At 36.7% G+C, this 56,119-nt stretch overlaps 1 protein-coding gene across 1 annotated transcript; it reads left to right on the top strand.

Moving 5' to 3' along the window:
* Nucleotides 1-26,555: 26,555 nt before the first annotated feature.
* LOC306981598 (uncharacterized protein) lies at nucleotides 26,556-38,340 on the top strand (the record flags this gene model as incomplete). Its single annotated transcript, XM_079581207.1, has 8 exons — nucleotides 26,556-26,578; nucleotides 28,066-28,361; nucleotides 29,389-29,699; nucleotides 32,453-32,476; nucleotides 35,069-35,201; nucleotides 36,170-36,213; nucleotides 36,365-36,484; nucleotides 38,122-38,340. 8 exons carry the CDS (start codon nucleotides 26,556-26,558, stop codon nucleotides 38,332-38,334), a joined length of 1,164 nt encoding a protein of 387 aa, XP_079437333.1. The 3' UTR covers nucleotides 38,335-38,340.
* Nucleotides 38,341-56,119: the final 17,779 nt, after the last annotated feature.

Here is a 56,119-nt window from a genome sequence, read left to right as displayed (position 1 = left end):
AAAAAAAACGCCCAAAACATTGAAAAAGTGATAAAAATACAACAAAAAGTGTCAAAATAGAAGCAAAAAATTACTAAAAAGTGACAAAAAAGGAACAAAAAAATGACAAAAAATCAACAAAAAAAATGACAAAAAATCAACAAAAAATGTGGGGAAAAAACGACTAAAAGTTTGAAAAAGTTACAAAAACATTTGAAACAAGTGATGAAAATACAACTAAGGATGACAAGAAAGTGACAAAAATACAACAAAACAGTTACAAAAAATGACCAAAAATTGTTGAAAAAACTGATAAAAATAAAACAAAAAAGTTTCAAAAAGTGACCAAAAAATGCCAAAAAAAACCGCCCAAAACATTTGAAAAAAGTGATAAAAATACAAAAAAAGTGACAAAATAGAAGCAAAAAATTGCAAAAAAAATCGACAAAAAATTGCAAAAAAAAACGACCAAAAAACTTGAAAAAAGTGACAAAATGTTTTGAAAAAAGTGATAAAAATACAACAAAATATGACAAAAAAAACCCCACAAAATTGAAAAGACTACCAAAAAATGTGAAAAAGTGACTTTAAAAAAAAAAGTGATAAAAATACAACAAAAAAGGAACAAAAAATAGACAAAAAATGTGAAAAAAAACGACCACAAAGTTTGAAAAAAGTTACAAAAACAAATGACAAAAATAGACACAAAATAAAAATAATAATAAAAAAAATAGAAAAAAGTGATAAAAATACAACTAAAAATGACAAAAAAGTGACCAAAAATGTAGAAAAAAGTGATAAAAAAATGACAATAGACACAAAATAAAAAAAACGACCAAAAATTTGAAAAAAAAAGTGACAAAATGTTTTGAAAAAAAGTGATAAAAATACAACAAAAAATGTCAAAAAAAACCCACAAAATAGACACAAAATTTAAAAAAAAGACTACCAAAAAATGTGAAAAAGTGACTTTTTTTTTTCAAAAAAGTGATAAAAATACAACAAATAGTAACAGAAATGTGACCAAAACGTGACAAACCCAACAATAAAGTGACAAAAAGGCCACTAATAAGTGACGGCGACTCTGCAAGAGGATGAAACGTTTCCCGGTTCGCCTGCATGGTGTGTTTTTTGCAGTGCAGTGGGCTGTGGTGGGCCCGTCCCGTGAGGAGGAGGGCCCTCTCTCCCTCTCTCCCTCTCTCTCTCTCCTCCTAAAGCCCCGGCGCTCTCCGGAGGGGGGCCTTATCCCGGGAAACGCTGCAAACATTCACACCCCGACGTTCTCCCACAAAAGGCCTTTCTCCCGCACATTCCTCCCAGACTCGCGGACTCCGTTCTCCCGGAGGTGAAAGTGTGTGAACGATGGGACGGAGCAGAAGAACTTCTCCACCTCCTCCACCTACACCTACACCACCACCTCCGCCGCTGCTGCTGCTGCTGCTGCTGGGTCTGAGTGAGTAACACCTGCAGCCTTTCCCACCCTCTGGATCCAAAGGTCTTCACATGTTTATTCACTGATTCTGAAAGACAAAAACAAAGATGGAGTTTTTCTTGAATGGAAAGCGTTTCATGTTGATGTGTGTGTGTGGAGTTCTCATGTTCTCCCTGTGTCTGGTTTACTCCGGTTTCCCCTACAAGTAAAAACATGTACAATAGGCCAGGATGTGTGTGCAGATGTGCAGTCGGTCTCACTCCAGCTCACATCACTGAGGGTGAATGTAAAACTGTCTCATGTAGAGCGCTTTGTGACCATGTCTGTGTCTTCTTAACCTCTTAACTCCCGCCTGAACCGAGAGGATCTTTTTCCTCACGTCATTTTTTGTTCAACTCATTTTTGTAACTTTTTTGTCTTTTTTTTGTCACATTTTTGTCATTTTTTTGTCACATTTTTGTCATTTTTTTGTCACATTTTTGTCATTTTTTTGTCAGTTTTTTGTCAGTTTTTTGTCACATTTTTGTCATTTTTTTGTCATTTTTTCCTCAATTTTTTGTCACATTTTTGTCAGTTTTTTGTCACATTTTTGTCATTTTTTTGTCATTTTTTGTCACATTTTTATCACATTTTTGTCACATTTTTGTAATTTTTTTGTAATTTTTTTGTCACTTTTTGTCAATTTTTTAATAATTTTTTTATCATTTTTTATAATTTTTTTGTCTTTTTTTAATTCATTTTTTGTCATTTTTTGTAAATTTTTTATCAATTTTTTGTCATTTTTTTGTCACTTTTTATCACATTTTTTGTCATTTTATTTGTCATTTTTTGTCAATTTTTTGTCAATTTTTTCATAAATTTTTCGTCACTTTTTCATCAATGTTTTCTCACTTTTTTGTCACATTTCCATCATTCCATCATATTTCCTCACCTTTTTTCCAGAAGCTTTTGGATTGGGGTAAAGCCAAACTGGAGAAAATGTGCTCGGTTCAGGCGGGAGTTAAGGGGTTACATTTCAAAAGTGTCCTGTCTTAGAAACAAATCGGGTCATTCTGTCCCTTAATCCCCCTCATCAGAATCTTCCCGGGTGAAACTCTCAGATCTGAGCTCCTCCACGAGTGATCGGGGGTCTGGCTCAATCACTAAAGGGATCAGTTCTGTCTTCTGTGGAAACTGTCAAAGGCACATTTGGTTTGGACTTGGCTTCTGGCTAATATCTCTGTCATTACTGGGCTCCTCCAGTTCAGCTTAGAGCCTCATTTGAAAGCTAAGGCCGACACAACAGCTTTTTCCTTGCGTCGTCGTCACTTTTTTTTGTCATATTCTCGGTGCTTTTTTGTTTTCATGTTGCTTCTTTTTCGTCGCTCTTTTTATTGTGGTTTTGCTGCTTTTCTGGCACGTTTTTGTGGCTCGTATTTTTGCATTTTCATCACTTTTTCCCATTTAAATTAATTTTTTTCTTCACTTTTTGTCCCACATTTTTTCACTTTTTTCCCCCACCTTTTTAAAAAACGTTTTAGTGACTTTTTTCTGCTTTTTCATTTCATTTTTTCCACTTTTCCCCATTTTTTTCCTCTCCATTTCTTGCCACTTTTCCCCCCATTTTCTCCCATTTCCCCCCCACTTTAGTCCCTTTTTTTTGTAGAAAATTTTGCCACTTTTTCATCATTTTTGTAACTTTTTTTTTTTTTTTTTACTTTTCTCCAACTTTTGTTTTTCACTTTGTTAGACATTTTTTTTCTACTCTAAGAAAACAAGTCAATTTTTTCCCCATTTTTGTTTTACTTTTTTAGTCACTATTTTTCCATTTCCTTTCCCCCACTTTTTTCACTTTTTATTTGAAAGCTAAGTCCGACACAACAGCTTTTTCCTTGCGTCATCGTCACTTTTTTGTCATATTCTTGGTGCTTTTTTGCTTTCATATTGCTTCTTTTTGGTCGGTCTTTTTATGTTTTCATAAATGGCTTTTTTATTGTGGTTTTGCTGCTTTTCCGGCACGTTTTTGTGGCTCGTATATTTGCATTTTCATCACTTTTTCCCACTTAAATTTTTTTTTTTCTTCACTTTTTGTCCCACATTTTTTCACCTTTTCCCCACCTTTTCAAAAAACGTTTTAGTTACTTTTTTCTGCTTTTTCATTTCATTTTTTCCATTTTCCCCCCCATTTTCTCCCCAATTTTTTTCACTTTAGTCACTTTTTTTTATAGAAAATATGCAACTTTTTTTTTTTTTTTTTTACTTTTTTCCCACTTTTGTTTTTCACTTTGTTAGACTTTTTTTTTCTACTCTAAAAAAAAGTCTTTTTTTTTTCACTTTTTGTCCCAATTTTTTTCCTACTTTTTTCCCCCATTTTTGTTTGACTTTTTTAGTCACTTTTTTCATTTTCCCCCCACTTTTTTTTGTATTTCTTCCCACTTTTCCCCCCAATTTTTCACTTTTTTAGTCACTTTTTTCCCAATTTCTTTTCATTTTTTTTCTGTTACACGTTTGTTGCATCTTCATCACTTTTTTGTCGTGTTTTCATCCTCGTTTTCTCCTCATTTTCATCCCTGTTTTCACACTTTGGTGTTCAGATTTAGGTAAACTGACTCTGGAGGAGGTGATTTTGTTGTTAGATTTGGGTAAAGCTGAACCACAGAGAGTGCTCTGTAGGGTTCAGAGGTCACGCTGTGTCCTCGTCTCAGTCCTGGGAGTGTAATTGCCCCGTTCACTCCCCTCCGCCTCGTGTTTTTCTCACTTTATCCTTGTTTGTGTTTAATCCGGCACCTGCGGCTCCTGTTTGGGCCGTGGGAGTCGCTGAGGCGCTTTGGGAACCGTCAGCCCTTTAGATAAAGCTCCGTCAGCGCCTCGGCCACTGAGGAGTCACTGATGAAAACATAATGGGCCAGTTCAGCTTTACCCAAATCTAAAAGCTCACAGGCCAGTGGAAGCTGAGACTGAACTCTTCTAAACTCTTTCCTCACGTCGTCGTCACTTTGGCTTTTTTGTTTTGTTTTCCACATTTTCATCACTTTTCGTCACAACCCCATGTAGGTTCATGAACATGCCCTGTCCCGAACAAATAAACATGAGAAATACAATAAAAATACATTTCTGTTGATGTTTTGTCACTCTTTAAAAAAAAGCCGCTTTTTTGTCATTTGTTGTCATTTTTTCCCACTTTTGTTTTTCACTTTTTCCCTCTTAAAAAAAATGGTTCCACTTTTTGTCCCACATTTTTTCACATTTTTTTTACTCTTTCTTTTCCACCTTTTTAAAAAACATTTTAGTTACTTTTTTTTCGCCTTTTTCCATTTCATTTTTCCCCAATTTTTTCACTTTAGTCACTTTTTTTAACTCATTTTGCCACTTTTTTCCCACTTTTGTTTTTCACTTTCTTAGACATTTTTTTAGAGTAGAAATTGTTTTGTCCCATTTTTTTTTCCTTTTTTCCCCCAATTTTTTCACATTCCCCCCTTTTTTATTTTACTTTTTAGTCACTTTTTTTTCCATTTCCCCACTTTTTTCATTTTTTCCCCACTTTTTTTTTTATTTCTTTGACTTCCCCCCATTTTTCCACTTATTTACATTTTTTTCTACTCTTAAAAAAAGTCAATTTTTTTCCACTTTTTTTCCCAATTTTTCCCCCTCTATTTTCCCCCACTTTTTCCCCCATTTTTTACTTTTTAGTCAATTTTTTCCACTTTTTTTCCATTTCTTTTCCCCCACTTTAAAAAAAAAAATTCCCACTTTTTTTTCTTCATTTCTTTCCACTTTTTCCCCCTGATTTTTTCACTTTTTTAGTCACTTTTTTAGTCACTTTTTTCCCATTTTTTTCCTGTTACTCTTTTGCTGTATTTTTGTTGCATCTCCATCACTTTTTTGTCGTGTTTTCATCCTCGCTTTCCTCTCATTTTCTCCCTGTTTTGACACTTTAGTTTAGTCAGATTTGGGTAAAGCCGGTTCAGGCGGGGTTGCAGCCTCGTGTCTAAAAGCGGCGCTGACTCTGGAGGAAGTGATGTCAGCGATATCTGCCTGGGACAGGACTTCCTATTGGCCGCTGCGTTTCCTCTGTGGCGTTTCCTGCGTCTCGAGTCTCCGGCTCTGCAGCTTCAGCAGAGACACAAACACTGGCCTTTTCTCATAAATAAATGTTCATTTGTTTTAATGACACACGAGGCTTCTCTTTTCTCCCCCGAGAGATGAACTTTTAGTCCAGAAATATCTACACTTACCCATTATGGCCACATGTTACGCCCAGAAATATTATTTATTTTTGTCTCCAGCTAACCTTAGGACTGAAGATCACACCCAGTATAATCCCTGAGACGTCTGATACGAGCAGTTGTAGAACCCAGTATTGTGTCATCAGCAAATAATCCACATTTTAACTTCACACAAATCATTTATGTACAACAGAAACAGTTTGGGTCCGAATATCGACCCCTGGGGGACAAAGTTCCTCCATCCTGATTTTGTGCCACTTCTTTGGTCATTTTTTGGTCGTTTTTTTTACGCTTTTTTCCCAAATTTGTGTCACTTTTTTGTCACTTTTTGTCACTTTTTTCAAGGTTCAACTTTATTAAATTGTTATTTTTTGGTCACTTTTTTGTCATTTTTTGTCATTTTTGTCATTTTTATGTGATTTTTCGTTATTTTTGGCCACTTTTGTGTCACATTTTTGTCTCTTTTTTGCCCCTTATTTTCTACTTTTTTGCCACTTTTTTGTCATTTTCTGCCACTTTCTTGTCACTTTTAAACAATTCTTTGAGTTTGTATAATTCTGTTGTGACCTCTGATACGAGCAGTTGTAGAATCCAGTGTTGTGTTTGTTTCACACAAATCATTTATGTAAAGCAGAAACAGTTTAGGTCCTAAATTTGACCCCTGGGGGACACCACATATTGAGTTCCTCCATTCTGATTTTGTGCCACTTCTTTGTCACTTTTTTTGTCACTTTTTTTCCACTTTTTAGCCAATTTTTTGTCACTTTTTTTTAAAACTTTTTTGTCACTTTTTTTTAAAACTTTTTTGTCATTTTTTGTCACTTTTTTTCTACTTTTTTGTCACTTTTTTGACATTTTTGTCATTTGTCATTTTTAGGTGATTTTTTGTTATATTTTTGCCACTTTTTTGTCATTTTGTGCCACTTTTTTGCCATTTTTTGTCACTTTTAAACAATTCTTTGAGTTTGTATAATTCTGTTGTGACCTCTGATACGAGCAGTTGTAGAACCCAGTATTGTGTCATCAGCAAATAATATAAATTTTAACTTTGTGGAAACTTAACACAAATCATTTATGTACAACAGAAACAGTTTGGGTCCTAATATCGACCCCTGGGGGACCAAGTTTCTCCATCCTGATTTATTGCCACTTCTTTGTCACTTTTTTTTCCCACTTTATTGTCATTTTTTGCAAATTTTTTGTCATTTTTTAACACTGTTTTGCCACTTTTTTGTCACTTTTAAACAATTCTTAGAGTTTGTATAATTCTGTTGTGACCTCTGATACGAGCAGTTGTACAACAGAAACAGTTTGGGTCCTAATATCGACCCCTGGGGGACCAAGTTCCTGATTTTGTGCCACTTCTTTGGCACTTTTTTTGTCATTTTTTTCACGCTTTTTCCCCCCACTTTTTTTTCTACTTTTTAGTCAATTTTTTCCACTTTTTTTCCATTTCCTTTCCACCACAAAAGTGTGCTCAGTTCCAGTGGGGGTTAAGAGGTTAAATAAAACAATGATTATTACAGTTTTTTTCCATCGAAATAAAGCTGGGCAATTTTTTACCCCCCCAAAAAACTCGATGTATGTTTCGATATGATTTTTTTCCTCCATCTAAAACAAAACAACTGTGAAGTTTAAATACATTTTAAACATATATATGTATTGTGTTTAATTAAAGTGCAAGCCTTTCTCGAACTGAAAAGTCAGAAAAATCTAACACAAAAAACCCCCCAAAAAACAAAAAAAACAATATCTAAGAAACAAAAAACACCTAAAAAAAATCTAAAAATAAAAACGAAAAAAAATAAACATATCTAAAAGAATAAATGAAAAAAAATCGGAAGAAAAAAAAACACCTAAAAAAAAAAAAAAAAAAAAAAAAAAAGAGCAAACATTTATTTTTTTGAAAATATGAATCGATTTGACCTACTCGACCTTTAAAAATCAAATCGATTTTTCCCGGCCTTTGTCCAAAGTCATAATTCACTTTAAACGTGGCTTTTCAAACTGTGTGTATTTTGTCTCACAGACGAGAGCGTCATGTCCGATTCATCAGTGATAAACAGTGTGGAGCCCCCCAAGGCTCTGTGCTGGGGCCTAAACTCTTTACCTTATATAATACTGCCCTCGGCCTCTGCTCGCTCTGACAGAAACACTTCTCTAGTAAAGTAAAACCCCGCTCTAGTAAAGTAAAACCCCGCTCTAGTAAAGTAAAAACCCCGCTCTAGTAAAGTAAAACCCCGCTCTAGTAAAGTAAAAACCCCGCTCTAGTATAGTAAAAACCCCGCTCTAGTAAAGTAAAAACCCCGCTCTAGTAAAGTAAAACCCCGCTCTAGTAAAGTAAAAAAAAAATTCCACTTCTTTTTCCCCCACTTTTTTTCCAATTTTGTGTCACTTTTCTGCCACTTTTATGTCATTTTTTTCCACTTTTTTTTGCCACTTTTTTGTCTCTTTGTTTTCTTTTTTGCCACTTTTTTTTTTCCACTTTTTTCCAATTTTATTTTTACTTTTTTGTCACTTTTTTGTCATTTTTTCCCACTTTTTTTTCAACTTTTTTGTCTCTTTTTGTCTACTTTTTCCCCCTTTTTTTTCATTTTTTGCCACTTTTTTTCACTTTTTTGCCACTTTTTTGTCACTTTTAAACAATTCTCTGACTTTGTATAATTCTGTTGTGACCTCTGATATGAGCAGTTGTAGAACCCAGTATTGTTTTTGTAGCACCCTCAAGGATTTAGCATAGGCACGAGGTATTTAAAAAACAGGGTTTATTGGCTTGACAACCTTGGCAACCCGTGAGAACTGGGCACAAATAAGAAAAACAAACAAATATTAACATAAAATTGACAATACCATAAAATAAACACGTAAAACTTAAGACAAACCTCGTGAGCTGACCTCCACGAGGGGCTAAATGTCCATGAGCTCTTAATTTGCTTTCTAAAATATAAAATAAATATTAAAATACGAATTGGGCGATTTAACTAAAATAAACAAACTAAACAAACCTCCAATATCTTTCTCCTTGTAGTTTCTTTGTTTTCTTCTTATTTATTTTACCTTTGAATTTAATTTGCGTAACGAGCTGATACGTAGCTGCTGCTGTAGCATGGCTTGGCTGAGTGCGCAATCAATTAAGGTCGGGCGGAACCAAAAAATTAAATAATTGTTCCGTCTACCTTGCCACTAGAGGGCGTAGGAGTGAAAGATATGGACAAAATAACACTTAATGTGAGAGACAGTTACACTCCCACCAATCACTTGTGATTTTTAAAGAACAACCTTTTGCTTATGAACTAATGAATGGCTTATGAATTACCTTTTATGCAACTTTTTATTTAACAACTTATGAACTATTTATTAATATTTTAGGTAGAGTGAGGTTGGGCATTATCAACCTGCTTCCAAGAGGACCACTGTCTCATGAATGGGTCTCTCCAGATGGACCAGTTTGTAGAGTTTTCCCTTTTCATCCATGGTTGGATCACTCTTCATTTTCACTTTCCTCATTCTTGCATCCCTTTTCTCTTGTGGATTTCTTACTCCAGAGGATCTTTGCTTGTAAGTCTTTCCTTCTTTCATAAAGCGCTTGAATCTGGCAATGGGTTGGATTCTTCGTGACCAGTCAGAGAACTTGTGTAGGCGATCTAAAAATGACCTTCGCTCTTTAGCCTGTGTCTTTAGGACCTTTTTAACTCCCAAGTCACTGCTTGAGAGCTCTCCCACCTTGGTTTCACCACTGGTCACAACTTCCTGCGAGAGAAGATCAGTATCCTTGAACCAGTTCAAGGCTGCAAGTTTAGGTTTTTTGAGCTTTCTTTCCAAGCGTTTGAAAGGTGGATTGGGGCTTTCTTTGTTATTTGGTAGGTTAGGCTTTCCACTCTTGAACACCTGATAATGACCATCTCTTTTGTGCTTAATGTCTTCTTCCATGCTTGTCAGAAATCTGAGATCTTCTTGGCAAACCTTAACATCCTTGGAAGCCTTCACGATCAGATCAGGCTTTGACATTTTTATAACATCCGCAGGTGAAACCACTTCCTTTATCTCTGTTTTGGAGACATGATGAACTTCGCTGGTGAGGCTTGAAGAGTGCGGAATGTCTGGCACAACTTGCTTCACAATGACTTGGCGACTTGTACCAAAGGCATCTCCATAATCAGGACTTAGATTGCCGAATCCCACTATACTCCATCCCAGATCCGTTTTTTGTGCAAATGGCTCGTTTCCTTTGCCAAGCACAACTTGACGTGGAGCAAGTGCTTGAGGGCAGTTGTAGCCAATCAGAAGGCCAACATCACAACTTTGCAGTGGAGCAATCTCATTTGCGATGTGTTCGAGATGGGGCCATACCGTGGCAGTTTCAGGGGTTGGAATATGATCTACATTGGCAGGTATAAATTCTTTTGCGTATGTCACTGGTAGAGAAATGATCTTGTTTGAGTGAAATCCTCGTACTTGTAAACCAGCGAGCTTGCGACAGGACACTACATGATTTCTGGAGGACATTGTAGTAAGCTTTAGCTTAACAGGTTCACTTGTGGTGTGCAGAGCCTTTGCTGTTTCTTCAAGTATGAATGTTGTGTCGCTCTGTGTATCAAGGAGTGCGTACACAAGAACTTCATGCTCTGGCTTGTTTTCAGCTGACACCCATACTGGAATGATGGAGGATGTGCGAGTGTCCTTACTGTTCTGCATAACTCTGTTAGACGTTGCTTCACTTGTTGTCGGTGTAACATTGTCATCTTCTTGTGAACTATCGGTGTTTCTTTGCTCTGTCTTGTCGCCAATCTTTGACTTATCGTTCTTTGTCTGAGTTCTTTCTTCCTTAGTTCGGTTGTCGTGAAGACATGTAGGGTGCTTCTTTCCACATGTGTCACAGGTTTCTCTGGTTTCACAGTCCTTTGAGCAATGGCCAGATTTGAGACAACCAAAGCATAACTTGTTCTCTTGTACAAACTTTAGTCTCTTATCAATGCTTTCATTTGTGAACTTCCAGCACTTCAGTAGACTGTGACCTGTCCTTTCACAGTAGACACAACTTGGATTAATCCTTTCATTTGACTTAGTCGCCAGGACCTTTGCGCTGTGGCTCCTGTTTGACGATGTCCTTATCCTTTCACTTTCACTTGGTTTAAGAGCACTGAGAGATGTTATGGGATTACATGCAATTTTGGCTTCACGTGAGATGAACTTTGCGAACTGGCTGAAGCTTGGAAAGGTGTGGCTCTCTTCTTGCGCTTCCGTGACCTTTCTGTTCCACCTTGATGTGAGCCAGTCAGGAAGTTTTGCAAGCATCTTTTGGTTTTCATTGCAATCGTCGAGCACTTGGAGCCCTTTAAACTGTGACATAGCCGCTTCACAGCTATGGAGAAAGTCCGCAAACTCTTGGAGTTCAACACTGCTCTTAGAGCTTATCTTGGGCCATGCGTCTATTTTGTCTCTGAAGGCTTTGGCTGTTAGGAAGGGATTACCGTACCTCTCCTCAAGAACTTTCCAAGCTGCATTGTAGGCTGACGCAGTACCAAGTAGAAAGTAGCTTTCTATTGCTTTCTTTGCAGCTCCACCTACATACTTTCGCAGGTAGTATGTTTTCTCTTCTGCAGGTATATTTTTCCTGTCGATCAAAATCTGAAAGGAAGTCTTCCAATCACTGTACCGTAGTGGATCGCCACTGAATACCGTAGGCTCTGGGACAGGAAGACGACTTGCATTAAGAGTCTCTGCAAATGCCTTGACCAGGTCGATTGTGTTTACTTCTTGAGGTCTCACATTTTGTGGTGAGGAGCCCCGTTTGATGGGTGTGTCATCGTATTTGGGCTTGACTTCATTTTTCCTGTCAGAGCTGTGAAGTAGGCCATAAATTTCTTGACTTGAACATTCGTCTTGTTCGTAAACTTGCTGTCGTGCTTTAGCTGCCTTAAGTTTCTTGACTGTTTCTAGTCGCTGCACTTCTCTGCGCTTAGCTTCTAGCTCTCTTTGTTTCTGTGCAATTTCTGCTTCTTGTCTTTCAATTTCTTTAATATGACTTTCTTGTTCTATTAAAACTTGCAATGCAGCTTCATTGGCTGCTACTTCAGCAGCGGCATCTTGCTTTTTAGCATAGTACATACTTGAATGTTTGCTGGAGTGCTTGCTGGAGTGTCTGGAGGAAGCCTTTGAATGAACGGAGAGCTTAGTATGGTGTGACTTAACACTCATCTTGCCTGAGGCTGCTGACTTAAACACAGACTCGGTCTCTTTCCATATTTCTTCTTCATCTCCATGACTTTCCTCTTTGGTTGGGCTACAGCATCTTTCAGCAGCCGCAATTACTTTCCTTGTTACTGCCTCGCACGTGTCCATTCTACGTCTTATGTCATTGTCAGGAGATTCAATGTGTCTCAACTCATCATATGCAACATTCACATTCCTTGCAGCATTTGTTACCTCAGTGACATGTTCTTGCAGCAGATCTTTGGAGCACTGACCATCTATAGCCCTTTTAGCATCTTTGGTGACATCCTTCCACTTCTCATAGCTCACACTGAAACGATGTGCAGCCTTCCTTACTTGCTCATCGTGCAGTTCTTGGCCCTTCTCCGTCAGCTTACGGACTCTTTGGCTCTTACGTGGCTCTTGTGAGGTTGTGGCAATGTCATCTCCTGTGCCTTCAGCTGCTAGTGGTCGCTCATCTGCACAAAGTTGTTCATCATTGATATCCTCATTGACTTCTGGATTAACACCAGACTCTGCCATAGTTGGTTTTGGCTTATCTTGTTAGCTTTGAACTTAGGATTTAACGTAGAAACTCAAGGTTTAGGTTAAGTTTAGAGAGCAGTATTTGTGGCTAATTAACCAATATGACTTGTATTTATAGCACCGTAGCTGTACTTAGTGTTATCTTCTTAAAAATGTTACTTAAAGGTCTCAACTTAAAGTAGAGTTGTAAACAATCATTCTGTGTCTTGAATAAACCAGCAATGTTATCTGCTATTACTGACAATACAGGATAGATGCAATTTCAGGTTACTTTACAAAATAAAATGCCAAACTTCACAAAAATTCAATCAACCTCTGCAGGCGAAATGCAAATAAAAGGAAATTACTTCAGTCTTTTCTTAGAAAAATAACAAAAAATATCTTCTTTTGAATTGCAGTCTCTTTAAATCATTCTGATATTTGATGAATTTATCTTAATGAGTCCTTTATTTGAAGCAACATTCATTTTTGGGGAACCTGGCCTTCCCGCAGTTGTTGTGTCCTTTGGCGATGTGCATCAGGCCTAGTGGATGGTGCATGGAGGCGCTGTGGTCTCCCTCATCCCTGGCACGACACCGTCCTTCTCGTCTACCCATGCGGAGCAGAAGAGTTCTCACTGTAGCACCCTCAAGGATTTAGCATAGGCACGAGGTATTTAAAAAACAGGGTTTATTGGCTTGACAACCTTGGCAACCCGTGAGAACTGGGCACAAATAAGAAAAACAAACAAATATTAACATAAAATTGACAATACCATAAAATAAACACGTAAAACTTAAGACAAACCTCGTGAGCTGACCTCCACGAGGGGCTAAATGTCCATGAGCTCTTAATTTGCTTTCTAAAATATAAAATAAATATTAAAATACGAATTGGGCGATTTAACTAAAATAAACAAACTAAACAAACCTCCAATATCTTTCTCCTTGTAGTTTCTTTGTTTTCTTCTTATTTATTTTACCTTTGAATTTAATTTGCGTAACGAGCTGATACGTAGCTGCTGCTGTAGCATGGCTTGGCTGAGTGCGCAATCAATTAAGGTCGGGCGGAACCAAAAAATTAAATAATTGTTCCGTCTACCTTGCCACTAGAGGGCGTAGGAGTGAAAGATATGGACAAAATAACACTTAATGTGAGAGACAGTTACAGTTTTGTTTGTGAGCAAATAATCTGTCCGATTCATCAGTGATAAACAGTGTGGAGCCCCCCAAGGCTCTGTGCTGGGGCCTAAACTCTTTACCTTATATAATTCTGCCCTTGGCCTTCTGGTCGCTCTGACAGAAACACTTCTCTGGTATGTTTGGTATGTTACTGCCCCGTCCAGGACGTTTCATCGCTGTCCCGGGACTCCAGATAACACCCTCCCCCAGAACTCCCCCTGTGCCGGGGGGAGACAGACGCCTCTGAGGGCCCGTCTGTGTGGAGGAGCTCACGTCCTCACAGTAAAGATCGTTTCCCTGATGTTTAAGGTCAGATGTCTCCGTGTCTGGTACGAGCCTCATCCCTTCACTTCTCTCTCATCTTTATCTCTGTCCTGACGGCATTCACTCCCGAAAAACTCCCTCTGAGGCTGCCCCGGGGCGAGGCCGGCTGCGAACGCCGTCCTGACTGGAGTTTACAGACTATAGGCCAGAGTGACGCCTCATTTGAAAGCTAAGACTCTTTTTCTCAGGAAGCGTTTAGGTTTGGGTAATGTCTAGGGCTGGGTCCCGTTAATCCCGATACCGATACTTGGTTTTCGATACCGATACAACAGAAACAGTTTGGGTCCTAATATCGACCCCTGGGGGACCAAGTTCCTCCATCCTGATTTATTGTCACTTTTTTTGTCATTTTTTAACGCCTTTTTTCCCACTTTTTGTCTTTTTTTTCCACTTTTTTGCCATTTTCATGAGAGATACTTGAGCGATACTTGGTTTTCGATACCGATACTTGAACGATACTTGGTTTTTGACACCGATATCTGAACGATACTTGGTTTTTGATACCGATACCGGAACGATACTTGGTTTTCGACACCGATACTGAAATATAGCTCATAAAACAGATTAATAATGTTGATCTTTTCCTTTTCCTTCCATTTCATTTCTTTCACATTTATATCATTTGTTTGAGGAGAAACAACCAAGAAACTTCCTTTAACTACGAAAGAGCAGAAAAAAACAGTTTTATTTTTTATAAATAATTTTTTCTCCCTAAACTTTCTTCCCCCCTCATGATTTTTCATTTTTCCACTTTTTTTTCTCTCAACATTTTTAGTTGTTTTCCTTTTTTTTTTTGCACAGAATTTTCAAAATGTTTTTTTCTAAAATTTTCTAATTTTTAGCCTAATTTTTCCCAAAATTTCCCATTTTTTTCCACGTGTTTTTCCTATTTTTTGCACTTTATTTTCCCCAAAACAAATTTCTCTTATTTAAGGGTTTTTTCCACATTTGTTTCAAATTTTGTTTCCTTTAAATTTTGTTGACCAACACAATCAAAACTTGAATATATAGATTTCATATTTCTGAAAAAGTGGCAAAAATGTCACAAAAAATGACAAAAATGTGGTAAAAATTTGATAAAAAATGGATGAAAAAATGACAAAAATGTCACAAAAAATGACAAAAATGTGGTAAAAATTTGATAAAAAATGGATGAAAAAATGACAAAAATGTCACAAAAAATGACAAAAATGTGGTAAAAATTTGATAAAAAATGGATGAAAAAATGACAAAAATATGAAGAAAAAATGACAAAAATGTGATACAAATTGACGAAAAAAGGACAAAAAATTTATTAAAAAATGGACAAAAAAATTACAAAAATGTTATAAAAAATTGACAAAAAATTGGTGAAAAAATTGCAAAAATGTGACCAAAAAAATGACAAAAATGTGATTAAAAATGGACGAAAAAACGACAAAAATTTGATAAAAAATTGACGAAAAAATTACAAAAATGTGATAAAAATTTGACCCAAAAGAAATACAAAAATTTGACAAAAAATGACAAAAATCTTACGAAAATGAGTTGAATACGGAACAAAAAAATGATGGAAAAAAAAATCTGATGACGTGAGGAAAAAGATCCTCTCGGTTCAGGCGGGAGTTAAGAGCTTAAAAGGACTAATACAGAGTTAAAACAAAGTACCACAAACTGCCTCTAAAAGCTGCAGTGACACGTATGACCTGAGGTGGCAGTAGTGAGTCCTAACCCTCCGGAGGCTCCATCAGGACATGTGCTCCGTCAGAGAAGTGTGCGCCCCTCCTCCTCCGCTGTCCCCCTCCTCCCCCCTGTTCATTCACTCTTTTATTCCCCGAGGCCCGACCCAGACCCCCCCCCCCCCCGAGGCCCACCCAGGCGCTCCCACTCTCTCTCCTGTGAGCGCACTGCAAAAACGATACTTAATTGCACCTTGCGTCGCATTTTGAGGGACTATTTTCTCTCAGATCCCTCCGCCGCCGCGTAGCTTATACAACCATGAAGCTGATGCTGCTCAAATATAAGTTTCTTTAAATGATTCTATGGACACAGACGTTTATATGGTTAGTCTGGTGTTATAGGTGATACTGTGGAGCGGGTCACACTGTTTTAACCTCTTAACTCCCACCTGAACCGAGCACATTTCCTCCAGTTTGGCTTTACCCCAATCCAAAAGCTTCTGGAAAAAAGGTGTGAAAATAGCAACAAAACTGGAACAATGGTGGAAATGTGTGAAAAAAGTGAGAAAACATTGACAAAAAAAGAACTTGATAAAAAAGTGGCGCAAATGTCACAAAAATGTTACAAGAAATGGACAAAAAATTGACAAAAAAATGACAAAAATGTGACGAAAAAATGACAAAAAATTGATGAAAAATTTACGAAAAAATGACAAAAATGTGATTTAAAAATGACAAAAATTCGATACAAATTGTGACAAAAAAATGACAAAAATTTACGAAAAAATGACAAAAAAAAGACAAAAATGTGATAAAAAAATGACAAAAAATTTATGAAAAAATGACAAAAAAAAGACAAAAATGTGATAAAAAAAAAAAGACAAAAATATTACAAAAATGTGATAAAAAATGACAAAAAAATTGATAAAAATTGACAAAAAAATGACAAAAATTTGATAAAAAAATTTAAGAAAAAATGACAAAAATGTGACAAAAATATTACAAAAATGTGATTAAAAATGACAAAAATTTGATGAAAAATGTACGAAAAAATTACAAAAATGTGACAAAAAATTGACGAAAAAATTACAAAAATGAGTCGAATACCCAACAAAAAAATGATGAAAAAAAATCTGATGACGTGAGGAAAAAGATCCTCTCGGTTCCGGCTGGAGTTCAGAGGTTAATGCAGGCTAGCTGATACCATAGATATGCACTAGCCTTGCATTAGCCTAGCGCCACGAAACTCTTCAAACACAAGAACTGCATGAATTACAAAAAAAAAAATATCTCCATAAATCAGCAACACTTTGGATAACGAGGAAACAGGGTTAAAGTCTGACCCAGAGTTCAGAGGGAAGAAGAGTCGTGTGCCGGGCCTGTGTCGCCTTTAGTGTCGTCTTTAGTGAATCCGTCGGTTTTACGAGCGCCTTTGTTCGGCTGAACTCCCGACAACTGGACGATTCTGCTACGCTGCGTTTAACCTGAGATTTATGAACAACAAATGAAGTGAGAGGCTTAAGTTTCTGGGCTGTTGAACCTTCAGGAAACTGTATCTTTGAGAGTTGAGAGTTCTGTGAGGGTAACTGTGGTAGTTTTATAGTTAATATCTGAGTTATTAATCCACATGAAGCAGAATCTCCATCCTCCGTCCGCACAGATAAACTAACGTCCAATTATTTCCTCATGAAGACGTTTAAAGTGGAGACAATACTCTAAAAAACGAGACAGACATGTTTGTCAGTAGAAAGGACTTTCACCCATAAACGTGGCCTGTGTGGTTCAGTCGTAGCTTTGATCAAAGTTTAGTTAGACGGTGTGGGTTTAGCTGAGGGAAGGACCACATGACCACCTGCCAAAAAGTGCAGGGAAAGTCCAGTAACATTTGGAGTCAGACCCGCTCAGGCCTCAGCCTCTGAGACTCTGGACTCTGGACTCTGAGACTCTGAAACTGGGACTATGGGACCCTGGCACTCTGAGACTCTGGGACTCTGAAACTGGGACTATGGGACCCTGGCACTCTGAGACTCTGAGACTCTGGGACTCTGGGACTCTGAAACTGGGACTATGGGACTCTGGCACTCTGAGACTCTGAGACTCTGGCACTCTGAGACTCTGGGACTCTGAAACTGGGACTATGGGACCCTGGCACTCTGGCACTCTGAGACTCTGGGACTCTGAAACTGGGACTATGGGACTCTGGCACTCTGAGACTCTGAGACTCTGGGACTCTGGGACTCTGGGACTCTGGGACTCTGAAACTGTGACTATGGGACCCTGGCACTCTGAGACTCTGGGACTCTGAAACTGGGACTATGGGACCCTGGCACTCTGGCACTCTGAGACTCTGGGACTCTGAAACTGGGACTATGGGACTCTGGCACTCTGAGACTCTGGGACTCTGAAACTGGGACTATGGGACCCTGGCACTCTGAGACTCTGGGACTCTGGGACTCTGAAACTGTGACTATGGGACTCTGGCACTCTGAGACTCTGGGACTCTGAAACTGTGACTATGGGACTCTGGCACTCTGAGACTCTGGGACTCTGAAACTGGGACTATGGGACCCTGGCACTCTGGCACTCTGAGACTCTGGGACTCTGAAACTGGGACTATGGGACTCTGGCACTCTGAGACTCTGGGACTCTGAAACTGGGACTATGGGACTCTGGCACTCTGAGACTCTGGGACTCTGGACTCTGTGACTCTGTGACTCTGAGACTCTGAAACTGTGACTATGGGACCCTGGCACTCTGAGACTCTGGGACTCTGAAACTGGGACTATGGGACTCTGGCACTCTGAGACTCTGGGACTCTGGGACTCTGAAACTGGGACTATGGGACTCTGGCACTGAGACTCTGGGACTCTGGGACTCTGAAACTGGGACTATGGGACCCTGGCACTCTGGCACTCTGAGACTCTGAGACTCTGAGACTCTGGGACTCTGGGACTCTGAAACTGAGACTCTGAGACTCTGAGACTCTGAGACTCTGGGACTCTGGTCTATGTAAAAGTCTCACTGTTCGACCTCAGACCTGAGACTTTCGACGAGTCATCGTTTGTCACAGACGGACAAAATGGCCCCGTGTTCACCCTCGTCCTCTGTCCGTCATGTCCTTCCCTTTGCTCTGAGACCGGAGCAAAGAAATAAATAAACACACTAACCCTCCCCGACCTTCATCACTATGGAAACATGAGCCTGTAGGAGAAACACCCAGGTCATCAGAGACCCAGGACACTCAGAGAAACTCAGATCATGAACATCTCTGAGGAAACATGTTCCTCTGTGGAAACATGTTCCTCTGTGGAAACATGTTCCTCTGTGGAAACATGTTCCTCTGTGGAAACATGTTCCTCTGTGGAAACATGTTCCTGTGTGGACGTTTATGGAACATCACTCTCTGTGTGTCTCTGGAGACGCTGGTGCCGTCCTCCACTCTGATAAGACGCCCGCCCTCCCTTCACTCCTGCATTCCTCTGACGCGCTCCTCATTTACTGTTGCAAGATCTAAATCCAGGCTAAACCCAGGTAAACCCAGGCTAAACCCAGGCTAAACCCAGTCCAAACCCAGTCTAAACCCAGGCTAAACCCAGTCTAAACCAGGGACTGAAAAACAGCCCTGGACTCTGACCAGCCTGGCCCAAATTAGCGTAAATGTGACACTTTCCACCCGCCAAAACCAAATGCATTCTGTTCTCTTATATAGGCCTGTGTAGCGCCTCATTTGAAAGCTAAGACCCACAAAACTGACCTTTTTCCTCACGCTGTTGCTGTGTTGGGTCACCTTTTGTATGTTTTTTTTTCTTTTCTTTATTGACACATTTTTGTTGAATTTTTGTCAGATTTTTGTTGAATTTTTGTTGAGTTTTTGTCACATTTTGTTGAATTTTTGTCAATTTTTTATGATTTTTTTGTCATTTTTTTGGTGAATTTTTGTTGAATTTGTGTTGAGTTTTTGTCATTTTTTGTTGAATTTTTGTCACATTTTGGTTGAATTTTTGTTGAATTTTTTTCACATTTTTGTTGAGTTTTTGTCACATTTTTGTTGAGTTTTTTTGAATTTTTTGTCATTTTTTGTTGAATTTTTGTCACATTTTTGTCACTTTTTTGAATTTTTAATTATTTTTTCTATCATTTTTTGTCTGTGTTTTTTCTCATGTTTTCATCCTCTTTTTCTCGCTATTTTGATGCTTTTCTTTTTAGCTTTTAGATTTGCTCCGGCACCTTTAAGCGGAGCGGGTTTGTAACTGTGTGGCTCCTCAGACGACAAAGAGCCACTCGTGTTTGGGAATGTGCGCCCAGATAACGGGTCTGCAGCTGTCGGCCCCTAAAGCTGTGGCTGAAGGATCACGGGTGAAGCTTAGGAAGGAGGAACTCGTCCTTCTTTGCTCCTGCCACGTCCTGTAGATCTGGAACTTTACCCCCATGGTCCACACCAGGATCTGCCCAGGATCGAGGCTCATGTCCAGCCCATACGCTTCAACACAGGGACGTTATTGTGACATGTGGCTAGGCTAGGTTAGCATGTTCTCTCCGTGTCTGCGTGGGTTTCCTCTACCTGTAAAAACATGTACAATAGGCCTGGATGAATGAAACCCCTTAACTCCCACCTGAACCGAGCACGTTTTCTCCAGTTTGGCTTTACCCCAATCCAAAAGCTTCTGGAAAAAAGGTGAGAAAATAGCAGCAAAACTGAGACGAAAACAATGATGGAAATGTGACAAAAAAGTGAGAAAACATTGACGAAAAAGTGACGAAAAATTGATGAAAAAATTACAAAAATGTAACAAAAAAATTACCAAAAAATGTGACAAAATGTGACGAAAAAAATACAAAAATATGACAAAAAATTGACGACAAAATGAGAAAAATGTGAAACAAAAGACAAAAAATTACAAAAATGTGATTAAAAAAATGGACGAAAAATGACAAAAAAGTTACAAAAATTTGAAAAAAAAATTGATGAAAAATTGACAAAATGTGACAAAAAATTACAAAAATGTGATAAAAATTTGACAAAAAAATGTAGAATAATTTGACAAAAAATGACAAAAAATGACAAAAAATGTGACAAAATGTGAAAAAAATTACAAAAAATTGATAAAAAATGGACGAAAAAATGACAAAAATGTGATAATAATTTGACAAAATTTATTTACAAAACTTGACAAAAATTTTTTTTTTTTTTTTAATGACAAAAATGTGATAAAAAAATTGACGAAAAAATGAAAAAAAATTACAAAAAAATTACAAAAATGTGACAAAAATGTGATAAAAATTTGACAAAAAAAATTACCAGAATGTAAAACAAATTCACCAAAAAAAAAAAATTGACGAAAAATTGACGAAAAAATGAACAAAATGTAGCAATAAAAATTAGAAAAATGTGATAAAAAAATGACAAAAAAGTTACAAAAATGAGTTGAATACCCAACAAAATAATGATGGAAAAAAAATGTGATGACGTGAGGAAAAAGATCCTCTCGGTTCAGGTGGGAGTTCAGAGCTTAAAACAGTAAAGAAAACACTAAATACAACTATGAAGGTAAGCTACATGCTAATGTTACGCTAACACCAGCTAAAGTTGTGCTAACAGCGGCTAAATGCTAATGCTAACGTCATGGCTCCACTTCCAGCAGAGCTTTAGTCACGGTCACTCTGACGGGATGGATCTGTTTCTTTAACACATTTATCATTAATTATCTCATAGTTTTTCCCACACACAAAAAAAGGCTTACTGTAGGTGTAAAACAGTTGTATCTGTTGTTTCAGCAGGAGATTCAGATAAAGTTGTGTTTTTTTTTGTTTATCAGTGGAGCTTTCAACAGTCAGGAGCGGGAAGGAGCTTTTTATTATCCAAACGTTTCCCAACAAGAGGTGCGGGACTCCAGACGCGCCTATAACTGATACAAGGCATTTCCTTCATCAGACGTTTTGAAGTGAACACGGTTTATAGACTGACTTTTTGTTGTATCAGAATTGAACAGATTCCATTTTGCTTTTATGGCGGCCATTTTAGGGACAGGTTTGCCTGAGTCCTCCTAGGAACGCCCCCACCTCCTGGAGACGCCTCCGAGCTTTGTAACCAACCACTGCTCCTCAGCAGAACCCCCTCCCCACTGATGCCACAGACAGCGTGTGGAGGGGGCGTGTCTAAAGGCTCAGAGGTTCGTGACCCCTTAACTCCCACCTGAACCGAGCACATTTTCTCCAGTTTGGCTTTACCCCAATCCAAAAGCTTCTGGAAAAAAGGTGAGAAAATAGAGACAATGTGAGAAAAAAGTGAGAAAACATTGACAAAAAGTGGCGAAAAATTGATGAAAAAGTGGCAAAAATGTCACAAGAAATTGACCAAAAAATGGAAGAAAAAATGACTAAAATGTGATAAAAATTTGAAAAAAAAAAGACAAAAATGTGACAAAAAATTGACAAAAATTTGACCAAAAAATACAAAAAAGTGACAAAAAAATCACAAAAAAGTGACAAAAAAATCACAAAAAAGTGACAAAAAAATCACAAAAAAGTGACAAAAAAATCACAAAAAAGTGACAAAAAATAACAAAAAAGTGAAAAAAAAACACAAAAAAGTGAAAAAAAAAAAATCACAAAAAAGTGACAAAAATGTGACAAAAAAGTGCTAAAAATTTGACCAAAAAATATACGAAAACTGACAAAAAAAATGGACAAAATAGTTACAGAAATAAGTTGAAAACCCAACAAAAAAATGATGGAAAAAAGATCTGATGACGTGAGGAAAAAGATCCTCTCAGTTCAGGTTAAAGAGACAGAGGCCTATTTCAAGACATTCACTACGGCCATTTTGAGAGAGACATTTTATACAAGGCAGTTATTCTGATTTACTGCATTTACAGACCAACAGAAGGTTTGTCATCATTGTAGTGTGAGATCTCTTTAATATAACAGACTCACATGTGTCTGTATTGTCATAGATTTTGATGAAGTTCTTTTGATCGGGTGTTTAATCTCAGGTAAAAATCACCGCGTTAGTGACGGTGTTATGAATGTGAGCGATGGTGTTCGCCTCTGACCTCCTTTAATCACATTCATCACATTCCTCTCACTTTAGCGGTTCCTTGTTTTAGCGCTCGGCCTGAGGCGCTCGGACAGGGACCTGATAACCCGAGATACTGAGGCGAGAGCGACACAGACCAGACCAGCGTCCGGACCGGGTTCAGACCCACAGGTATCACAGGGTCACATGATGCTGGAAGAAACAAGTTCTCCAGTTTGGCTTTACCCTAATGTAAAACCTTTGGTGTCCTCTGCTCCCGCCTCCTCCCGCTCGCCTCGGTCTGACTTTACAGCGAGCTCCACAAGTGATGTATATTTTTGACACTGGGCCTCATTATCCAGTGTGAGTGTTGTTGATTTGTGGAGATTACAGTCGGGATCTGGAGGAGAAGAGAAGTCACGTGAGAGCTATCCGGGGATCACCTCATTTGAAAGCTAAGACCGACAAAACTGATTTAAACTGATCTTTTTCCTCATTGTTGCATCACTTTTTTGTCATATTTTTGTGACTTTTTAGTCATATTTTTGTCACTTTTTGTCGTATTTTTGTTACTTTTTTGTCATTTTTTTGTTGTATTTTTGTCATATTTTTATCACTTTTTTGTCATATTTTTATCACTTTTTTGTCGTATTTTTTTTTCACTTTTTTGTCATATTTTTGTCACTTTTTGTCGTATTTTTGTCATATTTTTGTCACTTTTTTGTCGTATTTTTGTTGTATTTTTGTCATATTTTTATCACTTTTTTGTCATATTTTTATCACTTTTTTGTCGTATTTTTTTTTCACTTTTTTGTCATATTTTTGTCGTATTTTTGCCACTTTTTTGTCATATTTTGCCACTTTTTTGTCGCTTTTTTGTCGCATTTTTATCACTTTTTTGTCGTATTTTTTTTTCACTTTTTTATCATATTTTTGTCGTATTTTGTCATATTTTTGTCACTTTTTTGTCACATTTTTGTCGCATTTTTGCCACTTTTTTGTCGCATTTTTGTCACTTTTTTGTCGCATTTTTGTCGCATTTTTGTCTTTTTTGTCATATTTTTGTCCAATTTATTGAGTGTTGTTGATTTCTGGAGATTTATTTTTTTTAGGCTAGGCTACTAGTTACCATAGACATGCACTAGCATAACACTAGCTTAACACTAGCTTAGCACTAGCTGAGCACTAGCCTAGCACCGCTAAACTCTTCAAATATAAAGACTGCATGGATTAAAAAATATATTGAATCGCCCTGAAGTCCGAAGTGGCCCGTCCAGATAATTGTTGAGCCGAACCCCAGCCGTGAAGAGCGGACAGGCCACGCCCCCTGCTCTGACGGTACAGGAAATGCCTGGTACGTGTGGATTTCCCAGAGTTCCTTGAGGGCGTGGGGCTGACCCATTGTTTGGGAGCTGGGCCCGGCTGAAGGGCAGAGCTTCCACAGTCATTGTGAGGGACTTCCTCTGGCCCCGAACACAAAGGGGAGGCCGAGCTCTGCGGCTAAAAGCGTCCGAGGAGTGTCCCGAGCGAATGTCCCGCGAGTTTCAGGCCTTTGTCAGTGTCTGCAGCCGGGACGGGACGGGCCGGGCCGGCGTGACGCGGGCCGGGCAGACGGGGCACACCCTCCAACAAGGGCCTGGTGTCTCGTCTTTAGGCTTTAGTTCTATTTTTAATCTCTCAATGATCACATTCTGCAGCTAACGATTACTGTGGTCATCGATTCACGGCGTGGCTTTGGGTAAAACACAGGCGGCCATTTTGTGCCATTGTCGCCTAAAGTAAACAAGTGTTTTTACATCAGTGGTTTCTCTAGTTCTGGACTCATCATTATCCGACATTAAACTTTATCCAACCTTCCTGAAGAAGAGTTGGAATTTCTCTTCAGGATTCGGCGACTTTCACCAAAACAGTGTTTTTCTGTGACTGTGTCGGATTCACTTTTATAACAACGCGAGTCCCATAATGTAAACAAGTCAATCAAAACGTGTGTTAGCGTGAGTGTTAGCATTGTGTTAGCGTGAGTGTTAGTGTGTGTGTTTGCATGTGTGCTAGCATGTGTGTTAGCTTGTGTGCTAGCATGTGTGTTAGCGTGTGTGTGCTAGCATGTGTGCTAGCATGTGTGTTAGTGTGTGTGCTAGCATGTGTGCTAGCATGTGTGTTAGCGTGAGTGTTAGTGTGTGTGTTTGCATGTGTGCTAGCATGTGTGTTAGCTTGTGTGCTAGCATGTGTGTTAGCGTGTGTGTGCTAGCATGTGTGCTAGCATGTGTGTTAGCTTGTGTGCTAGCATGTGTGTTAGCGTGTGTGTGGTAGCATGTGTGCTAGCATGTGTGTTAGCGTGTGTGTGCTAGCATGTGTGTTAGCGTGAGTGTTCGCGTGTGTTAGCATGTGTGTTAGCGTGTGTGTGCTAGCATGTGTGCTAGCATGTGTGTTAGCGTGAGTGTTCGCGTGTGTTAGCCTGTGTGTTAGCGTGTGTGTGCTAGCATGTGTGCTAGCATGTGTGTTAGCATGTGTGTGTGTTAGCCTGTGTGCTAGCATGTTGGTTAGCATGTGTGTGTTAGTGTGTGTGTTAGCCTGTGTGCTAGCTTGTGTGTTTGCCTGTGTGTTAGCCTGTGTGTTAGCGTGTGTGTTAGCGTGTGTGTTAACATGTTTGTTAGCCTGTGTGTTAGCCTGTGTGTTAGTGTGTGTGTTAGCCTGTGTGTTAGCGTGTGTGTTAGCCTGTGTGTTAGTGTGTGTGTTAGCCTGTGTGTTAGCTTGTGTGTTAGCGTGTGTGTTAGCCTGTGTGCTAGCTTGTGTGTTTGCTTGTGTGTTAGCGTGTGTGTTAGCGTGTGTGTTAGCGTGTGTGTTAACGTGTGTGTTAGCGTGTGTGTTAGCGTGTGTATTAACATGTGTGTTAGCTTGTGTGTTAGCCTGTGTGCTAGCTTTTGTGTTTGCCTGTGTGTTTGCCTGTGTGTTAGCCTGTGTGATAGCCTGTGTGCTAGCTTGTGTGTTAGCGTGTGTGTTAACGTGTGTGTTAGCTTGTGTGTTAGCGTGTGTGTTAGCCTGTGTGTTAGCCTGTGTGTTAGCTTGTGTTAGCGTGTGTGTTAGCGTGTGTATTAACATGTGTGTTAGCTTGTGTGTTAGCCTGTGTGCTAGCTTGTGTGTTTGCCTGTGTGTTTGCCTGTGTGTTTGCCTGTGTGTTAGCCTGTGTGCTAGCTTGTGTGTTAGCGTGTGTGTTAACGTGTGTGTTAGCTTGTGTGTTAGCGTGTGTGTTAGCGTGTGTGTTAGCCTGTGTGTTAGCTTGTGTTAGCGTGTGTGTTAGCCTGTGTGTTAGTGTGTGTGTTAGCATGTGTGTTAGCATGTGTGTGTGTTAGCCTGTGTGCTAGCATGTTGGTTAGCATGTGTGTGTTAGTGTGTGTGTTAGCGTGTGTGTTAGCCTGTGTGCTAGCTTGTGTGTTTGCCTGTGTGTTAGCCTGTGTGTTAGCGTGTGTGTTGGTGTGTGTGTGTTAGCCTGTGTGTTGGTGTGTGTGTTTGCCTGTGTGTTAGCTTGTGTTAGCATGTGTGTTAGCTTGTGTGTTAGCCATGTATGAAGCTGTGTTTCCCGGCCTTGACCGTTGTGTCTCCTCAGGCTGCCTCGTCCACTGCGTCCACGGTGACTCTACGCTCGCTCCTACGGCAACCACGGCTCCGCCCCTTCCCGGCGGTCCCGCTACCATCAAACCCTCAACTGTCGCGCCCACCACCAAATCGCCCATCCCAACCACCGGACCACCCGCCGGACCACCCACCGGCCCGCCCACAGACAAACCCACGGGGACGGAGAAACCGACCACAGCAGGGGCTCCTCCTAAAGGCACAGCCCCGCCCACAAAGCCCGCCCTCACCGCCATCGTCACGACAAAAGCTCCGGCCGAGAAAGCCTCATCTCCATCTGCTGGTGGAGGCACCGCAAGGTCCGTGATCATCACCACCGTGTCCAAGGTGGAGTCGGGCCCCACCGCGGGCCCCAAGAGCAGGTTTGGGCTTTTTCATCCAGACACGGGTTATTGTGGATTCCTCAGTTTATTCATGTTTGTGTCCAGGCTGGAAAAGTTTGGAAAGGTTTTGTAAAAGTTTTGAACATTTTTGAATAATCTTTAATTCAAAAATGTAGATTATTTTTGCCCTATTGGAGATTTATTATTATTGATTTTTTGCTTCATTTTATTGTTATTTTTTTTATTTAAATTTTTTTTTTTTTTAAATTACACCTTTTTTTTTATTGTAGTTTTTTATTATTATTATTTAGGAAAAGATTTTCAAAGTTTAGAAAATTTAGGAACATTTTGGAAAAATCTTTGTTTTATTGTAGATTTTTTATTTTTTATTATTTTTTTTTTAATTTAGGAAAATATATATATTTTTTTAATAGACCTTTTTGTAGCTTTTTTATTTAGGAAAAAAATTTAAAAGTTTGAAATTTTTTGGAATTTTTTTATTTTATTTTTTTATTGTACGTTTTTTTAAAGTTTTGAAAATTTAGGAAAAAATTTGAAAGGTTTTGAAAAAAAAAGTTACATTTTGGAACATTTTGGAAAAATCTTTTTGTTTTATTGTAGATTTTTTTTTTTTTTAATGAAGGAAAATATTATTTTTTTAAATTAGACCTTTTACTGTTTTTTTTTTTACTTTTATTATTATTACTTAGGAAAAGATTTCAAAAGTTTAGAAAATTTAGATTTTTTTTTAAATTTTAAACCTTTTTTTATTGCAGTTTTTTTTTTAAGTTTTGAAAATTTAGGAAAAATCTTTGTGAATTTTTGATTTTTAAAAAATTATTTTTAGACTTTTTTTTAAAAATTATAGATATTTTTTGGTTGTTGAAAATTTAGGAAAACTTTTGAAAGGTTTTGAAAAAAAAAAAGTTAAATTTTGGAACAGTTTGGACAAGTTTTAAATTGTTTGTATAATTTGGCAACAGTTGCGCTTATTCATTCACCAATACTGACATGTTTAATATCCAGTCTGGAAAAGTTTGGAAAGGTTTTTTAATAGTTTTGAAAATTTTGGAACATTTTTGAATAATCTGTTTGTTGTTTTACTTTATTTTATTTCATTTTTTTTAATTTGGGAAAATATTTTTTTTTTAAAAGACCTTTTTTTATTGTAGTTTTTTTTATTATTAGTTAGGAAAAGATTTTAAAAGTTTAGAAAATTAAGGAAAATTTAGGAAAAATCTTTTTTTTATTGCAGTTTTTTTTTAAGTTTTGAAAATTTAGGAAAAATCTTTGTGAAATATAGATTTTTTTTAAATTAATTTTAGACTTTTTTAAATTATAGATTTTTTTTTTGAATTTTTGAAAATTTAGGAAAAGATTTCAAAGAAAAAAGTTACATTTTTACCATTTAATTTTTTTTTCAATTGAATGAATAAATGTTGAATAAAAACATATTGAAAACATAATTAATATTTGACTTTTTTTTTTAAATATTTGAACATTTTTGAATGTATCTTTTTATTTTGTAGAAGATTTGAAAATTGTCGAAAACTTTTGAAAATTGTCAAATGTTTGTACCTGTGTTGTTCCCTTTGCTCCAGCGGCGGCCCTGCTGCGGCGGGCGGTCCCACAGTGGCGGGGGGTCCCACAGCGGCGGGGGGTCCCACAGCGGCGGACGGTACCACAGTGGCGGGCGCAACCTCTCCACAGACGCCGGGTACCACACGCCACGCGGCCCTGACCACGCCTCCCGGGACCACGCCCTCCGGGACCACGCCCTCTGGCAGCGTCCCACTGGCGCCGAGGGACACGGGACCGACCGGCGCAGCCGCCACCGCCGCCACCACCAAGGGGGCGGCACCGACGGACGCCACCACCAAACGAGACGCCACAAAAGGTCAGTTTCAGTCGACCTCCCAACCCTCGCCTGAACCCGGCAGTTTCTCCAATTCAGCTTTACCCAAATCTAAAAGCTTCTGGAAAGAAAATAGTGACAAAATGAGTCGGAAAAGCAACAATAACAACTAGCAGCCCCTGGTGGATGGTTTGTGAACTGCAGGCAATATCAACCCCTTAACTTCCACCTGAACCGAGCACATTTTCTCCAGCTTTACCCCAATCCAAAAGCTTCTGGAAAAAAGGTGTGAAAATAGCGACAAAACTGAGACGAAAACAAGGATGGAAATGTGACAAAAAAGTGAGAAAACATTGACAAAAAATGTAGGAAAAAGTGACAAAAATTGACAAAAAACTTTTCAAAAAATGGAGGAAAAAATGGACGAAAAAGTGATATGAATTTAACAAAAAATGCGAATAATTTGACAAAAAAGTGACCAAAAATTTACAAAAAGTGAGAATAATTTGACGAAAAAATTAGAATGTGACGAAAAAGTGACAAAAAATGGACAAAAAAATTGACAAAAAATTGACAAAAAAGTGATACGAATTTGACGAAAAAAACCGAATAATTTGACGAAAAAGTGACAAAAATTGACCAAAAAATTGACCAAAAAAAAAACGAAAAAATGACCAAAAAATGACAAAAAAATGACAAAAAATGACAAAAAAGTGAGAAAAATCTGACGAAAAATTGAGAAAAAATGGACAAAAAAGTGATAAGAATTTGACAAAAAAATTTGAATAATTTGACGAAAAAGTGACAAAAAAGTCACGAAAATGTGACAAAAATGAGACGACTGCCCGACAAAAAAAGTGATGAAAAAAAATCTGACGTGAGGAAAAAGATCCATTTAGTTTTGTGGGTCTTTCAAATGAGGCGTTACACTGGCCTACAGGGTTTGGGTAAAGCTGAACTGGAGAAAATGCTCTCGGTTCAGGCGGGAGTTAAGAGGTAAATCAATAGAAAAAGTATTTTGGGGGTAAAACATCTTCCCGCCTCCTCACATTTGTCCTCCCCGTTTCAGCCGCTGGTACGTCCGCTGCAGTGACTTCCTCCAGTGGGACCAGTCCAGGCGCGAAGCTACGACCGAGCGGCTCCACAGCGCCCCCTGCTGCCCACACTACGAAGGGCTCGCCACCCCTGCCCCCTAAAGCCGCCACCACGGAGTCCAGGGTCCGGACCGCCGAGTCTCCCACACCGGCCACACCTGCTGCGGCCACACCTGCTGCGGCCACACCTGCTGCGGCCACGCCTGCTGCAGCCACGCCCCCCGAGGCCACGCCCCCCGAGGCCACGCCCCACGACGCCACCACCGCAGCGGCCCGGGTCTTTTCTGTACGTCACTGCCGTAGTTTAGAAGTAGATTATTTTACTGGTTCAAGACACAATAATCAATATTTCTCAGGTGAAAATGAAGTAAACTTGTTTTTTGTCTAATACATTCAAAATGTATTTCAATAAAGTTTACTTAATATAAGTAAATTCAAAATGAAACTAAAATTATGTGTTAACCTCTTAACTCCCGCCTGAACCGAGAGGATCTTTTTCCTCACGTCATCAGAGTTTTTTTCCATCATTTTTTTGTTGGGTGTTCAACTCATTTTTGTAACTTTTTGTCATTTTTTGTCACATTTTTATGATTTTTTTGTAATTTTTGTCAATTTTTTGTCTTTTTTTTATCACATTTTGTCATTTTTTTTTGTCTTTTTTTGTCACTTTTTTCATTTTTTCGTGAATTTTTTATAAACTTTTTTGTCAAATTTGTATCACATTTTTGTTTTTTATCATTATTTTTTCTATCATTTTTTGTCAGCCTGAACCGAGAGGATCTTTTTCCTCACGTCATCAGAGTTTTTTTCCATCATTTTTTTTGTTGGGTATTCAACTCATTTTTGTAACTTCTTTGTCATTTTTTTTGTCACATTTTTGTCATTTTTTCATAATTTTTTTTGTCACATTTTAATCACATTTTTGTTTTTTTTATTATTTTTTCGATCATTTTTTGTTAATTTTTTATCACATTTTTTTGTAATATTTTTGTATTTTTTTGTCAATTTTTTGTCTTTTTTTGTCACATTTTCTCACAATTTTGTCAGTTTTTTTTTCCTTTTTTTGTGAATTTTTTATACATTTTTTTGTCCAATTATTATCACATTTTTTTCACATTTTTGTTTTTTATTATTTTTTTCCATAATTTTTTTGTTGGGTATTCAACTAATTTTGTAACTTTTTGGTAATTTTTTAGTAAATTTTCGTCACTTTTTTCGTCACTTTTTTATCACATTTTTTTTCATTTTTTTGTCATTTTTTTTCTTTTTTTCATTTTTTTCATTTTTTCATGTTTTTTTTTTTAAAAAAATTGGCAAATTTTTATCACATTTTTGTTTTGTTTTTTTATTATTTTTTCAATCATTTTTTGTTACTTTTTTGTCGTTTTGTTGTCACATTTTTGTAATTTTTAAAAAACATTTTGTCACATTTTTGTCATTCTTTCGTCACTTTTTTATCACATTTTTTGTAATTTTTTTGTCTTTTTTGTCACATTTTTGTCAGTTTTTTTTTCATTTTTTCGTGAATTTTTTATACATTTTTTGTCCAATTTTTATCACATTTTTGTCACATTTTGTTTGTTTTTTAATGATTTTTTCGATCATTTTTTGTCCGTGTTTTTCTCACATTTTTGTCGACTTTTCATCCCCTTTTTCTCGCTATTTTGCTGCTTTTCTTTTTAGCTTTTAGATTTGGGTAAAGCTCGGTTGAGGCGGGACCGGTGGCCCTTCTGTGCTCTTCCAGAACGGACATTTGGCCAGTCCGCCCCTGATGATTAATCACACATTTTTATCTAATCTAAATGTCCCTTGAATGATCATTTTATACTCGAATACTCCGTCATCAGATTTTTTTTCCAACATTTTTTTTGTTGGGTATTCAACTCATTTTGCAACTTTTTGGTATTTTTTTTTGTCATTTTTTGTCACTTTTTTCATTTTTTCGTCAATTTTTTATAGATTTTTTGTCATTTTGTTGTCACATTTTTGTCATTTTTTCATAATTTTTTTTGTCACATTTTTGTCATTCTTTCGTCACTTTTATCGTCACTTTTTTATCACATTTTTTGTAATTTTTTGTCAATTTTTTGTCTTTTTTTGTCACATTTTGTCTTTTTTTTGTCTTTTTTTTGTCCGTTTTTTCATTTTTTCGTGATTTTTTTATAAAAAAAATTGTCAAATTTTTATCACATTTTTGTTTTGTTTTTTTATAATTTTTTCAATCATTTTTTGTTACTTTTGTCATTTTTTCATACATTTTTTGTCACATTTTTGTCGTTTTTTAAAAAACATTTTGTCACATTTTTGTCATTCTTTCGTCACTTTTTTGTCACATTTTTTGTAATTTTTTTTGTCTTTTTTGTCACATTTTCTCACATTTTTGTCAGTTTTTTTGTCAGTTTTTCGTGAATTTTTTATACATTTTTTTGTCAAATTTTTATCACATTTTTGTCACATTTTTGTTTGTTTTTTTATTATTTTTTTGTTTTTCGTGAATCTTTTATACATTTTTTTGTCCGTGTTTTTCTCACATTTTTGTCACTTTTCGTTGAATTTTTGTTGAATTTTTGTCAATTTTCTTTTTGAGTTTTTGTCACATTTTTGTTGAGTTTTTGTTCTGGTTCTGTCACGTTTTTGTGGCCTTTTCGTTGCTTTGTTGTCGTGTTTTTGTTGACTTTTCATCACATTTTTCGTCACTTTTTTAATGCTTTTTCCGGCACATTTTTGTTTTGTTTTCATCCCCTTTTTCCCGCTATTTTGCTGCTTTTCTTTTTAGCTTATAGATTTGGGTAAAGCTCGGTTGAGGCGGGACCGGTGGCCCTTCTGTGCTCTTCCAGAATGCACATATGGCCAGTCCGCCCCTGGTCAGAGGAGAAGCTTTTTTTTGGGGGGTAAAACTGGACAAATTCCTCGGTCTCGAATGTATTACACAAAATAAAAAACAGTTTAATTTCCTGTATTTATGTTATTCTTCAAAAGGAAGATAATGTTTCCCAGCAAAAGCCTGGTCTGATCCGTGTTTCTCTGTTTTTTTTGCAGTACTGCCTGAACAAAGGACACCAGGTGGGACTTTCTCTCATTCTAAATCTGTTCTGGCGTTTCCTCTTTCCCCGACTCGCCACTTCCTGTCCGAGCCGCCGCTATTGTCGGCTTCCTTCCTGAGAGCGCCGCCTTAAAAAACGCTCCCCGGTGTTTCCGCCGTTTACGAGACAGAAAGAGACGAGGACGACTGAGGTTACGCTGGAAACGCGGAGATGTTTCCTCCGTAATGTCTGAGCTTTAACGTTTAACAAACTCTGGCTTCACGATGTTTGTTCTGGCGTTTGAACGCATCGTGGTTTTATCAGGAAGTGAGTCCGACATGTGTGTGTGGCTCCCCCTGGTGTTTCCCACGCGTCAGCATTCACACATACTGACATGTTCGGTATACACGTGTAGATGTAAATCCTGTTTGGAACGTTTGGGGAAAGTTTGGGATTTAATTTTTTAATGTTGGAAAATTTGAGAAGTTTAGATTTTTCTTTTTTTTTTTTTTTAAACTTAAAAAAAAATATGATCAATTTTCAATCAATTTTCCAAACTGTTTTTCTTAGTTTAGAAAGTGTGACCAAAACAAGATATTGTTAAAAAAAAAAAAAAAAAGCCAATATTTTTTAAACTGTTTTTCTTTGCCGAAATCTGGAAAAGTTTAGAAAAATTTTAAAGAATTTTGGAAATTTTTTTTAAAATAATTGAAATATTTGAAAAAGTGAAAAAAAAAAAAAACGTGCAGCAAGAGAAAATATTAACAATTTTCAACATTTTTTCTTAGTTTAGAAAATGTGACAAAAACAACTTTTTTTTTTATTTTTTAAGAATTTTGGAAATTGAAATATTTGAAAAAGTAAAACAAAAATGTGTAAAACAAAAAGCTGTGACCGAGATGACGCTGTAGTCCAGTTTGGAAAATGTGGGAAAAGTTCGGATATTTTTATTTTCTAATGTTGGACAATTTTAGAACAGTTTAGAATTTCTTTGTTTGAAAAACTTAAAAAAAAAAAAATGAACAATTTTCCAAACTGTTTTCTTAGTTTAGAAAATGTGACAAAAACAAGAATTTTCTCTTTTTTCTTTTTTTCTTTTTTAAGAATTTGGGAAATTTTTGGAAAATAATTGAAATATTTGAAAAAGTAAAAAAAAAAACCGAGATGAAGCTGTAATCCAGTTTGGAAAATGTGGGAGAAGTTTGGATATTTTTATTGTCTAATATTGGAAAATTTTAGAACGGTTTAGATTTTTTTTTTTTTTTTTAAACTTAAAAAAAAAAAAGAAAACATTTCCAAACTGTTTTTTATTTATTTTTTTGAATTTTGGAAATTGAAATATTTAAAAAACTTAAAAAAAAAATAAAAAAAAATACATGTAGCAAGAGAAGCTGTGACCGAGATGAAGCTGTAATCCAGTTTGGAAAATTTGGGAAAAGTTTGGATATTTTTGGGGGGGAAATTTTAGAACAGTTAAAAAAAAAATGAAAAATGTTCCTAAATTTTCAAAACTTTAGGAACAATTTTGTATTTCAAAATTTACAAAACTGCCAAAATCTGGAAAAGTTAAGAAAATGTGACAAAAACAATTTATTTTTTATTTTTTAAGAATTTGGGAAATTTAAATATTTGAAAAGGTAGAAAAAAGCTGTGAATCTGGGAAAGTTTAGAAAATATGGGGGAAAAAAATAGATTTGACAATTTGGAAAACGTATCCCGTGGTGTCGCTCCCTGGTTCCCAAACTCTTTAATACCCAAATACTGACATGTTTGGTATCCACGTGTAGATGACACTAATTCAGTTTACACATTTTTTTCCAAAATTAGCGAAGCTGTTTCAAAATTTACAAAACTTTGCCACAATTTTGACGTTTGGAATATTATTAGTTTAATTTTTGAAAAAGAATTGACAAAAAATTAAATATTTGATTAAAGTAATAAAAAAAAATTGGGGAAAGTTTTTTATTTTTTAATGTTGGAAAATTTTAGAACAATTTAGACATTTTTTATAAAAACTTAAAAAAAAATATGAAACATTTTCCAAACTGTTTTTCTTTGCCGAAATCTGGGAACGTTTGGAAAAAGTGACAAAAACACGATTTTTTAAATTTTAATTTTTAAAGAATTTTGGAAAAAAAAAATATGAAAAATTTGATTAAAGTTATAAAAAAATGAGACAGTTTGGAAAATGTACTCCTGAACAGTTTATTGGGCAAAAATGTAAAAGTTTTACAAATTATGGACCAGTCTGGAAAACATTTTTTAAAATTTTGACATTTTCCCAAATTATCAAAACTTTCCCAAAATTCTGAACAGTTTGGAAAGGTTTTAATATGGAAAACATTTTACTTGGAAATCTTGAAACAGTTTGCCAAAATATATGTTTTTTCCCCAAATGATCAAAACTTTTCCAATATTTGAAAAGGTTTAGAACATTTTTGCAAACATTTTGAAACAGGTGGGAAAAACAGTTTGATAAATGTTGTAATCTGCACCAGACGCTTTAAGCAGGGCAGAAACTGGACTGAGAAGTGAAGGTCCAACCTGAGCAGAAACCTCTGACCCGTGGTCCTGATGACCTCACGTGGTCCTGATGACCTCATGTGGTCCTAACGAAGTGCTTGTGTCTCAGTCTGAGGAGGAGAAGGAGCTGGTGAGCCTGTGCCAGCGCCTCATGGGGAACCTGGAGGACGGGAACTGCACCGTGTCCTTCAGGCACCACCACGACCGGGTGCTCTTCGAGTCCGTGGAGATCAGCGGGAAAGGTGACGGCTCTTCACTCTCGCTCTTTCTCCTCATTCGGCTTCATTAAAGTGTCTCCGAATCACAAACTGCAAAACGAAGCACCTCATGGTCACATTAAAACCTACAGTGTTTCATTTAGAGGCAGTTTAACCTCTTAATCCTCGACCGGGGCCTCTCTGGACTCGCCCATATATGGTCATGTTTAACAGTTAACCTCTTAACTCCCGCCTGAACCCAGAGGATCTTTGTCCTCACGTCTTCCATTATTTTTTTGTTGGGTATTCAACTCATTTTTGTAACTTTTTTGTCAATTTTTTATCAATTTTTTGTCATTTTTTTTAAATCGTTTTTTTGTCATTTTTTTGTCAATTTTTTTTATCAATTTTTTGTCATTTTTTTAAATCATTTTTTTGTCAATTTTTTGTCATTTTTTAAAATCATTTTTTGTCACATTTTTGTCATTTTTTTTTTAATTTTTTATCAATTTTTTCACATTTTTGTCATTTTTTTGTCATTGTTTTGTCAATTTTTGGTCAATTTTTTATAAATTTTTTGTCACATTTTTGTCATTTTTTAGTCAATTTTTTATCATTTTTTTGTCACATTTTTTGTATCAATTTTTGGTCATTTTTTGTCATTTTTCGGTCACATTTCCATCATTGTTTTCGTCTCAGTTCTGTCTCTATTTTCACACCTTTTTTCCAGAAGCTTTTGGATTGGGGTAAAGACAAACTGGAGAAAATGTGCTCGGTTCAGGCGGGAGTTAAGGGGTAAATGGGGAAAACAATCTGGAGAAAAATCTAAACTTTCTCTAATTATTCAAAAACTACTTTAACAAACGCTGAATTATGAACATAGTTTCTACTAAATAAAGATACAAAGACATGGAGCAAAGAGGTTCAACAGCCCATAAATACATGAATAACAGAGAATGCTAACATGATGCTACATACGATGTCCTGAAGTCTCGTCTTTTCCTCTGTCACAGTGAAGATGACGATCGTCACGCAGCACTTTGAGGACATCACCAAGGTAAGACCTGACCCGGGATCTGAACACTGTCTGAGAACCTTCATCCAAACAGTCTGAGAACCTTCATCTGAACACAGTCTGAGAACCTTCATCCAAACAGTCTCATGTGAAGGAACTCGGACAGAATGGTTTCCTTCTTGTGTGTTTGCAGAAGCCGACGGACAACCGGACCCTGATCACCATCCTGGCGTCGTGCGGAGCTCTGCTGATCATGATCATCATCCTGGCCGTGTGCGCGTCCCAGCACCGCAAGCCCTACAGCGGGAACCAGGTGAGAACCGGGCCAGAACCGGGCCAGAACTGGGTCAGAACTGGGTCTAAACAAATTGGCTGGAAAAAGTGACAAAAATCCAGGAAAAAAGTGACAAAAATCTAGGAAAAAAATGACGAAAATCCAGCAAAAAAGGGACAAAAATCCATTAAAAAATTACCAAAATCCATGAAAAAAGTGACAAAAATTCAGCAAAAAATTTGCAAAAATAAAGGAAAAAAATGACCAAAATCCAGCAAAAAAACGACAAAAATCCAGGAAAAAATGGACAAAAATCCATTAAAAAATGACAAAAATCCATGAAAAAAAAAGACAAAAATCCAGCAAAAAAGTGACAAAAATCCAAATTCAGCAAAAAAAGACAAAAATAAAGGAAAAAAATGACCAAAATCCATGAAAAAAGTGACAAAAATCCAGCAAAAAAATAACAAAAATCCAGCAAAAAATTTGCAAAAATCCAGCAAAAAAATGACAAAAATCCAGGAAAAAAGTGACAAAAATCTAGGAAAAAAATGACGAAAATCCAGCAAAAAAGGGACCAAAATCCATGAAAAAAGTGACAAAAATTCAGCAAAAAATTTGCAAAAATAAAGGAAAAAAATGACCAAAATCCAGCAAAAAAATAACAAAAATCCAGCAAAAAAATGACAAAAATCCAGCAAAAAAGTGACAAAAATCCAGCAAAAAAATGACAAAAATAAAGGAAAAAAATGACCAAAATCTATGAAAAAAGTGACAAAAATCCAGGAAAAAAGTGACAAAAATCTAGGAAAAAAATGACGAAAATCCAGCAAAAAAGGGACAAAAATCCATTAAAAAATTACAAAAATCCAGCAAAAAAGTGACAAAAATCCAGCAAAAAAGTGACAAAAATCCAGCAAAAAAAATGACAAAAATAAAGGAAAAAAGTGACGAAAATCCAGCAAAAAAGGGACAAAAATCCATTAAAAAATTACAAAAATCCAGCAAAAAAGTGACAAAAATCCAGCAAAAAAGTGACAAAAATCCAGCAAAAAAAATGACAAAAATCCAGCAAAAAAGTGACAAAAATCCAGCAAAAAAGTGACAAAAATTCAGCAAAAAAATAACAAAAATCCAGCAAAAAGTGACAAAAATCCAGCAAAAAAATTGACAAAAATCCATGAAAAAAAGTGACAAAAATTCAGGAAAAAAGTGACAAAAATACAGAAAAAAGTAACAAAAATCCATTAAAAAAATGACCAAAATTCCATGAAAAAAATGACCAAAATTCCATGAAAAAAATGACAAAAATCCAGCAAAAAAATCAAAAAAATTCAGAAAAAATTGACAAAAATGCATCAAAAAAGTGACAAAAACACATAAGGGAAATAAAAAGTGACGACAATGGCAAAAAGGAGAGAATGCGTTTGGTTTTGGCGGGTGGTAAGAGGTTAAAAGCCCTGACTTTGCTCTTTCCAATGTAAAACAAACACTTTCGGTCCCAGAGATAATGGCTCAAAATCCCCAAATATCGGCCCGATATATCGGTCTAACGAAAACATGACAATAAAGGGATTAAAAATGCAGAAAAAATAGTTTAGATGAGTTTTGTAGGTCTTAGCTTTCAAATCAGGCGTTTCTCCTTTCTCCTTCTTAACCCTCTCCTCCTCCTCCAGCTGCACCTGACGGAGGAGCTGCAGACGGTGGAGGACGGTTACCACGACAACCCCACGCTGGAGGTGATGGAGGTGGGCGTCGACATGCAGGAGAAGAAGCCGCCGCCCCCGAGCCTGAGAAACGGAGGCGGAGACTTCAACGACAGCTGGATCGTCCCCTTGGACAACCTGCTGAAGGAGGACGGGCCCGACGAGGAGGACACGCACCTGTGAGGTCACGGCGAGCGCCACACGCCGACTCCGCCCCCCTCAGGACACGCCCACAGGCGCTCAGATCAAAGGGCCGTTTCGCCAAATCATGAAGAGTCTGTTTTGTTTCTGTTTCTCGTTTTCAGGCAAAAGAATCACGTGTAAAAAAAATACTTCCTGCACTTGAGTCGAGCTGTTTGTTTTCCCCCATTTCAAACTCATTTTTCTGTTTGTTTTCCCCCATTTCAAACTCATTTTTCTGTTTGTTTTCCCCCATTTCAAACTCATTTTTCTGTTTGTTTTCCCCCATTTCAAACTCATTTTTCTGTTTGTTTTCCCCCATTTCAAACTCATTTTTCTGTTTGTTTTCCCCCATTTCAAACTCATTTTTCTGTTTGTTTTCCCCCATTTCAAACTCATTTTTCTGTTTGTTTTCCCCCATTTCAAACTCATTTTTCTGTTTGTTTTCCCCCATTTCAAACTCATTTTTCTGTTTGTTTTCCCCCATTTCAAACTCATTTTTCTACCTGTTTTCCCCCAATTTTACCCAAATGTTTCCAAATGTTTTTCCCAATTTTTCCCATTTTTAGTTTTTCTTATTTTCAACTTGTGATTCACTTGTTTTCCTTCTAAATTTCAAAAGCTTGAATATGAAGAGTTAGCATTAGCATACCTCCATTAGCATACTGCCGTTAGCATACTGCCGTTAACATACTGCCGTTAGCATACTGCCGTCAGCATATTGCCGTCAGCATACTTCCGTTAGCATACTGCAGTTAGCATACTGCCGTGAGCATACTTCCGTTAGCATACTTCCGCTAGCATGCTGCCGTTAGCATACTGCCGTCAGCATACTGCCGTTAGCATACTGCCGTTAGCATACTGCCATTAGCAAACTTCCGCTAGCATACTTCCATTAGCATACTCCCATTAGCACACCCCCATTAGCATACTGCCATTACCATACTACCATTAGCATACTTCCGCTAGCATACTGACATTAGCATACTGCCGTTAGCATTGCCATCCAGCCGTTAGCATTACTATCCTGCTGTTAGCATTACCATATTGATGCTAGCATTACCATCCAACCTTTTATCTCACCTTTACCCCTCCGACCCAGTTTGGCTTTACCCAAATCTAAAATCTTCTTGAACAAAAAGAGTCAATAGAGACAAAAACAAAGATACGTAAATAATGTGAGGAAAAAGACCCCTTTAGGTCAGTTTTGTAGTTCTTAGCTTTCAAATGAGGCTTCACTCTGGCCTGTCGGCAAAAGGCACTGATTTGGTGAAACGACCCAAACAAAACTCAAATGAAGGGAATGTTTTTGGTCAAATGTTACACGGTGTTGCTTTAACATTAGTAACTTTTATCGTTTGATTTTCTTCCGCCTCAAAGAGAGAGACTTTAGGCACAAAACCCGACGCTCTGAACTGGAGGTCGGCCGATATATCGGGCCGATATTTGGGGGAACTGAGGAACATCGTGATGTAAATGGGCTTCACTAAACCTCGGTAAAGACCTGCTCATTTTGAAGAACCTGGAGAATTCACTCGCGGAGTTGTTTTAAACGAGGGATGCAGGAAAAAATACGATATCGGGATCGGCTACAAACGTCCGACGCTCGACCGATGCCAGTTTCGCCTTAAAAACACCACTTTTACCTCCTAAATCTAAGTGAATATGGACATGCCTTATATCATTTTAAAGGGGAGAACGAGGGGAATCCAACCGCTACGTTAGTTTTAAGCTACGCGAATGTGTTTTCGATCGCCGCGCAAAAGTCCGCGGTTAGCGTAAGTATGCTAAAGCGGGCGCTAACGCTAATGCTAACGAAAACTAATCAAGGCTGGGTCAGAAACTATGATAGACATGCCTGAAGTCGCCGAATGAAGAAATGGTTGATGTAACATATTTGGAATGATCAGATCACTTTATGTCATTTACACAAAGAAATTCAGTTTATTAATAGATATTGTTGATAATTGATCTGCAATATCATGACAATAAAATATGACTTTATTGATCTTAAAATGGAGACCCCTTAACTCCCGCCTGAACCGAGCACATTTTCTCCAGTTTGGCTTTACCCCAATCCAAAAGCTTCTGGAAAAAAGGTGAGAAAATAGCAACAAAACTGAGACGGAAACATGATGGAAATGTGACAAAAAGTGACGAAAAATGGATAAAAAAGTGGCAAAAATGTCACAAAAATGTCACAAGAAAATGACAAAAAATATGACAAAAAAATACAAAAATGTGACAAAAATGTGATCCAAATTTGACAAAAATGTGATAAAAAATTGACGAAAAAATGACAAAAATGTGACAAAAAAAATGACAAAAATGTGATTAAAATTTGACAAAAAAATATACAAAAATGTGACAAAAAAAATACAAAAATGTGACAAAAAATGACAAAAATATGACTAATAATACAAAAATGTGATAAAAATGTGATTAAAATTTGACCAAAAAAAAATACACAAATTTTACAAAAAAAAAGAAAAATTGACAAAAATGTGACAAAAAATGGACGAAAAAATGACAAAAAATGTGACGAAAAATGTAAAAAATTGACAAAAATGTGACAAAAATGTGATTAAAATTTGACAAAAAAATACAAAAAATTGACCTTTTTTTTTTTTTTTTTTAAATGACAAAAATGTGACAAAAAAGCTACAAAAATGAGTTGAATACCCAACAAAAAAATGATGAAAAAAAAATCTGCTGACGTGAGGAAAAAGATCCTCTCGGTTCAGGCGGGAGTTAAGAAGTTAACAAAGTCTCTTGGTATCGGTAAATATCGGATATCGGCAGATACTCAAATCCCAGTATCGGCATCAAAAAATCTGGATCGGTGCATCTCTAGCTTTAACCTCTGCTATTGTATTAATGCTAATGCTAACGGCAGCTAACTAAAGCTGGGACAGAAACCACGACTGAATCACCTAAAGTAATGAAATATAGAGGATTAAAGTGCAGACATTTTGAAAAATATCGGCCAAGGAAATCGGCATCGACCTCTTCTCTGAGCCGTCCACCAGGGGGCAGAGCCTACTCTCTAAAGGTGACTTTTCGGCGCTTGTAAATACAGCTTCCTGTTGCTTTCGGGCGGGTTTAGACTTTAGACACAGACTCCGACAGAAGAGCACGGTCCTGTCGACAACTTCACTCCACGTCAAACGCTTTAAACTCACGACGGGGGACGGCGGGCTCTCCCAAACCGGCCCAGGTCTGCCCGACTTAAAGAAAAAAAAGACACAAAACGATCTCTCGACGACGGCGTCCACCGTTTTATTTTAGACCCACGTTTATATCACGACTTGTGCACATTGTGACGGATGTTTTTGTTTTTGTGTTTTTGTGTATTTATGTGGTTTTGCTCCGCGGAGAAGAGCAGGGGTCTGACACACTGGAACAACTGTACAAATGTATGATTTTGCAAATAAAAGACGACGTTTTGATTGAGCTGTGGATGAGCTTTTTGTTTCCCGGAGAGTCAGGGACGAAGAGTACGGGAACGCTTTGGAGTTTCTCACATTTCGGTTTAAATTCAGTATATGTGGTCTGATTAACCCCTTAACTCCCACCTGAACCGAGCACTTTTTCTCCAGCTTTACCCCAATCGAAAAATTTATGGAAAAGAGGTGTGGAAATAGCAACAAAACTGAGGTGAAAACAAGGATGAAAAAGTGAAAAAAATTGTCAAAAAAGTGAGAAAAATTTGACGAAAAATTGAGAAAAAAGTGAAAAGAATTTGACGATAAACTTCAAATAATTAGACGAAAAAGGGACAAAAAAACCCGAAAAATTTGACAAAAAAATTTGAATAATTTGAGGAAAAAGTGACAAAAATGGACAAAAAAATGGACAAAAAAGTGATAAGAATTTGACCAAAAAATTTGAATAATTGGACGAAAAAGTGACCAAAAAATTGACAACAAAAAAAAAAAACGAAAAATTGTAACTAAAATCAGAAAAGTCCAGTGATCCAATTTTATCCAAGAGCTTATCAATGGATATTACTGATAATTGATCTGTAGCATCATGACAATAAAATATGACTTTACTGATCTAAAATTACTCTCATCAGTAAATATCAGATATCGGCAGATACTCAAATCCCAGTATCGGCAGCAACAAAGCTGTTTAGTTCAACCCCTTAACTCCCACCTGAACCGAGCACATTTTCTCCAGTTTGGCTTTACCCCAATCCAAAAGCTTCTGGAAAAAAGGTGTGAAAATAGCAACAAAACTGAGACGAAAACAATGATGGAAAAGTGACAAAAAATTGACAAAAAAATTGACAAAAAAAATTGACAAAAAAGTCACGAAAATTTGACGAAAATGAGTCGACTGCCCAACAAAAAAAGTGATGAAAAAAAATCTGACGTGAGGAAAAAGATCCATTTAGTTTTGTAGGTCTTTCAAATGAGGCGTCACACTGGCCTACAGGATTTGGGTAAAGCTGAACTGGAGAAAATGTGCTCGGTTCAGGCGGGAGTTAAGAGGTTAACACAAGGGTTCACTTACTTATTCCTTATGACCAGCTCAGGCAGAAATGTGAGAAACCCCAAAGCGTTCACATACTTTTTCCTCCCACTGTTTGTCTGATAGTAAAGCAAGTGAAACAGCGCCACCTGGAGTTTACATCACCTCTTCCTCCTGAAACAGAATCTGACGACACAGGCCATTTTTAGAAACATCTTTATTCGTGTTCAAGAGGAACTGATCATTTACAGATTCATAAAAGTGAAAACAGGAGACTCTGACACTTTCATCAGTGGGTCAGTTGTCAGTGGGTCAGTCGTCAGTGGGCAGCTGGGTCCGTGCGGCTGCTCATCAGCTTCCTCATCCTGAAGAACGGGCTCAGCTGATTGGACGAGAGCTCCTCCAGAGTCTTCCTGCTGCTGTAGATGGCGTCCACGATGTTCTCCATGATGGCTTTCCCTGAACAACAGCACAGTTTTTTGTCACATTTTTGTCAAATTTTGTCACATTTTTGTCAAATTTTTATCACTATGTATAACTCTATAAAGCTTGTGATGTTTCTTTTCCACTCAGTTTGCTCTTGGTCGAAATGTGACAAAAAAGTGACGAAAAATTGATGAAAAACTGGCAAAAAAAAATGACAAAAATGTGACAAAATATGACAAAAATGTGACAAAAAATTCACAAAAAATTCACAAAAAATTCACAAAAAATGACAAAAATGTGACAAAAAACGACAAAAAAATTACAAAAAAATGACAAAAATTTGACAAAAAAATGACAAAAAGATTGGATAAAAATTTGACAAAAATTGGATAAAAAAATTATGAAAAAATGACAAAAATGCTACAAAAATTTGATAAAAATTTGACATTTAAAAAAAAAAGTTACAAAAAAGTTACCAGTCGAACACCCAACAAAAAAATGATGGAAAAAAACTCTGATGACGTGAGGAAAAAGATCCTCTCGGTTCAGGCGGGAGTTAAGAGGTTAAAAAAGCCGGGCGCCTCGGGTCACTGATCCGGGTCAGAAAGAACAAAACTCCGAACGTCAGCCTGATCACAAACTGTGGACTCACCTGGCCGGAAGTCTCGGTGGTGCAGACGCCGCCACTCTCCGTAAACCCACTCCTCGCTGTGGACGCTGGAGCAATGGATGAACAAAAATGTGACAAAAAATGACAAAAAAATGACAAAAAATTTGATGAAAAAATGACAAAAATGTGACAAAAAATCGCAAAAAAAATGACAAAAAATGACAAAAAAATGACAAAAAATGATAAAAAAATGATAAAAAAAGACAAAAAAATGACAAAAAGTGTGATGAAAAAATGATGAAAAAATGACAAAAAATGCGACAAAAAATTGACAAAAAATTGACAAAAATTGACAAAAATGTGACAAAAAAATAACAAAAAATTGACAAAAATGTGACAAAAAAATAACAAAAAAATGACAAAATGTGACAAAAAAATGACTGATAAAAAAAATCTACAAAAAATTGATAAAAAATGACAAAAAATGACAAAAATATTACAAAAAAATTACAAAAAAATTACAAAAATGTGACAAAAAATGACAAAAAATGACAAATATTTGATAAAAAAAATCTACAAAAAAATGACAAAAATTGACAAAAAAATGACAAAATGCGACTAAAAAATTGATAAAAAAATAACTAAAAAATAACATCGATCAGGGCCATTTCCAACCACACGTCATAAGACAAGAACCTCAGCCTGATCCTAAACTGTGGACTCACCCGACCGGAAGTCTCGGTGTTGCAGACGCCGCCCCGACTCTCCGCAAACCCACTCCTCTCTGTGGACGCCGCCGGCCTCGGCACAGCCCCGCCCTCCGGTAGAACCCGCACATCAGCTGGACGAAGCTGAGCAGCAGCGTGAGAAGCACCAGAGCCGCGCTGCAGACGAAGCAGAAGAACCCCACAGACTCCCAGCACCAGCGGTAATCAAACTCCAACAGGAGCGCCCCCTGTTCAGACGGGAGGGACGCACACCTGTACTGATACGCTCCGCTCACAAACACCCGTCTGTTCCCGATGACCCAGTCGATGAAGTCGGCGTTCGAGCAGTTACAGACCAGCGGGTTCTCGGAGAGGTCCAGGTGTCTCAGTGAAGGGAGCGCCTCAAACACCCTCACATTTACAACACTCAGATCGACAAAAAATGTGACAAAAAATGACAAAAATGTGACAAAAAAATGACAAAAAAATCACTAAAAAATGACAAAAATTTGACAAAAATTCGATAAAAATTTGACGAAAAAATTACAAAAATGTGACAAAAAAATGACAAAAAATTCACAAAAAAATGACAAAAATGTGACAAAAAAATTGACAAAAAATGACAAAAAAATGACAAAAATGTGACAAAAAAATTGATAAAAAACGACAAAAAATTGACAAAAAAATGACAAAAAAAAGACAAAAAAAAGACAAAAAAAAAGACAAAAAAATTGACAAAAAATTGACAAAAATGTGACAAAAAAATGACAAAAAATGACAAAAAAATGACAAAAAAATGACAAAAAATTGACAAAAAAATTGATAAAAAATGACAAAAAATTGACAAAAAAATGGACAAAAAAAAAGACAAAAAAATTGACAAAAAATTGACAAAAAATTGACAAAAATGTGACAAAAAAATGACAAAAAATGACAAAAAAATGACAAAAAAATGACAAAAAAATGACAAAAAAATTGACAAAAAATTGACAAAAAATTGACAAAAAATGACAAAAAAATGACAAAAAATTGACGAAAAATTGACAAAAAAATGACAAAAAAATTGATAAAAAATGACAAAAAATTGACAAAAAATGGACAAAAAAAAAGACAAAAAAATTGACAAAAAATTGACAAAAAATTGACAAAAATGTGACAAAAAAATGACAAAAAATGACAAAAAAATGACAAAAAAATGACAAAAAAATTGACAAAAAATTGACAAAAAATTGACAAAAAATTGACAAAAAATGACAAAAAAATGACAAAAAATTGATGAAAAATTGACGAAAAAATGACAAAATGTGACAAAAAATCGATACAAAATTTATTTAAAAATGACAAAAAATGACAAAAAATGACGAAAAATGACAAAAAAATTACAAAAAAATTACAAAAAATAAAAAAAAATGACAAAAAAATGACAAAAAATGTGATGAAAAAATGGACAAAAAAATGACAGCCCGATCACAAACTGTGGACTGACCTAGCTGGACGTCTCGGCGGCGCAGACACAGCTCCAACTCTCCGCAAACCCACTCCTCTCTGTGGACGCCGCCGGCCTCGGCACAGCCCCGCCCTCTCTGCTGCCGGTGGTACAGAAAGCCCCGCCCTCCGGTAGAACCCGCGCTGGACGAAGCTGAGCAGCAGCGTGAGCAGCACCAGAGCCGCGCTGCAGATGAAGCAGAAGAACCCCACAGACTCCCAGCACCAGCGGTAATCAAACTCCAACAGGAGCGCCCCCTGTTCAGACGGGAGGGACGCACACCTGTACTGATACGCTCCGCTCACAAACACCCGTCTGTTCCCGATGACCCAGTCGATGAAGTCGGCGTTCGAGCAGTTACAGACCAGCGGGTTCTCGGAGAGGTCCAGGTGTCTCAGTGAAGGGAGCGCCTCAAACACCCTCACATTTACAACACTCAGATCGACAAAAAATGTGACAAAAAATGACAAAAATGTGACAAAAATGTGTTAAAAATTTGACGAAAAAATGACAAAAATGTGACAAAAAAAGACAAAAAATTGACAAAAATTGACAAAAAAATGACAAAAAAATGACAAAAATGTGACAAAAAAATTGGATAAAAAATGACAAAAAATTGACAAAAAATGTGACAAAAAATGACAAAAAATTGACAAAAGAAAGACAAAAAAAAGACAAAACATTGACAAAAAATTGACAAAAAATGACAAAAAATTGACAAAAATGTGACAAAAAATGACAAAAAATTGACAAAAATGTGACAAAAAATTGACAAAAAATTGACAAAAAATGTGACAAAAAATTGACAAAAAATTGACAAAAAATGACAAAAAATGACAAAAAATTGACAAAAGAAAGACAAAAAAAAGACAAAACATTGACAAAAAAATGACAAAAAATTGACAAAAAATTGACAAAAAAATGACAAAAAAATGACAAAAAATGACAAAAAATTGACAAAAGAAAGACAAAAAAAAGACAAAACATTGACAAAAAATTGACAAAAAATGACAAAAAAAGACAAAAATGTGATAAAAATTTGACGAAAAAATTGACAAAAATGTGACAAAAAATTTGACAAAAAATTGACAAAAAATGACAAAAAAATGACAAAAAATTGACAAAAAATGACAAAAAATTGGATAAAAAATGACAAAAAATTGACAAAAAATGTGACAAAAAATGACAAAAAATTGACAAAAGACAAAAAAAAGACAAAACATTGACAAAAAAATGACAAAAAAATGACAAAAAAATGACAAAAAAATGACAAAAAAATGACAAAAAAAATGACAAAAAAATGACAAAAAAAATGACAAAAATGTGACAAAAAATGTGACAAAAAATTGACGAAAAATGACAAAAAATTGACAAAACATTGACAAAAAATTGACAAAAAATGTGACAAAAAATTGACAAAAAAAAGACAAAAAAATGACAAAAAAATGACAAAAAAATGACAAAAAAAATGTGACAAAAAATTGACAAAAATGTGACAAAAAAAAGACAAAAAATTGACAAAAAATTGACAAAAAAATGACAAAAAAATGACAAAAAAATTGACAAAAAAATGACAAAAAATGACAAAAAATTGACAAAACATTGACAAAAAATTGACAAAAAATGTGACAAAAAATTGACAAAAAATGGACAAAAAAAAAGACAAAAAAATTGACAAAAAATTGACAAAAAATTGACAAAAATGTGACAAAAAAATGACAAAAAATGACAAAAAAATGACAAAAAAATGACAAAAAAATTGACAAAAAATTGACAAAAAATTGACAAAAAATTGACAAAAAATGACAAAAAAATGACAAAAAATTGATGAAAAATTGACGAAAAAATGACAAAATGTGACAAAAAATCGATACAAAATTTATTTAAAAATGACAAAAAATGACAAAAAATGACGAAAAATGACAAAAAAATTACAAAAAAATTACAAAAAAATAAAAAAAATGACAAAAAAATGACAAAAAATGTGATGAAAAAATGGACAAAAAAATGACAGCCCGATCACAAACTGTGGACTGACCTAGCTGGACGTCTCGGCGGCGCAGACACAGCTCCAACTCTCCGCAAACCCACTCCTCTCTGTGGACGCCGCCGGCCTCGGCACAGCCCCGCCCTCTCTGCTGCCGGTGGTACAGAAAGCCCCGCCCTCCGGTAGAACCCGCGCTGGACGAAGCTGAGCAGCAGCGTGAGCAGCACCAGAGCCGCGCTGCAGATGAAGCAGAAGAACCCCACAGACTCCCAGCACCAGCGGTAATCAAACTCCAACAGGAGCGCCCCCTGTTCAGACGGGAGGGACGCACATCTGTACTGATACGCTCCGCTCACAAACACCCGTCTGTTCCCGATGACCCAGTCGATGAAGTCGGCGTTCGAGCAGTTACAGACCAGCGGGTTCTCGGAGAGGTCCAGGTGTCTCAGTGAAGGGAGCGCCTCAAACACCCTCACATTTACAACACTCAGATCGACAAAAAATGTGACAAAAAATGACAAAAATGTGACAAAAAAATGACAAAAAAATCACTAAAAAATGACAAAAATTTGACAAAAATTCGATAAAAATTTGACGAAAAAATTACAAAAATGTGACAAAAAAATGACAAAAAATTCACAAAAAAATGACAAAAATGTGACAAAAAAATTGACAAAAAATGACAAAAAAATGACAAAAATGTGACAAAAAAATTGATAAAAAACGACAAAAAATTGACAAAAAAATGACAAAAAAAAGACAAAAAAAAGACAAAAAAAAAGACAAAAAAATTGACAAAAAATTGACAAAAATGTGACAAAAAAATGACAAAAAATGACAAAAAAATGACAAAAAAATGACAAAAAATTGACAAAAAAATTGATAAAAAATGACAAAAAATTGACAAAAAAATGGACAAAAAAAAAGACAAAAAAATTGACAAAAAATTGACAAAAAATTGACAAAAATGTGACAAAAAAATGACAAAAAATGACAAAAAAATGACAAAAAAATGACAAAAAAATGACAAAAAAATTGACAAAAAATTGACAAAAAATTGACAAAAAATGACAAAAAAATGACAAAAAATTGACGAAAAATTGACAAAAAAATGACAAAAAAATTGATAAAAAATGACAAAAAATTGACAAAAAATGGACAAAAAAAAAGACAAAAAAATTGACAAAAAATTGACAAAAAATTGACAAAAATGTGACAAAAAAATGACAAAAAATGACAAAAAAATGACAAAAAAATGACAAAAAAATTGACAAAAAATTGACAAAAAATTGACAAAAAATTGACAAAAAATGACAAAAAAATGACAAAAAATTGATGAAAAATTGACGAAAAAATGACAAAATGTGACAAAAAATCGATACAAAATTTATTTAAAAATGACAAAAAATGACAAAAAATGACGAAAAATGACAAAAAAATTACAAAAAAATTACAAAAAAATAAAAAAAATGACAAAAAAATGACAAAAAATGTGATGAAAAAATGGACAAAAAAATGACAGCCCGATCACAAACTGTGGACTGACCTAGCTGGACGTCTCGGCGGCGCAGACACAGCTCCAACTCTCCGCAAACCCACTCCTCTCTGTGGACGCCGCCGGCCTCGGCACAGCCCCGCCCTCTCTGCTGCCGGTGGTACAGAAAGCCCCGCCCTCCGGTAGAACCCGCGCTGGACGAAGCTGAGCAGCAGCGTGAGCAGCACCAGAGCCGCGCTGCAGATGAAGCAGAAGAACCCCACAGACTCCCAGCACCAGCGGTAATCAAACTCCAACAGGAGCGCCCCCTGTTCAGACGGGAGGGACGCACACCTGTACTGATACGCTCCGCTCACAAACACCCGTCTGTTCCCGATGACCCAGTCGATGAAGTCGGCGTTCGAGCAGTTACAGACCAGCGGGTTCTCGGAGAGGTCCAGGTGTCTCAGTGAAGGGAGCGCCTCAAACGCCCTCACGTTTACAACGCTCAGATCGTTCTTCTGTAAGATCAGCGTCTGCAGCTGCGTCAGATTCGCCTCGGAGAGAAAGTCCACGGATCTGAGCTGGTTTTCAGACAGATCCAGAGTCTGTAAAACTGTCAGCGGCTGAAACAACTCTGGAACTGGACTCCACTCACACTCATTTCTCACTTCTAGTCTCAACAAACGTGGCGTGTGCTGGAACATCTCACAATCAGGCGACTCCGTGAACCCGCTCTTCAAAGACAACTCCTTCAAACCACCCAACCCTCGGAGAAGATCTTCGCTCGCGCCTTCGGAAACAGCGAGGCTTAACGTCTGCAGCGTCGGCAGATCGAAGACCCGCTGCTGCGAGACGGAAACCGGAGAAACGCTCAGGGTTCTCAGCTCCGTGAGTCCTTCAAACGTCCCCTCACGCAAAAACATCTCCGTGTCTGAATCAGAAGCTAATCCTAAGTGTGTCAGACGTGCCATGTTCCTGAAGACTCCCCTTCGAAGCTCCACGACGTCGTTTCGAGAAGCTTCGAAGACAAACAGGTTGGGAAGAGCGATGTTGTCAAGATGTCGGATGCCGTTTCCTTCTACGTTGAGTTCCTGGAGGTTCTGGAGCTCCTGGAAGGCGCAGTGTTCCAGTTCCGTCAAGTCGTTCTCGCTGAGGTCGAGAACCTTCAACAAACGCAGACCTGAGAAGTCCGAACAGCGGAGTTTTCTGATGCTGTTCGAGTGAAGTGACAGAGACGTGAGGGACGACATGTTCCTGATGGTCAGAGGGACTTCGCTCAGACTGTTCAAGCCAAGATCAAGCCTCGAGAGACGGGAAAACATCCGCAGAGACGAGGGGGACAAGTCCTCCAGCTCGTTATCCGAAAGATCCAGGTCCAGGAGGTGAGAACACGGGAGGAGAAGGGAGTCGTTTAGAACTGTAGTAGAGTCCGTCGTTAAAGCTAACGTTTGTAAAGTCTGGATCCGACAAGCTTCGTTCAAAAGAGCTCCATCCAAGGTCAGATCCAGTTTCTCCAGCGACACAAAGCTCTGGAAGATTGACTGATCCGTGAGAAGAGTCAAACTCACATCCAGGGTCTTCAGGCTTTTGAGAAAGGCTTTGTCCGAAACGCTCCATTGCAGATCGGTGTGGATTCCTGATAAACGGAGAGTCTGTAGATGTGGAAGGACGTCGGAGTGAAGGGAGAACCTGCTCAGAGGAGTCCAGCTCAGGTCCAGGTCGGTGACGTTCAGCGGAAGAGGAAGCTGGTCCGAGTCAAGAGAAGGGAGAGGGTTTTCCGACAGGTCTAAGGTGTTTAATGAAGGACAGAGTGAGAGGACGTTCACGATGTCGCCGACGCTGGAGAGACGATTCCGCCACAGGCTTAACTTCTCCAGCTTTGTCAGAGGAGCAAAGGACGACCGTGAAACGTGATTGATTCTGTTGTTGCTTAAATGGAGAGCAGTGAGGTTGGAGAGGCCTGAGAACGTGTGGTCCGTGAGGGAAGTGAGGCGGTTTCTGTCCAACGAGAGAACGGTTAAAGACGATAAGTGTGAAAACGCCGCGTCCTCGATCCGCTCGATGTTGTTGAGGGAAAGCGAGAGGTGAGAGGTGGATTCGGGAATGTCTGAGGGGATTGTGGATAAGTGTTTGTCGTCGCAGTTGATTGTACGTGGATCGGTGGAGGCTGTGGAGCAGTTGTGGAGAGAGAAGAGCCGTGAAGGACGAGGGAGGAGCAGGAGGAAGAGGAGAGAGAACAGAGGCTCCATCTGTGAACAAACACATGAACACACTCTGAGTCTGAGTCCAAGTGTCTGTGTAGGAGCTTTTTCCTCACGTCAGCAGATCTTTTTTCCATCATTTTTTTGTTTGGCATTTTTGTCATTTTTTTGTCAATTTTTCATCCATTTTTTATAAAATTTTTTGTCATTTTTTTCATCAAATTTTAGTCACATTTTTGTCAATTTTTTGTCAATTTTTGTCAATTTTTTGTCAATTTTTTGTCAAATTTTTGTCAAATTTTTGTCATTTTTTCATCAACTTTTAATCAATTTTTTGTCATTTTTTGGTCATTTTTTATCAAATTTTAATCAAATTTTTGTCAATTTTTTGTCATTTTTTGTAAATTTTTTGTAAATTTTTGTCCATTTTTTGTCCATTTTTTGTCATTTTTTCATCAAGTTTGAATCAATTTTTTGTCAATTTTTTGTCATTTTTTTGTCATTTTTTATCAAATTTGTCACATTTTTGTCATTTTTTTGGTCATTTTTAATCAAATTTTAGTCACATTTTTGTCATTTTTTCATCAAGTTTTAATCAATTTTTTGTCAATTTTTTATCAAATTTATGTCACATTTTTGTCATTTTTTCATCAAGTTTTAATCAAATTTTTATCACATTTTTGTAATTTTTTTATCAATTTTTTGTCATTTTTTGTCACATTTTTGTCATTTTTTCCTAAATTTTTATCACATTTTTGTCACATTTTTGTCATTTTTTTTGTCATTTTTTATCAAATTTTAGTCACATTTTTGTCATTTTTTCATCAAGTTTTAATCAATTTTTTGTCAATTTTTTGTCATTTTTTTGTCATTTTTTATCAATTTTTTATCAATTTTTTATCAAATTTTTGTCATTTTTTTGTCATTTTTTATCAATTTTTTATCAATTTTTTGTCACATTTTTGTCATTTTTTCATCAAGTTTTAATCAAATTTTTATCACATTTTTGTAATTTTTTAATCAATTTTTTGTCATTTTTTGTCACATTTTTGTCATTTTTTCCTAAATTTTTATCACATTTTTGTCACATTTTTGTCATTTTTTTGTCAATGTTTTCTCACTTTTTTGTCACATTTCCATCAATCAATCACATAAACACCCTCTGAGTCCTTCAATGAACCCAAGAGCTTCTGTGGATGTTCTCATGTTCTCCCCGTGTCTGTGTCGGTTTCCTCTGGTTTAACCCGACCACTAAAAACATGTACAAGGCTTCTGGGCAGTAGCTAACACCATCGAGTAGTGTCGCGCTTTGAGAAGCTTGGTACCACAGGCTTGTGAAGAGCAATACAAGCCGTTATTATGAATATTAATGTTGCCTCTTGTATTGTTTAACTTGTTAACTCCTGAACCGAGAGGATCTTTTTCCTCACGTCAGCACATTTTTTTTCCATCGTTTTTTTGTGGGGTTTTCAAATAATTTTTTCGTTCATTTTTTATCAATTTTTTTTCAAATTTCTGTCATTGTTTTGTCATTTTTTCATCATTTTTTTAATCCAATTTTTGTCGAATATTTATCACATTTTTGTAATTTTTTGTCATTTTTTAATCAGATTTTTGTCACGTTTTTGTAATTTTTTCGTACATTTTTTTATCAATTTTTTGTCACATTTTTGTTACATTTTCATCACATTTTAGTTATTTTTTCGTCATTTTTTTGGTCATATTTTTGTCAATTTTATGTCATTTTTAGTCATTTTTTTTTGTCAAATTTTGGTGATTTTTTTGTCACATTTTTATCACATTTTTGTAATTGTTTTGTTATTGTTTTGGTCATATTTTGTCATTTTTTAATCAGATTTTTGTCATATTTTTGTAATTTTTTCGTCATTTTTTGTCGCATTTTTGTAATTGTTTTGTCATTTTTTTGGTAATATTTGTAGTCATTTTTTGGATTTTTTTTGGTCACATTTTGGTGATTTTTTTGTCACATTTTTGTCATTTTTTCATCCATTTTTTCATCATTTTTTAATCAAATTTTTGTCGCATTTTTGTAATTGTTTTGCCCTTTTTTTATATCAAATTTTTGTCATTTTTTCGTCATTTTTAGTCAATTTTTTGTTTTTTTTTTGTCATTTTTGTCAAATTTTGGTGATTTTTTTGTGACATTTTTGCCAGTTTTTCATCAATTTTTCATCACTTTTTTGTCACATTTCCATCATTGTTTTCGTCTCAGTTTTGTTGCTATTTTCACACCTTTTTTCCAGAAGCTTTTGGATTGGGGTAAAGCCAAACTGGAGAAAATGTGCTCGGTTCAGGCGGGAGTTAAGGGGTTAAAGTGTAGTAAATGGTCCATCATTAAGGGCACAACGTATTAGAATCACAAGGGAGTCAATGTACACAACTTTGAAAATCAAAAACAGCCTCGAAAACTCTGTCTGTCCTGGTTTAGTCCTGGTTTAGTCCTGGTTTAGTCCTGGTTTAGTCCTGGTTTAGTCCTGGTTCAGTCCTGGTTCAGTCCTGGTTCAGTCCTGGTTTAGTCCTGGTTCAGTCCTGGTTCAGTCCTGGTTTAGTCCTGGTTTAGCCCTGGTTTAGTCCTGGTTTAGTCCTGGTTCTGGACTCACCTCTGCTCGTGGCTCGTGGACGTTTCTCAGTGAAGGGAGCGAGTCCAGATCGTCAGAAACGGGAAACGAAACTCCTCAGGCTGGAACCAGGAAGAACCAGAGAAACTTCCTTTTTTTCTTCTTCACTGTTACGAAGACAGTGGTTCTCAAACTGCGGTCCGTGTCCCTCAGGGTCATCGACATTCATTTGACTCACACAGGGCGAAGGCACAGTTTCCAAAAAGGATGTGAAACTAAGGCTGGGCAGCTCGTGTGGTGTCAGCGTTCTACAAACTTAACGTCACACCATATTATTCCCTTTAAGTAGAAAACAAAATGGCACAATTGTGAGAAAAAAATGACCAAAAAAATGACCAAAAAAATGACAAAAAAATGACAAAAAAATGAGAAAAAATGTCACAAAAATGACAAAAAATATGACAAAAAATGACAAAAAAATGACAAAAAATGACAAAAATATGACAAAAAAAATGACAAAAAATTTACATTTTTTTTTTTACAACAAAATAAAAAAATGACAAAAATATGACAAAAAATATGACAAAAAATTGACAAAAAATGACCACAAATTGACAAAAATTTGACAAAAAAAATTTGACAAAAAAATAAAAAAAATGTCAAAAAATGACCCAAAAAATGACCCAAAAAATGACCCAAAAAATGACAATGAAGTTACCCGGGGGTATAAAATAGCCTAGGCCAAACTATACCCCTCTGGGCCAGAATATACCTGTCTTACTTTTCACAATCTGAACAGATGTTTATTTGGTTTATTTGGTTTATTTGGTTTATTTGGTTTATTTGGTGGGGACAGTGCAAGTTAATGATCAAAGCCACACCGGATCGTAGCCTGGAGCTCAAAGTGGTTATTTAAAAAATAAAAATAAAATCAAATTGACATGATTTGACATTTGAAATGTGAACATGTAGCTATTGGTAATTACATAAAGGCAATTGCATCACATGTCAACATTGTTTGCCTTGAATTATCATAATAACTATAGGCCATGGAAAGTTAGTTCACTCACTCACTCACTCACTCACTCAAAGTGTCTTGCCCAAAGACACAACAGCAGCCTGTACCGGCAGGAGCATGGATTTGAACTGCCAACCTTCCGGGTAAAGGACGACCCACTCCATCACCCTAAGCTACTGATATTGGGGGTATAATCTGGCCTGGGGGGGGCAGGAAACAGCCAAGGCCAGTGGTTCTCAACCTGGGGGTCGCCAGATCATTTAGATTAAAAATACAGGATGTTTTATTATAGCCTGTGTTTGCTATTTCACCATCATTTGTTCGTAGTTTGATGAATTTCATTTGTTTTTTTTCTTTATTTTTTAAGAATTGTGTCGGCTAATGTTCCTATTTCACACGGTGTGACTCGGGTGGGGGGTCTCGAACCCCCTTAGCTGTTATTATGGGGGTCGCGGCTCCCAAAGGTTGAGAACCACCGGCCTAGGCCATAATATACGACAAAAAATTACAAAAAATGTGAGAGAAAATTACAAAAAAGATTTTAAAAAATGAAAAAAAGAGCAAAAAAAAAAATGGAAAAAAAAGACAAAAAATGTGACAAAAAACGGACAAAAAAAGATGAAAAAAAGAAAAAAATAACGGGAAAAAAACAGACAAAAAATGTAAAAAAAAAATGACAATAAAGCTACAAAACTATGTTGAAACATCATGGAGAGACGGGTCTCCGGGCAATACTTTCCTTAAATATTAGTATTTATTAAGAACATTTTGCTCAAAAACGTGAGTAATTTAGAACATTTAACTTAAATCAAGCAACATTT

Source organism: Gobius niger (genome assembly GCF_951799975.1).
Source record: "Gobius niger genome assembly, chromosome: 22".
NCBI classification, from domain to species: domain Eukaryota; kingdom Metazoa; phylum Chordata; class Actinopteri; order Gobiiformes; family Gobiidae; genus Gobius; species Gobius niger.
This window is presented reverse-complemented; position numbering and strand designations above follow the sequence as displayed.